Source organism: Marmota marmota, unplaced genomic scaffold (assembly GCF_001458135.2).
Source record: "Marmota marmota marmota unplaced genomic scaffold, marMar, whole genome shotgun sequence".
Lineage (NCBI taxonomy): Eukaryota > Metazoa > Chordata > Mammalia > Rodentia > Sciuridae > Marmota > Marmota marmota.
In genome coordinates, this window is record NW_026000019.1 from 3,600,880 (window position 1) to 3,672,968 (window position 72,089).

General features: G+C 32.9%; 1 protein-coding gene across 1 annotated transcript; it reads right to left on the reverse strand.

The window, feature by feature from the left end:
- Window positions 1–22,253: 22,253 nt before the first annotated feature.
- Window positions 22,254–44,001, reverse strand: Rgs21 (regulator of G protein signaling 21). Its single transcript, XM_015492042.1, has 4 exons — window positions 43,932–44,001; window positions 39,698–39,774; window positions 35,776–35,942; window positions 22,254–22,457 (listed from the first exon to the last, which is right to left on the reverse strand). The coding sequence occupies exons 1-4, from the start codon at window positions 43,940–43,942 to the stop codon at window positions 22,254–22,256; spliced, it is 459 nt and encodes a 152-aa protein (XP_015347528.1). The 5' UTR covers window positions 43,943–44,001.
- Window positions 44,002–72,089: the final 28,088 nt, after the last annotated feature.

The window sequence follows — 72,089 nt, forward strand, 5'->3', positions numbered from 1 at the left end:
ATGCTGTTAGGTGTAGGATTTTGATATATGACCTTTATTAGGTTGAGGTAATTTCCTTCTATTCCCTTTTGCAGAATTTTTTCCCCCCAGTCATGAAGAGCTTTAGTTATTGTCAAATGCTTTTGCTAAATGAATTGAGATGACATTTGGTCTTTGTCTTTTATTCTATAAATGTGTATTTCGTTGATTAATTTTCATTTGTTGAATTGTCTTTGCATTTCACTTGTACCATAGGTGCCACTCATTTGTAGTTTATAACCCTTTTAATGTACTTTTGAATTTGGTTTGCTAGTATATATATATTATTTTGTGGGCTTTTCATCTATATATGAAGAATGCTCATTTGTAGTTTTCTTTTCTTGCAGTAAGCTTATCTTATTGGATTTTGATGGTAATGCTAGTCTCAAGATGAGTTTAGGTGTGTTCACTCTTCAGTTATTTGGAAGAGTTTGAGAAAGATTGTGTCAATTCTTCAAGTATTGGGTTAAATTCTCTAGTGCAATCATCTGATCTTATACTTTTCTTTTTGGGAAGTTTTTGGTCACTGATTCAATCTCATTATTACTTATGGATCTTTTAACATTTCTTATTTATTCATGATATAGTCTTAATAGGTTGTATGCTTCTAGAATTTATCCATTTCTAGGTTGTAAGATTTGTAAGGGTCCCGCGAAATGTCGGAGAAACAGACCACCAAGTGACCACTCATGCAATTGGCAGAAGGGGGATTTATTGAACCAGCATGCTGGGGCTCCATGCCCACTCAAGAAGGAAAAGCAGCCCAGAGCCCTGAGCAGGGGCTGAGGATTGCTTAAGTACACTTTTTGGGGAGGGTGGAGGGCTTTGTATACATCAGAACAAATCATCATGAGGCTCGAGAAAATTGAACAACAACTCCTAAACATGATTAGTTCATTCATTGGCGGGAACAGGTCAGACTGGAGTGATAGGTCATTCCTAAGGAGAGTACACATTCAAACTGATTGGTTCAGGCCCTGCAAGGCCTGCGTGCAACCACACAGACCCCTTCAGTTATTAAACAACCAGACAATCAGGGGAAATGTTTACTGGGCGGTTCTAAGCATTGTCTTAACAGCTACCGAAATTTCAGGTTTTGCAGGTAACGTAGAAACCTAACAATACCTCCTTTACATTTTAACTCAGAACTTGCAGCTTAGAAACTTTTACAACACCCGGTCTTTTACCCTTTAACTTTTACGCTTTAACTTCAATTTCTTTTACCCTTACAGATTATGAACCAATAATTGTTTATAGCAGTCAAATATCTCTTTTTTTCCTCCTCCTGGGAATCCCATATTTGTCCACCAGTCATTTTTGTGGCATCCCATAAATTCTTTAGCTTCCTTTGTTTTTCTTCATTATTTTTCTTTTTATACCTCTTACCTGATAATTCCAAATGATTTTGTTTGATTTCATATATTCTTTCTTTGGCTTGATTAAGCATGCTGTTGACTATTCCTTGTGAATTTTTCTAGTATATAATTTTATATTTTCCAGCTCAAGGATTCTATTTTTTAAAAATTTTTTATAGCAGTGAAGCCAGATTTAAAGTTAGGTAGTCAGTGTAGTTAGATAAATCGGGTCTAATGCTGAGTGAAATCTAAAATGGAGGCCATGCTGGCAATGATTCCGGGAAACGCAGGACAACTCATGGAATGTTAATGAAGTCCTGAAAAGGCCCTAGGCCAAAGTCCACCTCAAAGAAATGTTAATGAACAGCCCCCAGCAAAAAGGTGCTGACTCAGAAGTCCTTCCTGACCAGATTACTTCTTTGGCCCACCTGTGTCCCACCCCTCGGGCCTTCCCACGTACATTCCATCACTGAAAGAACTATAAAAAGGGGAGACAACATCCCTTCCACGGATTCCACCTTTTGGGTCCCCTTCTTCCTCCGGGAGAAGTCTTTTTTGCTGTCCTTTAATAAACTTCTAATTTCTACTCTGACCTTGCCTCGGCGTGCTTCTTTGGTGTTATTCTTCAACATTGGGGAAGCAAGGACTCGTCACCGGTCAACAGCGGTAACAGCAGTTTCCCTTTGTTGATATTACTTTGTTCATTTATAGCTTTTATGATCTTGTTCACTTCTCTGTGTTCTGTAGCATATTGGGTTTCATTCTTTGGTAATTCATCGATTTCCATTTCTTTAGGGTTGGTTGCTGGAATTCTATTTTTTGATAGGGTCATGGTTTTCTGTTTTTTGTTGTGCCTTATTACTTTATGTTATGATTTTTACTTTTGATGAAGCAATAATCTCTTGAAAATTTTGTGTATGGGCTTTATATAATGGAATTCCTTCTCTCTTACCTCAGTTGTAGCTTCTAGAAACCCAAAGGCAATGTAGTGCATACATAGAAAAGTATATAATTTTTCCTGGAAGGGTGAGGTAAATCTTAAAATCAACTCAAATCACCTGGATCAAGTAAAATTTCTATGATGATATATATGTGTATTCAAGTAAATGGGAGGTGGAAGCTATAAATATCCATCTGTTAGATCATGTCAAAGTTTCCTATTATATTTTTGAATAAAAATCATTTGGTTTTAGAATAATTTCAAGAGTGAAGAATGAGGATAAAAAATTACAAACCAGTAATGCTGCTCCTGGCCTGTGGGAGCAGCTGAATTTAAGATTGCTCGCGTGAATTTCCAGGGACACCAAATAACAGACACACACTTTACCTTTAAACAAGCTTCAGGACAGCTTCTCCGCTCTGGGCCTCAGGCTCCCCAAATGGGATAGTCAGGAGAGGCTGGCGAGACAGAGAGTGAGCACATTTGGATGTGGGCTTTTATTGGGAGGGCCCTCCTTCTTAGAAAATTCCATCCAAAAAAGGTAGGAAGGGGAGGAGTTACAAGGGACATGTGAGTGTAATTCGACCTAAGGGCTTTAGGGCAACGCCCATGTCTGAAGACGAAACTTCTGGTACCTAGCAATGTCCACATCACTAGGAGATGTGGTGATGGTCAAAGCCTCTCCGCTCCAGGATGGAAGCTATGAATCATTCAGAGCTGCTCCCCACACAGTAATATTTTATCTTCATTGACAAATAAGAAAATAATAGAGTGCCTTCAATATATAATTGCCACGTACACCCAGTAATGGTTGCAGTGATTCTTTGGGTATGGTATGTACTGGCCCACTGTCTCTAGGCTGAAAATTCACCTTTTTAATCTGCTTTGTGAAAATCGACCTGACCCCTTTTCTTTGCCAGCTGGCTCCCAGTCTTTGCCAGTTCAGTGTGCCTAGTTTCTCTGGTGTCTGACTTATTCAGTGCAAGGTAGCAGCAGGTTCCCCTTGTTATCATCTCCTACAGGTTTGTAGTAAAGTGCCTCTGCTGAGACATCTCCTGTGTATAGCTTCACCTGGATCTCAAAGGACATATTTGTAATAAGTTATCCTGATGGAATACTACAGTGGTTTCTCTATAGAATGAGCCGTGGCTACAGGATCTAAGTGTTGGCCCTGTGGAATCCCTTTTTTGAATGTTCTTTCTCAACCAGAGAGGTAGTTATTGTTCTTTGTACCTGCTTATTTTGGATTTTTAAATTTCTCTTTCCTTCTTACTATTCAATATTATTACCCCAATTCCTTCCTATAGTTAATAATTTCTTATACTAAATGTATGGAGCATCAAATACAGAAAGCTGGGGAAAAAATGGAATTATCTATGGCATATATTGAAATCAAAAGTAATACTATAGCCAAAAACTAATATGCCAAAACCATTGTTCACATTCTGAATTTTAACTTGGCTACAGCAAATTACATTTTCTATTATGATAATGATAAATTAGTGTTGTTAGTTTAAATTTTATCTTATTTTTATACTATTTTAAAATATTTTATTTTTTAGTGTTGTATAAATTTATTTAAAAACCAGGAATTTATTTGATTATTTATTCAAATAATATTAAAGTAAAAAATAATTTATCAACATTGGTTATCTGTTCCTATATTTTTTACCTTTAAATTGGCTTCATACCTGTTATAAATTGCAGTTTTCACCAAAATTCCTAGGTTGAAGTCCTGACCCAAGTACCTCAGAAGTGATTTTATTTGGAAATAGAATTATTGCAGATATAATTAGTTAAGATAAGGTCTAAATGGCCTGTGGGCATTAATCCAATATGATTTGTGTCCTTGTAAAATGGGGAAATTTGGAAGTAGGCATATCTTTGGGGAGAGCATGATATGCACATGAAGGTGATCATCTACTGGCCAGGGAGTGTGACCTAGAACAGATACTTTCCTTGTAGTCCTAAGGAATCTTCCCTTGCCAATATCTTTATTCCAAATGTCTAGATTTTATTGTGAGATAATCAATTTCTGTTGTTCAAGACATCCAATTTGGAGTACTTTGCCATAGTAGGTTTAGTACAACGTGACTGGAGTTTTAAAAATATATATCTTTATTCTCTTCTGCAAATTTACTCAGTGTTCTTGGAGGTTTCTAACATATTTACTTGCTCAGTAGAAAGTTTTGTGTGCATCTATTTTTAAACCTTTATACTCTTTCCAAGTTGTTCCACGAGTTTTCTCATAATATTATTTATTCAACTAACTAGAGCTGGAAAGTATCTGATTTAAAATAGTCTTTATAATGTCACTTCCTTATCTGCCCACATTTTTGCTTTTAAATATTTTGGAGAATCAAAAACCCTAGGACTAAATTGGCCAACATAGAAAAAAGTTATAGAATATATGAATCTGATAGGTAACTAGATTGTAATGACACTTGTGTCGAAAGAATGCAAAATAAAATAACTTGCATTCTTATTCTCATAATTGGTATAGTACTTACATAAGGTGACTGTCATCTTCTTGTGTCTCTTCCTTTCTTTCTGTCTAGTTATTGATGCATTTTCCTTATATTCCCTGTATTTTTCTTATCAACAAATATTCTTCCTCTCAATTCACATTTTTTTTTCCTGGAAGATGGTAATTATTTAATTACATGTTAGCAAATTTCTTGCCTATCATTTGTGTTCTTAGACTAAAGAGAAATGGCGAGAAGTCAAGAAATCAATAATACTACCAGAAAGAAAAAAAAATATATCTCTGGATTCAATCATTTCCTATAAGTCTTATTTGCTTGTTTCTATAACTAATGAATGAGGTATGGAAATTTTTCACACTCTAGCAGCAACCTGGGTGCAAATCCATTTGCAGAAGGCCTTGAATAAGAATAAAATTCAGCATGCATTCATTTTAAATGCAAATAGTGGAATCTGAGTAGGACAAGAGTGTCAGAGTGGAGGGGTCTGTTTTCAGGCCTTGTAGAAGGCTGTCTTGGTGACTAGGAGGCATAGCATCTTATTTATAAAAATAAGTCTGCAAAAAGTCTGCCTACGCTTGCCATTTGTTGGATGGAGAATACACCTTGAAAAACCTCAGTTTGGGGATACTGAAAAAATTATTAGAGGGAGAAAAGGATAACAAAAAACTATGTCTTTACAACAAGGGAGATATAAGTTATATTCTTTTGAAAGCTTTTTTGATATTCTGATAAAAAACTTTCTAGAATATTTTTAAAATAAAAGGCAGGGAATAATTTTTTAAGTTTGAAATTAAAAAAATATATATCTAGTGAATTCTGATTTTTATTAAATTGTACATGTTAGGTTTTATAATGATAATTTTGCAATCATCTTTCCCCACAGGTGTATTTTTCTCCAGCACTTCTCTTGATTATCATAAACTTTAATAAGTAGAAAAGGCTAGGGAATATATTGAAATTCAGAGAGAAAATTAATTGGAAATCAATCCTAAATAATATAGCTCCATTCTAAAAGTAGAATCTGCCTTCTTTCTCAGCTTGTGTATATCAGGGTAAAGTGTCACTGAAATTAGTTTGAGAAGCATGAGGTTGAAACCCTGCTCTGGGCAAAGATGTCCCTGCAGCTACTGCTGTGAGTTCTGTAGGGGGCAGACCCCAAGGCTCTGGTGCTCAGCAATTAAGCTTAATTGGCTAGCCAGCCTTCCTTGGGGGATTGTGGAGACACCTAATTAGCAGCAAGCAGTTGATTTTCCACCAGGGTACTCTTTCACTTCCTCTCATATTTCGACTTTCAACTGAATGAAAGTTTAGAGGTGAAATTTCCCCCTAATGGTGTGAATTTTGATGTGGAGTGATCAGGTAGGAGGGTCCTCTCACCAGGATGGAAGCATTTGCTCTCATTCTGAAACACTTGTGTGATTCCCACTGAGAGTGCCTTCTGGAGATTAGCAGGCAAGATTCATGTAAGAGTTTAGTCTGTGAAAAGTGTTTGTGCTAGTTGTTTCTCCACCCATGATCTCACTCTCTTAAGGTGTTGGAACAAAGAAATAGACAAGAGAGAGGCTGGTTGATATTTTACAGAACAATATTACAGTACTTTGGTCAAACTTTGACATTTTTTTTTTTCAAATTATTGGTATACAGAACAAGAAATGTATGAGACAGTTTTTCATTACTATAGTAAAATCCCTGACCCAGGATACTAATGGTTTATTTAGCTTACAGTTTTAGAGGTTCAAAGTTCAAGTTCAGGTGGTTGGACTGGGGTATGAATGCCATCTGTTTGACCTCTGGTAAGGATGGCGAGTGTCATAATATCACGGCAGGAGTGCATGTGTGTGTAAGAGGTTGCATTGCCAAATATGTCACAGAGGGAGACTGGAGTATCCCCTCCACAGATACTTCTAACGACCCAAGGAAAACCCCGAAGAATGCCTATCTCTCAAAATTTCCACCACCTCCCAATAATACAACCTTGTATCACAAATCTTCAATCACATTGGAACCTTGGTAGACTCAAACTGTTAGTAGCTATCAAGGAAAAGTGAAATGTATGGTAAGGTCATAAAGTGTTCTTTAAACTACTCTACAGTCCTTCTTGAAAGTATCCTGAGTGGATGAGAAATCAAAGGGGGACAGTTAATCTGTGGAAAATAAATAAAAGCAAGGGAGCTATTTGCAAATCAACGTCAAGAGAAAAGGATTAATGAGACTAAGGCTTGATAGGGTCCACTGAAGTTGACGTGGCACTAGGAATTCTGGCAATAGGTGTCTCTGTCTGTCTGGGAAGGAGGATTCCTTTAGTAGCACAGGTGCACCAAGCTAACTTCTGACCAGCTGTTGATCCCAGTGCCCACATTAACATGGGATTGACTTGTGGATGAAGCTTCTCTAAATAGGAAGGCCACCATGACAGTGACAGAGAGGACCAACTAAGGTCAAAAACTATACCACCTGACCTGAAGGTGGAGTTAAACACCTGATTGGCCAAGGGTTCTGAAGGAGGACCCCAGTTTTCAAGTCAACCATTAAACAGTGATCAATTTGGAGATAGCATTATCTCCTTTGTCATTCTCTGCTTGGGGAATGGCCCGCTTTCTCTCTTGAGAGTGCTCTCTGTTTAAGTCTCATTTTGCTTTTACTTTACTGTCACCTCACTTTCACTTTATAATAAAGTTCTCTTGCATGGCTTTTTGTGTCTGAACTTCAAATTTTCTTTCATCAAAACACAAGAACTGAGGTTTGGAGTTTCAGATTCCTGCTTTCCTGTGAAAAATCCATTCCCAAATCATAGCAGATTACAAAGTCAAGGCGCTTGTAATCATGTCAACCACAATCATAACCATTTTAGGGTTTGCAATAACCTCATTTAGAGTTTGCAAGAAACAAAAGATATGTCCATCTTCAGGTGATTGTGTTTTCTGATTCTAAATCAGATATTATAAGACTATTTAAAATGTGTTTACTGTATATCAAGTACCCTCTCATTGTTCTGCAAAAGGAAATCATCTTTCTTTGGAGTTTATAACTTGCATATAAAAGAGGTCAAAGAGATAGAATGTTTTGGTGACTATTCCTATATTAACAAGATTGCACATAATATTTTATTTAATATCTGGAAGCAGAAGATGTTTATTTATTTCTAAGGCATTTCAACCCTATAGATATTTTCTTTCAGCAGAAAATTTTGATGTTGTTTTTCTAGTGCTTAAGCTCCTTCAAGAGCTTGCTTCTTACCCCAGCAAACAGAATCTTAGCTGCTTTGCAAAGCTTTATCTGAGCTCTCCATCTATGTCCAGGAGCTTGATGGATTCTTCCTTGAACTCTGCCCTTTTCTTTTAAAAGTATATATCTCTTGGGCTTGTTTAATTTCCTCTCTGTTGCTAAACTGTACAATGAAGCAGGTATCCAGTCTACTTTATTCATTTTTGTAGTCCTTAGAAATCAGCTCATTGTATGCCTCATAGCAAGTATTCAAGAAGGATTTCTGGGAGGTGTGAATATTAATATCTCTGACTGGTGGCAACAAAGCAAAGCCATAAAGGAGAATCTCTATTTCTCCTTTCGATGGCCACCTACAATCTTGGCTTATTATGTGGGACTTGGGGAGAGAAGTGGTAAGATTTATAGGGATGCCATACTCCACTTTCAGAGTCAGATTTAGTAATGGGGAGATCAGCAGATGGTAACATAGACAATTGGCCCAGTGTTGGGTTTTCCTAAACTTGTGGTGATTTCTCCTTTTTTCCTCCATACTTTTTTTTTTTTTACATCTTTTCCCTTGTCTGGTTTTATTATTCATTTGAGTCTCACTTTTTTTTCAGATTTCTTTTGAGGCCCTTTCTGTTCCAGAAAAACATGTGTGTCCCGTGCCCCCCCCCACCCCCACACACACACACTCACTTTATCAAACTCACCTCTGCCCCACCCTGTGTGATACATCTGTGGGGACTTCTTTCATTGCATTTTTGTACTAGTTTCCCTGTAATGTGATTCAGTGAAAGTTCCATATTATTTAATTCATTGAGAGAAGTTCTTGTTTCTTACTCTTCTATCAATTGAATGTTTGATAATTCGATATCTCTTACATTAATTAATGGTCCAGAGGATCACATGAATGTCTGGACAAATGGATGAATGGATAGATGGATGGGTGGATGGATAGGTGGATAATTGCATGACTTAGAACAATAACTTCCTTTTCCTATTGTCTTGCAGCTTGCATTATTCTTCAGTGTTGTTCACACAATAAATATAAAGATATTTCCTGTTTTGTGGAGCTATTTGTAAGGATTGAAGTGCATATAGCATAAATCTAAAAATTAGAGCAATAAAAAAAGCAGAAGAAAGTTCAGTGTCTTTTATGTCTTTTTTGATTACAGTTTTCCTCAAAACTTCTTGCTGTAGTGCATTTAGTGTACATGTAAACTATATCTATGTACTAACCAATTCATGAGTTGATAAGGAGCTATCCTGTGTCACTTTTAGTGGAAAATATGTTTATTTTGAAAATTTGTATAATGCCAGAATTTGGTATTACCCCTGATACACCCAGATGGATTTAAACAGAAATAAGGTAATTATGTTGATGTCCTACTGCACTGGGCTCTCTGGAATTTAACAACACAGTGAATAAGACTGGCTTACAAGTGGGCAACCTTGCTCAGCCGCATAACTACAATATGGAACCGCAAGTGGTGAGACAAAACTACAATTATACATGGTAAATTTAGGATTTAAAGTGGTGACTTCTTGAGAGAAGACAGCAAACAGTGGATCTGGGAGCAGCGAAGTTTCAGTTGTGTCGTCTCACTTGTAACACATTTTAAATGCAATCTGTTTAACCTAAAGTATTACTGTCTTTAGAAAATATATGCCTCTTTTCTAAGGCATTCTCTTATTCACTTGTAGGCAGCCTGCTGATGAGCTTCCAGGGGGAAAATTCTCACCTCACACAAAATAATATACTTTGGCATATTTTTATGCGTAGTTTCTCCTCTAACAAAAGATGACTGTTACCTTTTCTGTCTACTGTTATATGAACTCCTATTCAGGAAATGGCCATCTGCAAGGTCAAATGTAGCTCTATATACATAATCCACACAGCAAAATATCTCAATGTTTTTTCCATGTTCCTTGAAATAAGAACTTACTTACATAAGTACTAGTTAGTTTTTACTTTTGGGTTGTAGGAGACAGTTCTCCATGGGCCTAACATTTCTACCCATTTGCCAGTAGAAGCACTGATTGCTTTTGTTCTAGAATAATTTTTTAAGGGTGTTGTACAGCAAACAGCCTTGGAAATAAAGTGTCTTTCTCCACAGCAGAAGATAGACATGTTTGCTCTTCACTAGAAGAGATTCAAATTCCCTAAGCGTGGACTTTCTCTCTTGAAACACAAACCTATGAGCATGTAGCCTATATACCAGGGCTTCTGCCCATCACCTTGTGGAAATCTGGGCTTGTGGATACTGATGCTCTGACTACTATTACTAGTAGTGCACATTACTAAAAGTAATAAATGTCACTACTGCTGTGAGTTATAGCATATTTTGTTTCAGATTTAGGAGGCAGCATGTGCTTCCAGTATCCATGAGATTATAGTAGGTTAACTTGTTATCTTGAAGTGGTATACATCTCCAATACTTTACAACAAGTGAAGGTCATAAAGTAAGATATATTATTTTAAACACTGTGATATAGAATTAATTAATTAATGCTTTGATTTCAATCCATACTTCTAACATGTTACAAGCTCCTACTGATGGTTAAGTTGCTCTATGATAAGTTTAGAATACTACCAAGAAGTGCTTCATTATGATATGGTATGTGCATTTATTCAGTGTTATAGCAAGGGTAAAATTACATTTGCATAATGTATTACATAGATCTCCAAAGCCAGTACACTGCATTTTTTTTGGTCAAAAAGCTGCTACTTTTCAAAGCTTACCATTTTAATCTTGAGAGAAAAGTAATCTTTAAGTTTTGCAATTAAAATTTTTCAGATAGTTTCTGTCATAAATTTCTTCAATTATTTTCTTATATTTCATGTCCCTAAGAAATTGTGTTTTTCCCAAGTCATGTATCTGAAATACTCACGCTTAATAAAAAATCTGTTTGTTTAATGCATACATGTTTATATATTAAAATTAGATAATTTGTATGTGGTTCATTTTTATGAAACATTATTAATTTATGTTTATTAACATTTTATGTTTTAAATTTTTGGAGTATTCTTAAATCTTTAAGAAGTCTTGTTTCAACAGTGATTCTGAATAACTAATAGTTCATAATGTATGTACATCAGGCCTGAGGGCATAGCCTAGTGGTGTAGCACTTGCCTAGCATGCTCAAGGCCCTGGGTTTGATTCTCAGCACCATTAAAAAAAAAGAAAAAAAAGGATAGCATAATTATTATTCCATAAAATTAAAATTTTCATTCAGTACTTACATGAGGCTTTAAATCTGTTTTATTTCATACTATAAATTAGTAAAAGTAATCAGCATAATACTTTTGTTATTATATTCAGAATTTCAAATTACTTAAAAATATAAATGCAGTGAAACATAATAGTGTCCTTCAATGTGAAAGTTTAGTGGATTTTAATGTTAATTTACAATGGTTGACATCTGATAATTATAATGTCAATAGTGAGAAACATACTTGAGGTTAATGAATTAAATGTATTTCATTTCTTCTTCTTTTTTCTTTAATGCCCATCTTTTTTTTTTTTTTGGAAGGTGCTGGAAACTGAACCCAGGGCCTTTTGCATGCGAGGCAGGTACTCTACCAACTGAGCTATATTCCCATCCCTATGCCCAACCTTTTATGCCCAACTCTTGTCCCAGATATATATCTTGCTCTGGAACTTTGACCTAATTAACTCTTTTTGCTTCTGTGTCCTCATTTGTATGGGTAACAAATTAGCCAAACTCGGAAATAAGGCAAGGGAAGACATTAGGATTTTTGTCATCACACTAGAGTTTGGTGAAACAGGCTCATTCAAAGATTATTTTGTCGTCTAGTACAGGGGTTAGCAAATTGTGACCCACAAGAAATTCAGCCCAAGACATAAAGTTTTTTTCAGTTCTTGAACTAAGAATTGTAAAAAAGGAGTGAGGGAGATTAGTATGTGACAGAGACTTCATGTGGCATACAATACTAAAATATTTATTATCTGGCTCTTTATAGGAAAGTTTGTCCACTCCTGCACTGGGGGAATGAACCTTTGTTTGATTTAGTGTGTACTGTTGACTAGGATTCACATACAGTGAAGGTGAGTAATAATTTGTAGATAGATAAGTTGCAAATGATTTTTGTCCATTGGAGACATAATTTATTTCTGTCTGGTAAAAAAACAAAACAAAACAAAACCCTAAATACTATTGTGTTACTCTTCAGGACATTAGTTTGTCTATCACTTAGTAATAATATTTCAGTATTTTTTTAATTGACTATAAATACTTCAGTCTCTTTCAGTCTCTTTTTAAATAGCTTTGCTATTCCACTGTTTTTCTCATTAATGAATAAAATAGGTTAGTTGACATGCATTTATTCTTATGTATACAATTGAATCATATTTTTACTTTTAGAAATTTAAGCCTTAACAATAAAGGGAGAATCACCTCTTTTCTATTTATTTACCAGCTCTTACAGGGTTTTAATACAACATAATTTTGGATAAATAAATGTGGATTTTTCCTATATTGCTCATCTTACAGTCTAGATGTTTCCTTAATAGAATCCCAGTTAAGGCCCTCTTTGGGTTATTCCATTTTCTCCATTTTTTGTGAAGTTTTAGGTTCTTAGCAAAATTATTGAGAAAGTACAGGGATTTCCCATATACTCCCAGCCCTGACACATGCAGAGCCTCCACCATTGAAAACATCCCAAGCTACATGGTACATTTGTTACATTTGATGAACCTACATTGACAAGTCTTAAGTACTGAAACTATGAGATTTGTATTTGGGTTCCTCTTGGTGTTCTCCATTTTTAAAAATTATGTTGTCTGCAACCATGCGTCCTTGTAGCTAGTGCTCATTTGTTCATGCCAGAAGATTGTATATTCATCCAGAGACAGATGTGCTTTTTCTTTCTTGTTTTAATTATTATTGTTATTGCATGATTTAAGTAAGCAGCATATAAGCAGATAAAATCAGAGCAGGAAGAGATTTAGTTTAGTGAAGACCAAATTGAATATTTTGGAAAGATACAACGAAGGTGAATTGCTCAATAATTGCCATGCATACAAGTGTGAGTGAAGCATTCCCAACAGATTGGTGCCTTTGGCTGTGACTAGGCTTTTTCTTGGAAGTACCTAATTTTGAAAACACGTGTGTTCTATGGAAATCCCCTCTGTTAAATCTGAAAATCCTTATTCCTTATGGGTCAATAACAGTTACAAAGCTTATTACTTTTTGTGTGATATGATAATAACAAGGTAGTTACATTTTCCTCTTAAAAGGGGATTGGGGCTAACTGGGCTTACTTAGGGATTAAAAGTCCATTACCAGTTTTTCATCCTATAACCCATCAGTCCAAGAATCCAGAGTGTACTTTTGAGGCATTTGGAAGGCATGGGGGAGCAGGTGCATCTTTTATGCTGAGTAGCTGAGCTCTTTTTACCTAAATTAAGAACACAGACAATTACTGTAAATAGTCTAATGACCCACAACTATATTGAAATCCCACATTTGGAAAACAAAACTGGAAATAATTTTCATATTCAAATTATTTCTTTAAATTCTCATTTACTTTAAGTAATTCTTAATTGAAGAATTTTTCATATGGGTATCAAGTCAAAAACAGGTGATAAAGCTGAAACCAAAAGAACAGATTCACCCTTGAGAGAAAAAAGTATTTTTATGACTCCTCACTTTGTTACTGACCATATTGAACAAGATGACTTGCAGACTAATATGGAGAATAATACTTATAAGCATAGAATTATTAGGACAGATGTTTTGTTGATTAATTTTTAATCTCAGTTTTCATGACTATTGCATAATTCCTATCTTTATAGGAAATTTCCATTATCAACACCATTGGAACAATACACCTGTTTGTTGTTAGACACAAATATAGAAACCCTAAAATCTTTACATTTCCTTCTAGGTGCTAGAGACTCCTCCATCAAAATAGTGGACTTTTAAATATAAAAATGGATATCAATTTTATTGCATTGCTTATTCCCTAATCAATGTGTGAATGGGTTCATTTGTGAGCCTTAATCCAGGTTAGAAAGCACAATTAAAGAAGACATTCTTTGAATCTGTGAAGGACCAGAGAAATTTAACCAAGTGAAGTTTAAGATGATAACATTTCAGGCAGAAGGAACAATGAATATATATATATATATATATATATACACACACACACACACACACACACACACACACACACACACAGATATTTGAAATGTTTTAGTCAGTTATAAGTAATATTCTAATATTATGGGGAATGTAGTATGATATTGAGATGGGGGAATGGAGGATAGGCTAGAGGTGAGACTGAAGTAAGGAACTGTATTATGAAGGATGATATATGACATAGGAAGAAGTTTGGAAATTAGAAGCACAAGAGAGGGCTCAAAATTTCAGTTCAGAAAATTCTGGCAAAATATGAGTGAATCGCAATTTAGCACTATGAGTCTCAGAGAGGGAACCAGTTAGGAAAGACTTTGGAAAGGCAGATGAAGTGATAAGGCCCTGGATTGTAGTGGTGTAGTGTTGACAGGAATACGTTGAACATTCACCTGTACCTAACAATTAATTAGATGTAAAATGGGAAAAGAAATGTTAAAATAATTTCCTGATTTTTTTATTTAGACATATGGGTAATAAGAGGAATACTAGAGGATTAACAAAGGTGTTATGGCCTGGAATATAAGATGGTCAAATAATTTTTAAGTATGAAAATTCGAGATGTTCATGTAATAGCCAGGTGATATCCATCTTGATGGGGCAAACTTTTGGTCACATCCCTTGAATGTTTCCAGGAGGGTCCCTAACAATGTTGTCCCATGTTGATATACTTTTGTAAAACTTTCAGAAGTCATGTATGTTAAACACAGTTGTATAAGACCACTGCCCCATTCTGCTCTCATTTTCCTCCACCACCCTGCACCTCTTGATAGTAGCTGGTTGTGCTTTGAGGATCCAGCTGAGAGGTGAAGATAATACACTATTTCAGGAGTAGAAAAACATTACTTGGGGAGTTAACAACCACTTCCCTATATAATTAAGTTTCCAGCCATCCTGGTTCAGAAACAGCCTTTAGGAACACTTATACTACCTGCCATGCTAACTCATCTGACATTGTGATACACAGTGCCACATGTTCCAAGACACCTGGAATAGGAAGGATGTGGGTAATGGAGAAGAAACCAAGTTTGAAAGGTATGGCAATGCAAATGGTGCTGTGGAATGCTCTTCCAATCATGCAGATGGTGTTGTAAGTGGAGAACTTAGCTTTTACTAATGTTTTGTCAAAACAGAATTTCTTTTTGTTTATGAACTTAGCTGATAATGAGCTATAGAACTCTAAATTACTATTTTTATTTTTTGAAGTTATTTGTGGAAATGAACTTTATCTTTTATCTAAATTCTGACAAATACCTGTAATAGTATCACACATACCAAGTTCATCTGGGTGAAAAAGTCTCATGTTATTTGTATTTTAAATATCCACACTAAAAATCATATTTGATCAATCATGTCCAGTGCATGACTGATTCATAATTTTAAATTCTTTATAATATTACAAATTAATCAAGGGAAATAAAGTAAACAACAGCGGTGTGGTAGATGTTTAATTAATGAAAATGGTGTATTACCTTTTGGCTTCTGTGATGCTGTGGTCTTTATCAACCTTTTAATATTTGTGATTATTCATCCTCATTTGATGTATGAATTCATTTTTTTTTTCTTGTTTTTCCAGTACTGGGGATTGAACCCAGGGCTTCATACATGTTAGGCAAGTACTCTACCACAGAGCTGCACCCCTTGCCAGATGTGTTTACCTTTTAAAACTCAATTTTGCGTTCAGAATTTTACATTACTTTTTCCTAAAGGGGCCTCCATATTGTATAATTCTCACAACACACAGGGCCTATATCATTCCATGAGAAAAAATATACATACTGGGAGATTGAGGGGTGTGGATGCCTTCAGGAGACTGTGGGGAGCCACATCAGAAGGAGAAGAGAAACGGAAACCTAAAACTGAGAAACTAAGGAGCAGATAGATGGAGAAAGAAGAGGGAATCCCTGAAGCAAAGGGAAAGGGAGCTTCTAGGGAAGGAAGTCACTAGTGGAAGACGGCCTCACAGGGACCTTGTTATTAAATTTTAGGAAGGAAGTGATTTGTCCTGTTAAAAGCCCCAGAATGGTCACAATGAGTTGACTAAGAATTGGTCCCTGAATTTAATCCCCCAAAGGCATAGCAATTTCAGTGAAAAAGATGGGAGCCATTGACAAAAGTCCCACCTGTATTAAGTTCATAATGAATTTAAGATGAACAAGTCAATACTGACCACGCAGAAAATTGGTCTGATACTTGATTGTGAAGAGTTTAAATTAGGACAGTTTGAGCACTAAGCATGAGAGAGAGGGAGAGGGAGAGGGACAGGGAGAGAGAGAGAGAGAGAGAGAGAGAGGGAGAGGGAGGGAGGAAGAGGGAAAGAGAGAGGGGGAGAGGGGAAGGGGGAGGGAGGAGGGAGAGAGAGAAAACGAACACCTTTTTGTTCAAAAGTGGGACATTTGAGCATTTTTAACTGCTAATAGATTGAAAGAGAAGGTTATGTTCACTTAAGGTGGAATTTGCACTTCTTTTACATCCCTCAAAACCACAGGACATGGGTAGCAGTTACAACTCTACTTGTTAAATGGAATGCCTTTCACCATTCTGCCTTTTAACAAGAGATCCCTCTTAGTTTTTGCATTATTCTCCTATTCTTCCAGGGCTGAAATCTTTTGTCCTGCCAACTACAAAACCATTATTCTTTGCATTGCTTTTTTCCTAGTCAGACCTCTTGACTGGGCTCTGGGCTGGGTGTCCTGGGCTTGCAGATGTTTCCTTCCCACCTCTTGCTCTCTTCTCTGCTAGATGACCACTATTTTTTTTTCTCCCATTGAGTCATTCTTTCTCTTTTCTGTCTCAGTGGATGCTACTTTAAGTTGTTCATGTTCCACTAGTTATATGTTAATATAAAGTGATAAGAATATCAATATTCATATGTACATGTCTTGAAATGATCATTATGCTGTAGCTATTTAGGTTACATATGTTATAGGGAGAGGAAACTACTTTTCCTTTGAGAAAATACTTTGAACTATAAGCTGCAGTACAAATGTTGCTGTCTTTTCAGTCCATGGTTTACTTACAGACTTTACAAGATTTTTTGTGCTTTTCACATTGCTTACATCTGAAGTGCTAATTTAATGAGGATTCTTAAAAAGACAGTGGTTATTAAACATTTGTAAATATACAGTTATAGCCTTTAACTCCTAGTGAATTGAAATAAGTCGTTGATACTTATAAAACTGAAACTCAACTACAGAATTCATTAAATAGATGTATACATGGGTTCATATATACAGGCAACCTTAGGTTTCTCAATAAAGTTCTAAAGGTATTTAAAGCTACTATGCAATGATATTTATTTTCCACTGGCTTCTACTCCATAATATAAAATATTCCTTTGGGACAAAGGGTTTTCTCTTGCTTAAAACACAGTCAGGGTTCAAACTTTAACCTTTAAGTGTTAGGGTCTATTTATTCTTTCTTAAAAGACTACTAGCAAGAAGAAAAATATACAAAGGAATCTATAGAACTCTAGGACAAGAAACAAGACTTTAAAAGTACATTTTTAGTAGATTGATCATGAATTCAACCATTTAAAACTCTCCTAATGTGCTCTTGGTTTTTAACAATGGATTATGGCATGTTCCCATAAAAGATTCATATTCAAAAATTAAACCCTGTTTTGAATGATTAATTTTAAAATCATATTTTTTTCTGCTGAATGATAGACATTTTCTGTTTTTTTTTTTCCATTTAAGAAGAAAAAACAGTCTTGTGATTTTTGAATTCATGATATGTCTTTGAAGTAAACCTGATATATTTGGAAAGTGGAATAAAAACAAAAATATCATGCACAAAAATATTTACTTTTGAAAGACCTAAACTGACACTATAAAAAATTAAACAGTGTAATTCAAATCTATAAGAAATTCACGAGAAATACCCAGTATATCTAAATTAGTGAAATATGTAACTTTTTCTTATTATCAGCTTTTAAAAACAGCCATTTATTTATTGTATTTTATTTCTAAGTCATCATCATTCAGAACATTAATGATCCAAATATTACAAACTGTTTTCCTAAGTGCACAGAAGAAAAAAAAAGCACTAGAAGGATGAACCCACACTCTTTGTAAGGAGTTAATTGCTTCAAAATTCTTATTTGGGAAAATAGAAATGTTTTATGTAAAATATCTAGGAAGTTAATTAAACAATCACCACCCAAGGAAAAATATGAATCGAACAAGACAATTTTCATTTCTTAGAAATATTCATAGCTGACTTTAATCTAGATATAAATGTAAAGCATAAATATTTAATGGCTAAACAATAACCTGATTAAATTTCACTGGGTATTTTTTTTTTCATTACTGTTGAATTTTAAGCAAACTGAGGAGAAAAAATAGAATGTGGTTTTTTAAGAAAATAAGTTCTTTAAAAATGTTATTTACCATCTTCTATTATACTTTGAAACATATCAGTATTTGTTCATTTATTATTACAACTAATTATATCTTATATTTTAATATACTGTATAAATAGTAATTGTATATAAAATACAAAAAAAATTTCTGAAGTGACATAGTAAAGTAAATATATCAATACTTGTTTCTGATGGTTTCCCATTAAAAGCAGTGGCAAATATAACAAAACATAAAAGGATCATAGTCTATGTGAATATTCATATAATAATTGATTACTGCTGTGACACCATCCCATCTTTTTTATGTAGTTGTAAAAGGAGTTCACTTTAAATTACTGACATAACCATGAAATAAGTTACATGACTTTGTGGCTGGGAAGTAAATAAGGCCAATATTAGATATAACTGGGGTGAACTTGTTATTTAGGGACTGTGCAGGGAAGGATAGAGATAAAATCTTTGTAAAAAAATAAATAATAATAAAGGTGAGAAGACTAGTGATACTGAGACCAAACTGTAAGTTTTTGCTTTGAGAAGATATTTCTTTTTAAAATTTCCTTTGCACTTTAAGAATGAATCTCTTCAGTTTTCCAATAATGATTCAAATTGATTTATGTTTATGTTATCACTGTATGATTGGGAATACTGGCTAATCAGTTTTCATATAGACAAAAGGAAAGAATATTAAATCTAAATTTCAAGTCCTGGACAATGCATTTGAAATGTTCTTTAAATTCCAGAAAAGAAACATAGACTAATTCTACTAAAATTTATGGCCCAGAATGTTACTGTGCTTTAAAGGCCAAAATGCTACAAGGCTTTATTAAAAGGATGCTAAAAAGGAAAAAAAACACATTTATTAAACAAATGTTTAATTATTTATTAAATAAACATGTATCCTCATCAAGAATACTATGAATACATAAAGTTGCTACACCATAGAGATTCAGTAATATTGTAGAGAATAGTAACTAAAACAATGGAAGGTAGTGGAATGAACTGTACATATAGGATAAAAATAAAAACAGAAGCAAGATTGGGAAGATAAAGTAAGTTGGAGACTAGGTCACATCTGTAATGCCCTAAAGGTTTTAGATTTTTATAATGAATATTGGAAAAAAGAAAAAAAACAAAAAACTCTTGATTTTTGTTTTGAGACTGAAATAGATCATTTAAGACAAATATAAAAAGCTATATTTGTATAAACATAAAAGTCATTATTGATGAAATGATTAATATTTGATATACTCATTCAAAAGGATTTCAGAGAAATTTATGGATTGTAGCTCCACATGAATTATTAAAGAAGATAAGATTCTTTTAGAAATATTCCTTCTAACTTTAGATCTGAGCTAGTGGTAAGAGAATGTAAGTTGCATTAAAACATTCTGTGAGAACTGTCAGAAAATAAAAAAAAAACACAGCTGGAGGAAAAAAACAATAATTTGAAGGTTATTTCTACTTAAATACATTGCAATTTTATTGATGTTCTACTGCTTAGTTTAGCTTTTTAATGTAAGTGGTTCCTTTCTTAAAGTCAATGGAAGCATTTTAGAAAATGAGATTACAGAATCATTGAATATTAAAATACATTTTCAGGAATGTTAATATTATTATTCATCTTTTGAAAGTTAATCTTGAATGTTAAATTTCATTCATAGAATCACTGATTGATAGTAACTGATGGAATAAAAGCATGTAGAGGGAGACATGAACAGAATCACATGTGGAAGAGCTACAGCTGATATTTTTCTGAAAAATCTTCACTACCAAAAACCTTTAATTGCTTTCTTTTCTAATTTATTAAATTGGGAGATCTAGAATCATCGCTCAGGATGAGGAGTGAGTTGAGGAGATAAGAGAAAGGTATTGATATTGAAGGGCTTTGGTTGGATTTCTATTAGAGGTCATTTAACATTTAATTTTCCACAAACCATTTGACAACTGCTCTATTTTAGGTATTATCAAACACCTACTGCTTCTAGTGGTGAAGGTGATATTTGTGACTTCCTTCAGCATCATTAGGGAAAACGTGAGTGTCAATCATTAACCAAGTAATCTCACTCTATGATAATAAGACAGAAGTTACCAGCTATTTATATAGAGACACTTCTAATAATAAATGAAAGGATCATTACCCAGTATTTGAGGATGAGTAGGAAAATGGATCCCAGATTTCAGCAGAGTTCTGAATAGGAAAGGGGACCACATAGCTTCTGTCACTACAAGGAGCTTCAGTGGCAAGGTGGGGAAGTCACAGCTTTTCCCATCTCTGCCACTTACCATGCATGATCTGAAGAAATAACTGAGTGTTCAGTGTGTGTTTTTTTTTCCTGTCCAAAAGTGGAAATGTGACTTTAATTTCTAGGCTCCTGTCTATTTTCAAAACTCTATTTCATTTTTTGGAATAATTAAAACTTACCCATTTTAAACAGAGACTAAATTTTGGTTGGAACCTCCAGAATAAATGCTGAGAAATGCATCGCTATTTTCCCCTAAGTGCACAAAAATGCACACTAAATATTTCACAACCAGTTTGAGTTATGCTGTACTTTAAAGAACTTGCAAATGTACGGGGAATGTTCTATTTGCATGTGTTTAAATGTTTATTTTCCATGATGAAGGGGAGGCAAAATTTTGTCTATCAAATGAATAGTTTGTGGAAACATGAAATAAGACATTCTATTTTTTCCTCAGCTTTTAAATGTTCAATCTCAAAATAGAAATAGCAATAAAGATAAATAAATTTGTGCAAATAAAATGGAAACATGCAAGATCTGTTGATTTTTTTATAGCTTCTCATATCAACAGGAAGTTATCCATACTCATATGGGACATTTATATAAATGAACAATTTTAGGAAAACCTTAAAATAAAAATTTAAAAATTTTAGTTTTGTGAACAAGTCCCAGTGCCGAATGAGTGAATAGGTACTTAGCTTCACAATTGAATAAATAATGTTGCAGTTTTAAAATTTTTTGATTTTTAAATTAAAAACGTCATTAAAAAGAATGGGCTACATTGTTCACCATACAAGGATTTGTCCATGTTCTTTATTGTACTTTTTTCTTTTATAGTCCTATTAAAAAGAAAAAGTGAATATTCACTCTCAAACCTCTTTGCATACAAAGCCTATATAATGCCATTAAATTGATCCAAGGAATGTATTTTGAAAAGCTTTGGCTCCTAGTGCTATTGGACATACCTGTAATTCTGCATACATTCTTATAATTCTTTTTAAGTACTTTGAGAGCCATAGATGTTTAGATGACCATTACATTATAAGAAATAGGTAAGAATAGTTGAAAGAAAACAAATTCACAAAATGGAAGGTTGTGTTTTGGTCCAAAATTTCACTTTTTATAGAAGTGAGTTTTTTGAATAATGCAAATGGCATTTAAAACCATGGATATGGTGCTTAACAGACTCTCACTCTGCAACAGGCAGATATATAGTTTCTTGAAATTATAATGCCATAAAAGTATTATGATTTTAAAATATATTTATCATTATAAACTCTCTCTGCACTCTCTAGTAGGAGATTTTTAAGTACCTGATAAAATGACTAAGTTCTAAACAAATGACTTAGAAATTTAGGTTTGGTGTATAAAAATATTCTGTTGGAATAAAAATGTATTCTAAAGCCTAAAATAATTAGTATTGTGATCGTACATTTGAAACATTTAGCCTTGAAATATAGTGACTAGGTTATCATTTTACCTTCTTCACAAGAAAGGGAGCCACTTTTTATGATTTCCAACCTGTTGGCTATTTACCAGTTTCTTATAAATCTCTGACTTTAGGAATCGAGGAAAAGAATCCTTGGCCATGAGACTGTAGATTAATTTCTGAGCCTCATCAAAGCATTTGGTTGTTGGTTCAGCAATATTCTTTGAGATGAGGTCCCTGGTACTGAAGTCAATGTTAATCTGTGGAAAATAAGGTTGCATATCATTAGATTAGTTTAATCAAAGAATACATGGTTTGGACAGATGGTAGATACACATATTATTTGAATTTTTTTCCAAGCACAAAACTAATCTGATGCAAAACAGCAGAAAGGTCATGCGTTCATTTTCTGGAATGCAGAACACATGCTTGGTTTAATTATTTTCCTAGCTTGAGAGGGGGTGGCATTGACAGGAAACAAAGGTAAAGCCTTATTTTGAGATTCTCTTCTTTAAAAAGGCAAAATGAAAAAGCAAACAAGGTAGTTATCATTTAAATTTCTTTTCCTAGTTACCTTTTCTTTTTCTAGTACTTTGACCTAAATCCCTAAAATGTACTATCTGTAGGCAGAACTATAACTAGAATTTAGTAGGTTGAGTCCTACATTCCCAGTCCCTATGGCTCCCCTTACTGTTCCCCAAAACATCTCTTTTCCTTCCAATTTTTCTTTCTTTGTGTTTGAAAAAATGGACCAAATAATAGCCCCCTTTTCATTGACTCTCATACTATCCACAAAATGAATATACGTGTATATATAAAATTGATATCTTTTTATATAAAATATTTTAAATATATATCTATATCTATATATCTTCATCAAGGTTATCTGAGATTAATAGACTCAATAGACCATTGCAACACACTACTGACCTGCAAATATGTAAAATGCCCCAAACCTTGTGAAGATACTTTCCTAACTCTACATACATTCCAGGATATGTTCTCAAAAGCAGAAAATCTTTATCTAAGACCACTAATGTAAATCGAAACTATTCACAAGAACAGAAGAGATTTGAGATTTGAATGTCAAAATAAAATCTCCCCAAAGGCAGGTTCTGTGTCTTATTTATCATTCCATTTCCTAGCACTTAGCAGAGTACCTACTACATAATAAGAAATCAATAAATATTTTTGAATAGAACAATACATCTCTTGGGCAAATGGGGAGATTATAAAAATGCTAAAATTTGGGGGTCTGGTAAAATAAAAAAGGCTATAAAAGACTGTTTTATATGCTGCATTGAAATGTGGTTAAAGGAACTACAATCAATTCCCTCTGTAGCTACTAACTTGCTGTTTGTGATTGAAGAAATTTCTATAATTTCCTTTCATCTTCAATTTCCATGGTTTAAAAGAACATGGTAAAAGAACCTATCTAAAGTATTTTAAAGGATTAAATCATATAGGTACTATAGAAATACTTAATCAGTCTATAAATAAGAAAAGAAGAAAGAAAAATTAATTAGAAAAGAATCATCTGGAGTTCATTGTCTGCTTACAGATGTTTTCTTTCTTTAGGGATTTGAGGTACTCATGGATCCAAGAACACACCTGCACTTTTATTCCTTTAATCACCTTCTTAGGTCCTTCATTAATGCACCAGATAAAGTGTTGAACCTCCCTGAGAGGCCTCAAAACCTAGAATGAATTACCCCCTTCTTTATTCATGAAGATGATGCAAGGAAGTGGGAGGCTTTGAGATCATTATCAAACTGTCCTCTAACACTTATGATCTTGATGACCTAAGGAGAGTGAACTTGATATTTTTGAGCTTCTGCTTTCTCATCCTTAATATTAATATTTCATGAATCACTAAGATGTGATGACCAATCCATTTATTGGTACCACAAATATTTATGAGTATCTATTTGAGATTAAATGCCCTGCCTTTATTTGCAGGAAGAAAACCAGTAGTAACAAAACAAGTAGTAGTATTTTAGATTTAAAGTTGAAGGCTAAGAATAAGACAGTTCTCTAAGAATCTGAGGACTATCATTTCTGCAAATGCAGAGTCCTGATGCAAGAAAGAATTTAATTTCGAGAGCCACTGTGCCTTGATGGCTAGAGGGTAATGTGGGTGAAGGGAAGTCCTATGAAGTCCTATTGGGTGAAGGAGATCTAAGGCAGGACTTGCAGTGTGTCTGTGCTGTGGCAAGGTTTCCTTATTTTTCTACTGCATGCAATAGGAAGACATAAAAGTTCTGCTCAGTGAAGGAGGGTAATAACTTATGTAATGAACCTAGTACAGTGCTTCCTTCATAGTGAGAGTCAATGAATAGTGGCTATTACCAGGAACTTGTAGTCATTTTTAAACATTTACTGCAGCCTTTTTTTATAAACCTATCTTGTGTTATGGAGATATGAAAAAATATGAAAATGAATAAATTTCTTCATTTAGATACATTGTTTGATTTTTTTAATATAATAATCTGTGATTTAACTTTATATTTTCCCTAGTGACAAATATAGCAACTTAACATTTAGGTGCTCATCAGGGGAATTTACACTAAAAGCAGGACCAACATGTGCCAGCTACGCAGTGATAGCTATTATTATTATTATTATTATTATTATTATCATTATTTATTGTCATCAGGACTAACTACTTGCACTGACTACCTGCCCCCATTTCCTATTTAAAAAGTCCAAACCTGTGATTTTGGCATTCATGACTTCTACAATGTGATTCTAATGTATATAGTCATTTTCTTCTATGGGTACCATATATTCCTATCAAACTAGACACATTCATGTAGTTTTCTACTTTTGAACATTTTTCACACCTTTCTAGTCTAACTGAAAGTCATCCTTTTTCACATTAGTTTTTTACCCTCCCTAAGGCTGAATTATAATAATATATACCATGAGGAGTTTACTTGTGGATTTTTGTACTTTCTGACCTCTCAAAGGATTTTTGTGTTACTTAGATGATATTTACATTTTGAATATCTTTCCTTTCATGCCTCACACACTAAGGACTCAACAAATATATGCTGTATAAATCAGGTGAATGAATGGTTGTATATTTGTTTAAAATAATTTTTAAATTTTAAAGAGAACTATTCATGTCAACATAATACTATTATTATTATTGAATTATATTCAACTTGAACTTCTCATTTACTCCTTTGGTTTTTCTGATAATGCCTGTTTTCCTACCAAGCAACTGCTGGTGTCAGCCATTGATAGCTAAATGATGAGCAGATACACTGTTCCCAGGAGATAATCAGTAGTTTTATGAAAATATGTCTTGGCAATTACGCTTAATGTCAATGACAAAACATCACACCCACATGTTTAGATAAATGTCATTATTTTTCTCTAAGTTGTTCATGCTAGAAACATAGGAATCATCTCTGACACCTCTTTTATTAAATGTGTGTGTATGTGTTTAAAATTGTGCCTTTCATCTTGAAATTTCAGTGATATTTTTCAGATCAATCTTTTAAAAAATATTTTAGTTGTAGATGGACATGATATCTTTATTTATTTGTGCGATTCTGAGAATCAAACCCAGTACCTCACACATGCTAGGCAAGTGCTCTACCACTGAGCCACAACCCCAGCCCTCATATCAATTTATTTCTCCATTTGAGGCCTTTACAACTAACCTCTTTCTTAAACTATTAAATTTATCATTTCTCTGCTACCTCTTCTTACAACATCTTTCCTTTCTCAAAACTGTGGACAATTTTTCTACATTAATTTCACCAAAATATCACTTTTATCATATGACTGTTCAGTTGAAACCCATTATTTTCTGTGACATACAATGTAAATATTTTATTTTGGCTTTGAGAGTGTTCATACCCTACCTTTAGCATGTTCCCAAACCAATTCCTACTTGTTCTTACTGGTCCTCATAAAGCTGCTCTACTCTGTTTATAAAGTAAATCTTTCATCTTAAACTGTGGTTCATACTCTTTCATCATCTAAATTCCCTCTCACCTCAACTGTGCAAACTTTCCTCTTCCGAATGATTTATCTTGAGTTGAATATTCTCTAAGAAGCCTTACTTGATCACAGAAGAAAAGTCATTATAATTTTCTTGTCATTATATGTAATTTTGATTTCAAAATTTCAAGAAATTTGATTTCTTGCTTAAACAGATTTGGATACAAAAGCTTCTGTTCAAGTTAAGTATTTAATATGATTTTCACAGAAAGAAAACTTGTCACTACAAAGGCAATTTAATAGTTCTCAGGATGGATTCATCCTGTCTTTGGTTTACTATTGTTTCTCTGCTTCTTTTACTCTTATTCTCCACATCCCTCAAAAATGTGAGCAGAACAGATATTCATTCTCCATGTTCGGTCCCAAGTCTTTTCCTTCTAGTTTTTCAGTTTGTTTGTTTTGTGTTTAGGAACATAGTGCTCTTTGATAGAAAAATATTTTGAACAATAACCTTAATTCTAAAACAACCATAAGGATATCCAAAGATTATCTTAATCATAAAATAGTTAAGTTTTAAAAATTAAATATTAGTCCTAATGTGCTATCATCACAGGTTACCTTATATTAAATATATCACACATGTGACTGTAAGATGATTCAAAAGATTATCACCATATTTTTGGGAAAAAATCTAACTATATCTGAAAACTGGTCATTTTATTTTTACTCTTCCTGAGTTTATTCATTTGGTATGTTAATTGAGTAGGTGCTTAAGAATGGTGCTAGGATCTGAGATATAAAGATGATTAAGATGAAACATCAATCAAGAAGACAGATTTTGAAAAAGCAACCAAAGGGGGGAAAAAAGCTTTCTGGAAGAATAACTTTCCAAAGGAAGTGAGATTTTAAACTGACCTTTGTAGGAAATATTTAACAAAAGATTTGCTCATGAGATGGTGAACTAGAAGTCTGGTGAGTTTTGAGGGGAAGAAAGACAGGATTCAGTAGAGGCATGGAGGTTCTGGATACTGTAGGACCTTATAGGTCTTGTAAAGACATGTTGTCCTTATCTTGAGAGCTTTGAGGAGAATTTTAAATAAGTAAATAGTGTCAACACATATTTTTTAAAAATTCACTGGTTCCCAAGTTGTGGAACGACAGACGGGTTTGGATATAAGAAAGAAACATTAGGAAACTAATGCATTGGGTGGTAGTCACTTTGCAGGAATGAAGGGGATGGTATGTGTTGCAAACATACTCAGAAAGTAGAGTAGATGGGACTTGCTATTTAATACTTATGAGCTGGGGCAATGGAGAAAATCTGTAAGGATGGCTGGATCTTAAAATATTCTGAAGAATATAGGGCTGATAGATTGGATGTGGGGGTGTGAGAGAAAGAGAAGAATCAGATGATGACCAATGGCCTAGGCAGAATAATGCAGAACAGAGTTGCATTAATAAAGATGGAGAAGACTTGGAAAGAAAAATGTTTTGAACAGAAAGTCAGAAGTCAGCTTTCAATTTGTGGCAAATTTGAGGTGGCCTTTAAAGCTATAAGATTGAAGAAGATGACTGGGACAGTGAGTGTAAACTGAAAATGAATAAGGACTATCTCTGTTCATTATAGTGCCCGTTAGCTTATGAGTAGGAACAGCAAAAGAAATAGTAAAGAGAGTCAGTAAGAGAGGAAATCCAGTCCAAGAAGCCAATTAAAGATATTTCCATTAAGAGAAGTGACAAATTTAGTTAAATGTTCCTTCCAAGTCAATTCTGGTAACTTATGGGATTGGACCCTGTCTTCTTGACTCTCTAAAATTTCAGTAATGGGGGGGAAGTTAAAAGTTAGGATACTGACATCTATCTATCCATCAATCAATTAATCATCTACCTACCTATCTATCCCTCTGCTACAGTCACTCTGGGGAGCATATCTGTGAACTGAGTCTCTAACTTTGCACTAATCTCAAATGTGATGTTTGGTTCAGTTCAGCTACAAGGTACTTGGATAAATTTCTACCTCAAACAGTAAGACATATGAGATTATGAGCCTGGAATGTGCTGAAGGTGGGAAACTATCAGGAGGTGACCCTCTGACTTTCTCAGAAAGGCAGACTTCCCCACTGCTTGATCTAAGGCTTTCCTGAGCTGCTTGGGAGCTATTGGAATCCTTAAACTTTGCTGAACATCTCAGACTATTATGTTCTGAGCATTGGCTGAAGGTCAAGTCAATTAATGAAATAAAGTTTTACATATATAAATGTATGCATGTATATACACACATATGTACACATATGTACACAAAAGTAAATAGACATAGATATAAAAAGATGCTTGTATTCTGTTTCGATACTCTTTTTAGTTTCAAGGACTTTGAGAAACATAATATTGTGTTAGTTTCTTTTTCAAAAGGGCATGACTTATCCTAGAAATCTGAGACCACCACACTGCCAATCTCAGAAAATAAGACACAGGATTGTTCTTCTTATGAAATGACAGCTGAGATGTCATCACAGCCATTTAGAGGCTTTTAAATCCTGTCAATTTTGAAAAGGCCTCGACACCGCTGACGCTGACAACAATCCATTGCATTAAAATGACTGCCTTCTGAATGATATTTGTGGTAGTTGTTTAAAAACATTTTTATTATAAAGATACAGAATAATTTAATACTCATGTGGTTTTGTTAACTGAAAGTCATGCAAGCCAAATTTCTTCTACACCAGCTTCTTAGAATTCTTCTGGCTTTCAACAAATTATTTTCGCAGGAGGAATACGTTTTAAAGTGTACCTGTTGGCTCTCCTGTGACCCTAAACTGTGCTTTATATATTTTTTACATAATTTGAATGAAAGGTTCTCAATTGTGCTCCCACATTCAAATTAGAGAGTCTTTCCTCATTTAGAATGTATAGTGTAGCAGGAGACGATCATTATGCAAAGGATGTGTGCATGCATAAGTAAAACTCCTCACAACGATGGAGCAGGCAGCATCTTAGACCTCATTCACAATAGAGCTGAAAAATTACTATTCAAATTAAAGCCATCTATAATCATGTTTTTGGTTGCCTAATTCTATTTAATCACCACTAACACTTCTAGTATTACTTCATTTTTGACATCATCAAAGGCAAATGAATGTCCTGAAATATGTTCTTAAAGGTGTCTATTAAAAATAGCAGTTTTGCAACATTTAGAATAAATTCATCTCTGCGCAAAAACTTTATCTGTTTGTTATCATGGGGTTAGGTGACAGAAATAGATGACCCAAGCTGGAAGGTAGTGCTAATAACTTAAATTGGGCAAGAAAAATGAAAGAGATAGAATTACGAAGCACCTTGATTAATTAGACAAGTAGTCAGAGCAAAGAAGGGAATGAACAGAAACCAGATGCCTCTTTAATTTCTATGGCAATAAAGGAGATGGCATGTATAAAATCACAATGTATACAGATTGCTAAAATTAGCCGTATCCAGCTAATGCTCTGCCAGAGCAGCTCAAGTGAAATCAGATTGACTGGTTTCCTTCACCAACCCCAACCTGCTGGTCCAAGGCTGAGTGGCCCAGAGACATAGGAAAGTTTGAAGAACACCTGAGCTTTTTGGTTTTGACTTGAAATGCAGAAATCATTTTTTTTGAGGAACAAATGATACTATAGATTATTAGAAGAAGTATTTTGGACACTTGTTTCCTCCTAATGCCTAAACCTTGGCTTCATGGTCTAAGAAGTTAGAACAGATTAGAGTGTGACAAGAGGAAGAAGGCTTTTTAGAGAAAGGTAGAATTTATGTGACTTGAGAATTTTGTGCTTCGGCCACTAGCATAATCCTCAAGGTTTCCAGACTGTGTCATTAACACCAGGAAATAAGTAGTAGATCTAGGGAAAGGAATTCGAAACTAAAAAGCTGGATGGAATACCTCCCTCCCCATGGATCTTAATGACTGCAGGGCTCATCACTTTATCTCTAAAGCTCAGTTCATTTTTCACCTGCAACATGTAGATGATTGTGATACTGTCCTAAGATACTGAATGTGATAATGAAATGAGATAGTCCACGTAAAAGCACTGTGCAGGTATTACAGTTTTTTTAGTTCTGTTTTTCTTTCTCTTCCTCCTTCCTTTCCTCCCTCTTCTCTCCCCCTCTTTCTTTTATCTCTCTCTCCCTTTTAAAGAGATCCTTTTATTTTCAAATGGAATCAATAAGAATGTAAAATATTTGGAATCCAGAAGGTGTAGCTTCCTTGATTTATGCTCTTGTTACCCAGTACTCAGCTTCTTTCACAACTGGGCTTGTCTTTCAGGCACTGGCTCGTCCTTTGCTAAATTTTTGTCAAGGTTTATTAATCACTTCTTCTGAGACATATTCCTTGTTCTCCTAGATTTAGGTTTCTCTGTCACAAATGCAACCTCGCTTTGTATTTTTCTATCACAATGCTCCTGACAGTTTGTTGTGATATTTACTTATTTGGTACCAGGAATTGATTCTAGGAGCACTTAACCACTGAACCACATCTCAGTCCTTTTTATTTTGAGACGGGGTCTTGTCAAGTTGCTTAGAGTCTTGCTAAGTTGCTGAGGCTGGTTTTGAACTTGCAATCCTCCTGCCCCAGCCTCCCAAGTTGCTGGGATTACAGGCATGGGCCACCACGCCCACCATAAGTTTTATTTTTTTAAAAACTGGAATCTTCCCAACTAGAAGGTCAGTGACCCTGACCATCTTTTTTTCTCAGCTATGCCAGCACAGTATTTAGGAGATAATTGACAAAATAATCATTAATAAACAATTTAGAAACTGAATAATAAGCAAACTTGTTATATCTAGAGAAGATTACCATAGTTGAGCATGAACTCTGGGCTAGCAGTAACTTGTAGGACGGAGACTCCTAAGAACTTGAACACATTAAGGAAGTGAGTGGCATTTAAGAATGCAAAGGAAAAATATGAAAATGAAATAAAGCATACAAATTGGCATTACCAGTAAAAGCAGGAAATGTTTCTAAGTGCTGATTTTTATAGATTTCTCTCAACCAACAATTCAAATACCTATTTCTTCCTTGAAGTCTCAGTTTCAAATATAACCTTATTTAAAAGATCTCAATATCCTGTCTTACTACTGTTCCATCATTATATCCTTCCCAGATAGAAGACAATTTCATTCTTTTTTGCACTTAATCATTTATGGCTTTGCCGTTTTCCTAGATCTAAAATTTTTATTTTTTAACCCAGTTAGATCAAAGTTTCTTCTGTGGCAAATCATAGTTTCTACTTATCTTCTTACATTTTCTTATTGAGAGCTGCCTAGTAAAACCACTGTGTTATGCTTACGTGTTTGTTATCTGTTTTTTTGCCCAGACTGAGCTTCCCTTTCATGGAGAGTTTTCTATCTTAGAAGGAAGTGAATAATAATTATAGAATAAGCCTTTATTGATGGTAAATGAAATATTAAGCCATAAATAACATCGCACCTCATTAAAAATTAAAGAAGTCAGGCACTGATATTAAAAGTGTCCTATACAGATCCATTAAGCTATCTTCTTTATGACCACAATTTTTTCTTTGTTATGAGTTATTATGTACTCATATTTAATACATCTTAGAATTAAACATTTTATACTACTTTTTGACTTGAGAGATTACCAACATAGTTGTTCCTAGTTGGTGATAATATGAAGTTGGATTTATAGATATATATTATTTTGGTGCTGGGGATTAAACCCAGACCCTGTACTTGCTAAGTACTTGCTCTACCGCTGAGATATGCTCCAGTCCCTGGATTTATATAATTTTGAAACACTACAAAGTGATGTTATTTGATATTATTTTCTAATCACACTAAATGACAATCAACATAAATTGTTTTCTTTTTAATGACATTTTCCATCATTTATGACCAATTTTCTTTTTAATGTAAAGGAACGAGGATATACATTATAAAATTTAAAATATGTCCATGTCTTATGTGAGTATGAAGATATTATTTTAAATTTTCTAAGATAAACATTTTCTGAAAACTAAGTAATACTATTTTCTTGAAAATTTCCAAATCCTATGAAATTAGTTCTCTAAGCCGCAGAAAGAATGAGTGCAAGTTTAAGAGTTCTAGTTTTCTTTGCAACTCCCAGGATCTTACTGTGTACAGAGGAGGGACACTTTAAAAAAACTAGATTGCTTAATTAACAATTTTCTCATTTTCTAGTCAATTAGTCAAAATACCTGGGTCACAGTAGATTTTTCCTACAGCTCCTGAACCTAACGAGGTACAATTGACTGTAAGAGTTGCTTCCTCCCACCCATTTTTTTTTCTGAAGCTGTTTTATTAACATGTTGTTATGATATGTTTAGATTTCTACTTTTATGAAGTCATTTAAAGGTGCTTGTCTTCAAATGATCATAGAAGTTAACTAATGGCTGCTTTCATGTCTATAAACTTCAATAGTGCATATAGGGACTTTAAAGAAAAAAGAGATTACATTTAAAAAAAAACTGTTCTGGTTGATATAAACCCTGAACACATTATTTTGTTTTTCATTCTCATATCTTCTATGTGGATGGGTTTGTATACTTTTTTAGATGAGGAAACCGAGGCTCAGAGAGGTGAAATAGCTTTATAGGAGATTATGTGCAAGTGAGGCGTCAGGATTTGAACACAGGTCTAGGAATTGCTAAACTTCAGATTTTCTGCCATATCATAAAAATTCCCTAATATAAAAACCATAGAGAAGGTCATAGTATTAAGGAGAGGCCATAAATATAGTGAAATTATTAGTTCCTTTCTTAGAGATCTAAAAGTTCTATTTTGTGTTTAGTCTCTGCCTAGTAGGGCAAAAAACTGATAATCATAAAAATTCTCAGTCTATAAATAGGGGACATTTATTAGTAAGTTTAGTATAGTCCAATTGCAAACTGTCTAATTGTAATCAATTGAAAATTAAGTTATGCTAGCAATTTTATAGATAAGGCAGTAAAGATATAAGAAGTTAAAAAGGAAAGTAAATGAAATTTAATAGACTTTTGGATAACTTTGTCACAGTTCTTTATTTTAGGATTTTCTACTGATGAAATTGGTTATCATTTTGATTTTTTATTAAGAATAAGCTATACAATAATTGAATATAGAAAATGGAGACTATTTTACGTGAATTTCATCTTAATATTCTACTTATGAAAATCTTTGTATCTTCCAATCTTCATATCAAATTTATCATCTAATCATGTCAAGTCAGCCTATTAGATGAACCTAGAGTATTTGCCATCATGTCTTTATCTTCACTTTTTGCTTCCTTCCTAACCTCATAACCCCCTTCTCTGCTTGGGTTAGCAATATAAAAATACTTATGATTTATAGAACATGCTAGCGTGTCTTTTTACCTCGGTACTTAACCAGTGTACTCTCAGTCTGAAATATTCTTTCTTCATTTGCTCTCTTCGTAAAACATGATCTGTTTTTCATGACCTTTCTTTTACCTGTGGGAACCATGCTATAAATCTGTCCTTCAACTCTCCAGGTAAAATTAATCACTCTTTTCCTAGTGCTAATAATGAATTTTAAATATGATTTTATTATCACATATTCCATTATATTTTTGTCTCGTCTTATTGTCAATCTCTCCTTTTATTCTGTGACTTCTTTGTGGAGACAAACAAAACATCAGTTTAATGAATAAGCACATTAACAGCTGTGTTTTATCTCACATAAAACTGATAAACTGTAGAAAAATATTTCGAAGATTGCAATTGGTATAAAACATAGCAAGCAATGCTCTTTAATAATTTGAATTAGAAACAATGAATAGTAAATAATAGGAAAGAGAATGTGTATATGTGTGTATATGTAAAGACATGATTTGTTTCCAATAAATTTTGTCATATCTGACAGTCTATGTTTAGAGATTCTTCAAGGAGACAATTTATTACTTGAAAAGAAGCCATAATTTAATTATATTTTATTTACTTAAAATTAATTAGATGGGTAAAGTATAAAAACCTATAAAAAATTTATGTCCTAAAATAATAACTATATAACTATGCTATTTAATTAAATTATTACAGTGTGCATTTACTTTGGAAGGAAAGGTTAGAAAAATAAAAAAATAATTTCTTATATATTATAACTTTGAATTCACCTGCAATTAAAATACTACATTTTTTATTAGAAGATTTTTTTATACATGATATTTGATGATGCTTTTCCAAAGCAGCATTTGTTAATTTTAGATGGATTAGTAAAGAAGAAAAAATGGCTTTCGAACTGATATCACAATATACAATATTTTCAGGGCTGGTTTCGAAGCCTTTTAGGGAATGGCACATTAATCAACTTGACAAAACTTACATACTACATTTTCAATTTTCCAGAATTATTTATTGATTTTTAGATGGTGACTCGGAAATGAATGTTGAAATAACTCTGCAGGAGTTCAAGTTCCTTTTCCACCATGAATTCCTGGCCGTGTTTCAGTGGTTCATGTTTGTTAATGACAAACTAGACCAATACAGTCTGCAGTAATTAATGTCCACCTTAAACTTGAACTACTGATATGATAACTTTATGCCCTAGATTTTATGAAGGTGTTTGCATTTCATCTCATCTATCCTTTGTCCCCAAAAGTGCAGCCATCCTTCTCATACCATGAATCCTCATCCAGGGTCAGAAAATATGGCAACTCTCACCTCTAAGGATCTGAGTATTTTATCTCTGAGGGAAAGATGACAGATCTCCTGAGTTTATGTGTAGTGCTTGAAGTTTAACATAGCTTCCTGTTTGCTTGCTGCTTCTGCTTTAAATCTTTTTGCTTACATGATATCTTTGGCAAAGGATCTAAAGAAATTTAAAAATACAAATTGCTTAACCTGTTCAGTTAAGATGAAAAGAGTATCTGGAAATGTTTGATCATAGTATTGGTGCTGGAAATTAAGTCAAATATAAATAGGTTGTTTCACACATAAAATGCTTTTGGGGGCCTATTTTCTGAGTTGTCTAGGCTTCTGTTTAAGGCCCTCTCCATTTTTCTGATTTTTAAGTAGACAGGTGGGTCCTGATCATTGGGTACAATGCCTTACACTTTAGAATTTCACCATCAAAGAAATATAAGTAAACAACCCCTCCATTCGATAGTAAGATAGTATTACATGCCATAAAATGGACTTCTAAGATATTAAAAATGAAAAAAATTATACTGTTGGCTAGTGGGCAATTTTTAACTTTTGAAGAAAGTACTCAAAATGTTATGCCACATGGGCCTTTTAACTCCATGGTTCCCAAAAAGAAAAAAGAAACTGCACGGCAAGTCCAACAGCTTTTTAAAATGGGATATTTGTCATATTGACTTCAGCTGTTTAACTTGAGATATTTGACACTCTTTTTCGAAACCCTGTGTATGGTGCCATGGAGATAGAAATATTGGTCAAGCCTCATCTATACATAGTAAGTAGGTTTTGAGAAATGTTAGCTGAGTCGTTGAAAGACAGGATCATCATAAGGAACTTCCTTTGGTATCTACTGACATTTTCTATTTGAATACATAGCAATGATTTGATTACCCTTTAGATGGATTAAACTAATCTGCTTCTAATTGGCAGCAGATTTGTTAGGGGATGAAACTTCATTGTCCTGAAGTATTTCACTCACCTCTTTAGGGGCATCAGCTACAATGAATTCAGAATAAATTATCCTGGCTTTGGAAACAATTTTTTCAGCACTTTCTGTTTTCTTGAAGTCTTCACAGGCAAGCCAAAACTCAACATTTTCTTCACTGAACTCTGATTTTAGGAATGTTCGAAAAGCATCCAAACCAGCTATAAAATATATAAGAACTTTTGAATAATATGACATATAGCAATAATATGTGCAATATAAATACATTGTATTGAGCATTTATTGAGTATTCAGTGGCAAGTGTTTATCATCCCACTTAATATAACATTTGTATGTTTTGATTCCTAACTTTAGAAAAATTATTTTCAATCAGTTATCAGAGACATAAAATATTTATATATATTCCTTAAATTAACGCCATTAACAAAGAAAATATGTACTTTTTCTTTCTACATCTGAAAAGAACAGTTATGTTAAAGAGCAGGTCTTAATGGTTACTTCACAGGAGACCCCATAGACTTTGCTTTTTAGACATACTGTCCTAAGTCAAGTCAACACTCTTATAGTAACTTTAGAGTAAGAATGACTGTGTCACTGTGAATTGATGACGAAACACAATTTGATAGTAAGATATTGTGTTGGTTTGGGCTTAAAGCAAAGGAGGCAATGTTGGTCTTTATTAGTGTGGGAAGAATAGATTGGACAAATATCTTTAAACCAAGAAAGTAACTAGTAAGGTATTTTGTGTGAATGCTCCTTCTTCTGTTTATTTGCTGATAGGTAATTTTTAATTCTGAGGCAAATGGTGGGGTTCTCCAACTTGCTTTAAGCACAATACTCATGATGCCTCCCAATCTCCCTCTCAGTATCTACGATGGTATTTTTCTCCTGCTTCCAGGTATACTCCTATGCATGTATTTCTCTGGCAACTTTAGACTAAGAACTGCAAATAGGTCCATTTCTTTGCAGGTTAATTTCCTTCAACTTTGCTAGTATATGCATTTAAAAAAATTTAATAACCATAGTCACAGCTTGTGATCTATTATCCCTATATGTCTCTCCCAATTTCCAGCACCTTATCTCCAGCCAAGTTTACATCCTTATTCCGTGCTCCTATAGATATTTAAGTTTGGAAAAACCATTTTAGACCCTTATTCTCTGCTTTTTTTTATCAAAATGTATCCCAAAATATTCCTTTTTGGTATATCCAGAGCTCAATTGAGAAGGCAACTCTTCTTAAATATTTTAGGGCCAAGTACAGTTAAGAATGTGCTATGAGTTAACAGGTTAGAACAATCTTATTCAGATCCCCTCTGTTGAACACAGTAAGCTAGTGTGTTAAAGTCATGTTATTCAGTATCATAGTTTTCATTCTTCTGAGGACTATCACCATTTATCAGTGAGGATTTATAGCTCTCTGAAGAGAAAAATGTACATCAGAGCTTTTGTCACTCAAAGGAATTTGCCTTCCAAAACGTGGGTGGTTTTCTCCTTCACCTGACAGGAGGACCCCTTTGCATGTGCACAAAGCAATTCTTCTCTGCCTGCAGGCTGAGAGTTCATCCTTCAAGTTCCAATGTAGAGAAGAGGTTAAATTTTATGGAGAATCTGGGGATAGGAAAAGTTGACCAGAGAAAATAACTATATAATAAAAAAAGTTAATAGAAAGGGACTACACCAGTTTTTTATAGGTTGCTGCCATTAGGAAGCAAAAGGGAAGTTTAGCAAGAGAGAACAGAAAATATTTTTTTTTCCAGAGCAATATTAAAGTGTCTAAAATCACTGGATTAAAAATAGATTTAACATTTAAAAATTATTTGAAATAATGTTGGAATAAAAAGTCATGGCAAAAGTTTCCAGATACCAATTAAAATTCTCAGCAGAAATATTGGAGAGTGTGGATGTCATTAATAAGTGAGCACTATATGAAAATTCAATTAACTACACATTGCTTGCACTTAAAAATATATCCAAGAAGCTTCTTTGACAAAAATTTAGATTATAAAAATCTTAGTAACACTCAATTAGAATTTTCTCTGAATGTGGTCTAAACAATGATGCATTTGAGAGATCCAAACAGGATCTATGCTGAAAGTTATTTTATATAAAGAATAAAGTCTACTTTAATAATACTGAAAGAATCTTGTGAATTAATGCCTAGAAATATTTTATATGTGCATCATTGGGGCAGATGAAACTTTCTCCTTATGAGAATTATCTAAAGGCTTCCCTTTAGATGAGAGATGGGAAGTTAGAGATCAAGAAACTATTATTATTTTCTCCTGTTCTCCAGTTTTAATGAAGGGCTACTCTGAACTAACAATGTATTCTTTCTTACTTACAAGGCTTGGCTTAGCACAAAACAGAACAAAATAAGCAACTTAAATAACTGAAACGTGCTGTTTATCTCTGTCTTGGACACAATACTTAAATGACCTACTTTTCCCTTCCGTACATACAATTTGAATGTTCAAAAGATGTCAAATGATTTTGGAATAATGTGCTACATACAATTAAAATCATTACCTGAGGGTACCCTACAGGATGGATGGATTGGTGGGTGTTGAATGGAATAAGTCAACAATAGGGAGATAAAAATACAGTAAGGAAGGAATATGCCCAGTCTATGCACAGTGATTTTCAGGTTGACAAAAACAATTAGGAAACTTGATGAGTCCTCAGCCATTTCAAGTATTAAAAGCAAGTGTAGTTTGCTGTTTCTCTGGTATTATAAAGGCAAAATCAAATGATGAAAATTTGAACTTTCTACTCTTTAATGCATGAACTATAAAATCCTAGGGGATATGCAGATGGAAACATTTGCCTTCATCTCAAGGCTGCCTCTCCTTGCCTTGGTCTGTGGTACCTTTGGGTAGAATCCTTCTTGCCTGCAGCCTGCGGAGCAAGTCACAACCAGCAGAAACACTTTGACCAGGCTCTTAGCAAACCTGATCTGTCACATTCATTATAAACATAAGAGAAAAAGAAGCACAGCATTCAACACTTCTAAAAATGCAATTTAATACCCATAACATCTTTAATGTGTGTTTAGTTGGATTCTGGGAGTTATGTTATTATTTCACACTATTTTAGGATTAAATTATTTAAGAATGATAGATTCAGAGTATCTAGATTCATGTAATTTAATCTAACATATATGAATAAATAGCTGTGAAGAAATTATTCAGTTTCATCGTGTTTTGAACTTTTCAAATACCTCGGTTGTTTAAGTTAATTTAAAATGGAAATATCATTTGATTAGTACAAACAATATATCGTTATAATATTTTCTATATATGAGTTTATAGTGTCATTTTCCCTCCCTGGGATGAGATAGAACTGCTGAAAAGCTGATTATGTATAACACAACAGAAGTTGTAGATACCTTTGTGACTATTTGGTATATACTTATTTCACATCAACAACTAGGATATTTTATTACTGGCCAAAATTATATTATTAAACCTCTTGTTAAATATAAATGAATATTCACACATATACATATTAAAATATACACATTTAAATGTTTTTGTATTTACTAAAAATAAGAATCACTTAGTTAAAATGTGTATTTTTAAAAACTTTATTTTAGCTAAAAATAAAGGGATTCATTTAAGTTTTAAACTTTTTGATAGTTGGTTATGTTTTTTTCCACTGGTCCCAAAGACAGGCACTTGTTCTATACATCAAATGCTGATGAGGTGAAGAATTGGGAAACTTCTTATTTGTTGTTTGAACTTTTCCTTTTGTTTTAACATTTAGAGTTTCTATAAACTTATTTTAGACCCAAGTAAATTCCTTTTGGACTTTGACCTTGGGCCTTTGAATTTGTCACTTTTAGGAGTTTTATATACTTCAAATGTTGATCATATTTTATGCCTGCCAGTTTCAGAGTTTAATGATTAACATTTGACTATTGTATTTTTTTTAAAACCTATTATTAGTTGGATCTTACCTTGGTTGGCTAAAAGTGTGTCCATATTTTCAGACCACGCCATTGCTTCTGTGGCTGGTGACCTGTAGAAACAACATCTACCCTTGACAATAGCATTGTGATCTTTTTCTTCTGTAACCTATATTAATACTTGAGTTATATATATTTGTGGAACTACATTATTTAAAATGAGCTTTGTGCCATTAATCAAACAGCAAAAGGTCAACAAAAATCATATGCTTTTTCACAGTGGACAGTTATAGCAACAATGAAGTAGGATGTACATTGACAACAAGAAATTGTTTACTAATCTATTCATTTGTAAATTCTCATTTCTGAAAAAATACGAGAGCAATATTGGTGGAGTAATAGTGAATTTCTTCTTAACTATGATTAGAAATTTAGGTGGCATTACTCTGCTTTATTCCTTGAAAATTTCTTTTGATAACTATAATGAAGAACTTAAAAACTACTTTCCAAGTTTTCACAGTACACAAAACTATCCACTTAATAATTATGCACCTTGAAAAAGTTCAGAAAAATTTTTAAGATTTTTTAACATCTGATGATCTTAAAAAATATTTGAACATAGTATTTCCAGGATATTTGCCCCACACTGAGTCAGCCTTTACTTCTCCTTAGACTGATACAAGCTAAATAAATTCTAGATTGATTTATTTAAATCTAGGAATCTGTCAGGACAGAGTAATGTCTTTTCCAAAGCAGTCAAAAATTTATAGACTTAAGTTGTCTGAGGAAGGTATACTTTGGGGGATGTGATGTTGAAATAATAAATTAGGTTTACTATATAAACTTTTTGGAATGCAAATGCATCATTCCTCTTAATAAATAAAGGTCCTGATAAAATAAACCCCATCCACAGAAAGCATCTGTGGCCAGAAAAACAAACAAACGAACGAATGTGTTATATGGCTGTGATTTGAAAATGACTTAGTTATGGAAAGGGATGATCTAATTTAAAGTTTATATTAAAATGACTGACAAAATAGAAATAGTCTTGTATCTTGTCATCCTTATAAAACTGCATTTGCTCATCAAGGTGACAATCACAGCCTATCACTTCTTAAAATTTGCTGCAGTTTTATAATTTTTGTGAGGACTGATCGTGCTCCCTTCTGTTATTGCATTATTAGTTGTATTTTCAGAAAACAGGGAAGGACATGCAGAATAATGTGATTGGGAATTCATTTTTCTGTCTTTTATTACTTGCATTTCCTATCTCAAATTTTCTTCCTCAGTTATGGACCACTGACTTTTCTCTCTCTCTCTCTTGGATTGCTAAATTCTGAGGACACAAGATTATCTGGGAGACCATTTTGAAATAGTGGTTTTTCATTGTAATGGAAATTTTTAAAGGTTTATATTGTTCAGTTCTCATCTTTCATAAATGGAGGATGAGACTAAATACGAGATTTAGTTTTACATTGAAGAGCTTTTGTGCATTAGATAATCTGTTACTTGAATAAACTATGTTATATTTCATGTCTCTAAATATTAGGTTTTATAGGAATTCTAAAATCAAACGAACACTTGAAATGTACATGTTTAAAAAGTATTTAAAAAGCAGACTAAAATTTGGTGGTTAGCAGGGTATTCAAGTTAAAAGCATCTCAGTACCTGTGGAATATATGCTAATGCAGAGAGTAGATGGGAGCCTGTCCACATAGCACACCTGCTTTGAAAGAGGAGCAGATATCCAGGGAAATACTGAGAAATAGAATCTAAGCAAATTCATTCAAGGATGAACATCTATTTCCCCTGCTGTATGTCAGTTCTCTGATGATAGAACTAAATGTTATTACTAGCATTGGGAACAGTGTGCCTGGTCCGAGACATACTTGTTGAACATATTAAAAAACAAGCAATGAATGACTAAACCCCAAATAATGGCAGGTTTTAAACCTTCAAAGGAAGAGGGGCAATGGTTTTCAAGGTACTGGTAGATTACAATGATAAAAAGATTATTTAAAGGTATAGTTAATTGTATTAGCTTTCAAAGACCTAGCATGTTCTGAGAGAGGAAGACAAGAAATGATCTAATAACATCCCTGAGGGGGAACAGGGTATGATGAACTTCACTCTCAACCCTGACCTATGTGAGGTAGATAGAAGGGACAACATCTAATGAAGAAGGTCTTGAGAAAGGCAGGTCCTGTAGGAAGAGCCAGGTGTTGGTTAAAAGAATAGTCCACAAAGACCTTTGTGGATGTAAAGTAGTCTTTTATAAAATGGAAGTGTTCAAATAAATGGTAGCCCTTCTTCTTATTGTCTTAATTAAGGTAAAGTAGTGAAAACAGAAAGAAGAAAACAAAATCTGGGAGATATAAACAATTTATGACAAAAAGAAAACTGCTGTTTAGAGTTGCAGAGATATGCTAAAAGATTACAGATGTTCTATAGATACACGTATGGAACCTTATAGGCAACAGAATTAGAGCTGCTAGGATATTCTAGCATTAATTGGGGTCCACAAATGTCTATGTTGCTATAAAGGGTTACCCCTGCAGCTGTGTGACAATGCCTAGTACCCTCACCTCATTATTTGCTAACCTACTTCTCAGCCAGAAAGTTTATTCTTTATATACTTGATATGCTGAAAGGGTTGTAGGTAATGCAGCATTTACTTTTTAGAAATTAGGTGGCATGTAACCATTTTTAAGGAATAATCCTCATTTATTGCCATTTAATTTTTTTAAAATGTTGGGTTTCTTATATATTTTTAATTATGTGAAAGAGCAAATTATTGGTGTTTTTGAACAAATAGATTATAATAGCACTTTTTAAAATGCACAATGATCTATTAATGTTTACAATGTACACTTTTTTGTGCTAGCACATCACATAATTTACCTCATTTAATCTTGAAAATAGCAGTGTGTTTTATTCCCACATGTTTTGTGAGTAAAAAGGCTCAGAGGTGCTGGTAACTGGTACAAATCCCAGAGACAGTAATGGGGAGCTAGAATTTAATGGCGTGTGGGCTTATCACCCTAAATCTTCACACTTCTTTCTAAAACGACTCTGTGAATACATATATGCTTTTACCTTATTTATGTTTTGAAACATGTAATAAATATCTTGAAAGTGATTTTCCTGCAATAGAAATTTTATTACACTTCATATAACTGTTTGTTCTAAATAATAGTTTAATTGTGGTAATTGACTACCCAATAGCAAGTTTACATAAGATATTCTTAAGGCTTGTACATTGACAAATAAAAATCGAACATTTCTTAGGTTAGATATGAATGAGAAATATGATTTTGCGTTTTAAACAATGCAACTTAGAAATGTCGGGAAAGAAACCTATTGAATAAAAGTGAGAAGAAATAGAAGGCGGCTGGTTTAAAACTGTGGTGTCTTGGTTGATGTTTTTTTCCTTGATGTATGTTACCTAAAGTAAATGGACAGTGTGTCATTTATTTTACTTTTTATTTGGAGTATAGTTATAATTTTAACAGAGGATTTGTGAGTACTTGCATGTTGTTTGTTTCCTCTAAAATTCTGATGCATAATGAGAGTAACTTTTTGTGTGTGTATGATTTGCCATGAAAATTCACTTTGTATTACAGAGCCAAAATTGCGCTTAGTATTTCATGGGGTTTTGGCTGATTTCCTTTCTGTTTTCTTCATTAAGCAAGTGCCATCAAGGCCAGCAGTACCCATATTATATGTCCAGAGAAGAGCCAGGCCAGATGGGAACTGCGTGAAAGCTACCAGTTATCTTGCTAATTGTGCCAGCTAGAACCAGTTGTATTGCATTAAAAATGTGGAATCCAACAACTTAGCTGTTCACACTCAATTAGCAGTGTGCTGGAGAATGGAAAATTCAAGCAAGGAGTCCATGTGCCCGAGGAAGTGACAGCTGCTTTCTTACCCAGCATTTAATATCCATGTAAAAGTTTCTCCATAAGTGTTGTGATAATGAATAATTTTTGCAAGGATTGTATACATGTCATGTCTCTAACTCATCTCATAATCTTGAAAAACACCATACAGAGACACTCAGTGGTCTTTTTCCACTTTATAACCTTTCTTTAAGCCTCACATTGTTGACATATTTTAGAAAAGAAGAAGAAATCAATAGAGAAAAGAAAAAAGAATAAATCAGGAGGTAAGACAACAATTAGCATATTTATCATAAGTGAAGAAAAGGCAACATCTAGACCAATGGAGACTCAGTGTTTCATTTTTACATCTTCTGAGATAGAAATAGCTTTAAAGGGCAACTCACTTCACTGGCATTTTTCGTCCACTGTCTGACTGTCACAGATGATGCCGAATTTCTCTGACTGATCTTCAAGCTGAAGGTAATGCGACAGCAGGAACATTACAATTAGTATGCAAATACCTGTCCCCTGGGTTATAAACTGGCATTCTTTAAATCATGCTATTCTCAGCTTTTTTCATTTTGTTAACTTTTCACTGGTCAAAACAAACTTCTAAGTAACACATTTGAATCAACGTGACATTTCTCTGAGTCGCTATCAGAACAGACAGGTATTCCATTTGAAAATTTAATTATAGAAGTTCATATACATTCATTTACAAAACAACTGTTGTTCATATGAAATTCAGTGAATGTAAATATCAAAGTATAGATTTAATGTCTATACATTTAGTATTCACCTTTGGTTTTTTAATTTGTAGAAAAGATCATTTTGTTTTCCTTTGCTCTTTGATTTTTGGGAAGTGGGAGGAAGGCTCTACTTCTAATATACTCAAACAACTATGATGAATGCTTAAGTATTTAAATCATGTTATATATGGGCTAAAATGTTCTACATTGAGTACTATATTCTGAAATTTCTGCAGTTTTTGTAGTATAATAGCACATATTTCCCTATGACTTTTAGCCAGGAATCTTATGAAATTTTATGCCAATCTTTTTTCCTGCCATGTTGATGTTTAAGGTAATTATGATATATTTATTAAAACCAAGGCCATATACTGTTATTTTTATAATTGTAGTCAATGCTTTGTATCCCATGCTTTGGCAAGCTTTTATCTCAATGTGATAAGAGTTCTTTGGTAGTAAAATTCTACCATCATATATTTATGAACCTCAGTGTAAATTAAGCATTTCTGAAAGATTGATGATTTTCAGGGTGGAAAACAAAAGCAAAAACAAAACTCAGAATGTCACAGAAAGTTGGCTTCTCCCTGACTTAATATTTATTAAAGCATCTGCATTTAGTTGCTTTATGGAAATCCCAGGTCTGGGAATGACCCTGGGACTATTGAGAATGACAGAAGAAGAGATGACCTAAAAAGTCAGTGTATTATTCAGAAGGGATTTCATCAATTAGCTTGATTTGTTAATTCATGCACCATTAAGTAATGGTCTTATGATATGCAAAAACTGAATCATTAAACATATTTTGACTTTGTTTTGCTGAGGGGGATAATGAAGTACTAACTCTATAATATATGCATGAAAATATTATATTTTGGAAAACAAGCTGTCATTTTTAAAGATCCTTTTGATAAAATCCCTGCAAAGTCTTTAAGAAACAGGAGTCAGGAAAAAGTTTATTTAATGTTAAAACTTTAAAACAAAAATTGAAATTTCTACTTTGAGTTCAATATAATCACAAACATGACATTTCTCATAAATCCTTCTACACACCAAAATAATTATTTATTTAATATGCACTTCCCATTCCTTTCAAGCTTGTTTTCAAAAATTGAATTTTATGTATCAAAGTTAAAATCCATAATACCATGAGCAGGTGAGGAGATAAACTTTCTGCTTGAATGACACACAAGGCTACAATGTCAGACGAAGGGGAGATCAGTGCAAGTCAGTGCAACTTATATAGCATTATTTATATATGATTATTTTATTTTCTTTCTGCTTATTTAATGTTCACAGAACCCTGACTCAGACAATAATAAGGGATACCTTAGATCAATCATGCTTTTCTGCAAGGATATGAAATTTATACTAAAAGTTTATAGAGTGCTTACATTGTGTAAGAGATCATGATAGGTAACAGAGGAATAGAAAATATTTATCAGTGATTATGAAATGGATAATTGTGGAAAATTAACATGATGAAGACGTGTAAAATGAATTGGAAGAATGTAAGAAAAAAGGCAGGGGGGAGATAAGAAACATATTGTAAGTATGTAGAGTTTTTATTTATCAATGAAACTAATTAAATAAGAATTGGTAGAATTAGAGGTAGTTCCTTTTTTACATTTTTGGCTTATGATTAAGTAAATACTTATGAACCGTATGTTTATATTTGGAACTATTAGAGTTTGGAACTGAACTCTGCAGTCAATTTTTTAGTTTAAAAAAGTGTGCCAGTTCTTTGTTTTTGATTGTAATAAAAAATTTAAGAACTTTTTTTTTTTTAAAGTGTGGTTCAGTAGTTCAAGGCAAGAGAACACGGGTTAAGCAAGGGTGATTACAGAGGGATGAAAAAATAAACCACAGTCCTGGGGTGTCCCTTTGTCTTGGGGGGGGCGGTCAAAGGAACAGATGTCTAACCCAGTGCTCTGAGCAAATGCTGTTTCCACTTGTGATCAGAGCAATATCAAAGGAAAAGCTGAGAAAGTAAACATGTAAAAGAAAGATTTGAGATGCACAGATTGTTTAGACACTATTTGACTAGTTTTCCTGTCAGAGGTTGCACCATTGTTGTAGCTATTCAGAGACAATAAAGTCCTTTTAAATCTATATAAAACATCTCCATTAACATAAAAATTACTTCTATTTATACTTCATTAAGAAAGGTAGGAAAAAAATAATAAGAGATTGATTCTCATACATGGTGCTTGCATAATTTAAGTAAAAGCAAAACATTTTACTATATGCAACTTCTAGGGAATGCTATTTTAAAAATTGATATGATATCTACATGAGGATTTCATGAGTGATTTTGGGAAAAATTATTAAAATAATGGAGTATTTGAACTAATACTAGCTAATGTACATTGAGTGTATGTATCAGAAACTTATCAACCATTATTTCCTGGGTTATTGTTCTATGAGAAGATAAGATTTTTATGCCTATTTTTCATATGAGTTTAAATAACTTTCTAAAGATTATATATAAGTTGGAAGTGGTAGGGTTGGAGCATGGCCTGTGGTGGGGGTTGGTAGTTAAGTGATGTTGAGTGTTCACCTCTTAGATTTAGTTTAGCAAAGGAAATGGAACAGAAAAATAGAATGGAGAACTATGTGATAAATATTTAAATATTGCAGTAACTTCTGAACGCAGAGCAACAACTAACTTTTAAGAATAAAAGAAGAATTGGGGTAGCACAATCTTAGAGAAAGGCTAATGCTGCAGAGTAGTGTGGAAACTGTTTTCTTTTTTTGGGGGGTGGGGTACCAGCGATTGAACTCAGTGGCGTTCGACCAGTGTGCCACATCCCCAACCCTATTTTGTATTTTATTTAGAGACAGGGTCTCATTGAGTTACTTTGAGCCTTGTTAAGTTTCTGAGACTGGCTTTGAACTTGCAATCCTCCTGCCTCAGCCTTCTGAGCCGCTGCTGCTATAATAGTCCTGCACCACTGCACTTGGTGGTGTGGAATATTTTTAGGAATACTATTCAGAGAATTTTTGGAAAAAGACAGCATGATAAAGAGGGTGGATGACAGAGAGGAATGACAAAGAACAAGAAGTGATAAAATGCTGAGGAATTTGCTAAGGTAATCTGTGGGAAAATAAACAAGACCTACAGAATAAATTCAGATGAACAGGACAGATCTTTGCTCTGATAATTAATCCATCTTACGTTTCTATTCAAATTATAAGGGGCAAAGAAGGAATACTAATTATTTTTTACAACTGTCTCCAGAGATTTATAAAATAGTTACATAGGCAGGTTTAATTTGGGATTAAATAATTAAAAATTTAAATTTCTTTTATAAACAAAAGAAATTATTTTTTCTTGATTCTGCTTTCCCTCAAGTTACTGCTGTATGAGGTGCAATTTATAAAGCAATGAGCCTGAGTCTTGAATGGTTCATAAATTATTTCTGAGAGCAATTCTAAAGAAGTTTGAAATGTTTTGAGCAATGGCAATGCTACTGAAATGTTTCTGATCTCCCAAAGTGGCTGCTTGGAAATACAGTGCTCATTTGGATATATAATTCTAAGTACGATTGTTGACGAATCAATCCACATTACTTTCTAGTCACACCACATGATTATACGTCCTAAATGTACTTTCTTTATCTTTTCTTAGAATACCAAGTTACTGAGAGTCGAAGAAACATCTGCCTCACTAAAGAGAAATATTTAGAAGCTTAACAAGATTTCTGATGTGAGTAAAAATGTCTGTTCTCATGTTTTAAAAGTAAAGTAACATTTTACATTTTAGTGGTTTCATATACCTAAATTAATTAATGAGAATTAAATTTGCCTTTTTAAAGTGTTTTTAATTTCTTCTTTTTAGTGGGAGTTAAATTTAAAGAGCATGATAGAAATTACTGAAGTTAACAACATTCTCCATACCAAAGTGTTAGCTTCTCTTTTGAATGGAAGAAAATAATGTTTCACTCAACATTTTCTTAATATGTACTATCAATTGATTCTGACAGGTTTCCTCTTCTATAGCTAAATATTCTAATAGCAGGGATTTAAATAAGCATTTAATTGTCTTTCCCCCATTCTTCAAATATCTACATTGCCAATTTGTATACACACCATGTGTTTATTCTTATGAGCTATGTATTCCTTTCTTTACTATTTGGTAATGAACTTAGTATTCAACACAAAAATATGTAAGGCAAGGTAGTAGTCATGGGAAATAGTAATAACGCTAAATAGTGTAATTTTTAGGAGTATATTTCAACTGGAATCTATGTATACCTTTGGCAAAAAATATTTTTTTTGACTTTTTTTTCAGCCCAACAGAATATTGCAGTCTGTTTAGGAATTTTGACGTGGTAAGAAGGGCAATGTTCTGTCTATTGTAGCATTTTGAAAATCCACAATAGATAGAAGGCGATCAGGTTTTCCTTGTCTTTCTGGGCATTAACTCCTAAACTGAAAAGAATGTGCAAAAATTCAGGCTGTATGTATCTAAATTGAAATGCTTGATTATATCCAAATGCATTTTATACGTAGCATATACTCTCTTTTACTGTTTATAAGGGAATGGTTCTATTTATTTTATATTATGAAATTATTTAAGCCATTACATAAAGTTTATTTAATTCTTTAGCCAGATTGAAATTTGAACTATGGATAATTTGTCCTATTACATTACCTGAAATGGTAAAGTAAAAAGGCAAATGGAATTCCCACCAAGCCAATCATCTTTTTTCCTTAACAAATAATAATATTTTTTTCATTTATTTTCATCATAACCAGGTATCTCCTTTTGTACCAAAATTTTGCTTACATATACTTTAACTTTTCAACCTGTAAAATTTATTTTGGTAGAATGGAGAAGGGAAAAGGTAATTAAAACTATTCACTTTTTTTTTTTTTGCAAGAATTAGTAAAATATCTGGCACAATGCTTAGTGATGTTCAATCATGTAACTTTTTTGACAGGCTGAATGGGTTTCTCTTAATTTGTAGATTATTGCTGAAAGAACTCTCTTTTCAACATTATAAAGAAGGCAGGAAGTCATCAAATAAGTGCTCTGCCGGGAATCAGACAGTAGAAAGTCTCCCATTGAATTTATCATTCTTTGACTGCTTGAGCCTTTTAATCCTCTGATTAGTGGTGCTTAGGCTTGACTTATAGACTGGCTACAGGAAATTCAGAAATGTCATACATACATTAATTTTCAATCAATTGGTTTTTAGGCAGTATGCTATACGTGGCAGGATATTACACAGGTTGTTAACCTAGATACTATGACAGTGAATATACCTTCTTGAACAACTACCAAATTTTTTTCCCCTGGTTTCCTCTTGTTTGCCCAGTGAGTCCAAAGTCCCTGGCTTGATGGTATGGAAACTATTCTTTTAAAACACAGATCTTTTATCTGTTCCTCTCAGACAATGATTTTCTGTTATTCCCTCAAGTGCCTTACTCTTTATTCTTTTTTTTTTTGTTGTTGTTTGTTTGTTTGTTTTGGTACCAGGGATTGAATTCTGGGGAACTCGACCACTGAGCCACTTCCCCAGCCCTATTTTGAATTTTATTTAGAGACGGGATCTCACAGAGTTGCTTAGTGCCTGGCCATTGCTGTAGCTGGCTTTGAACTCATGATCCTCCTGTCTTAACCTCCTGAGCCGCTGTCTTTATTCTTATTCATGAAATTTCTTCTACTTAGGATTCTTGGCCCACTTTTTATCATCTGAATATTTTCAAGGCTTAGCTTCAAAGCTGCCACCTCTTAGAAGCCTTTTGTGCTTCTCCTTAGAACCCCCCAGCTTTGCACTATAAGAGTGAAAAGTTATAGAAAAACACAAGTGAAATGGATATGGCAGGAAGCCCATATACATAATTAGGGGACACCCTGGAAGGATTAAAGTAACACAAATACAGGCAAGGAGGAACTAAATAAATAACATCATTAATGGAAGTGATTGCCATGAATAAGCCTCTGTCATGGCCATATTTTGCTTATACACTCTGCATAGAGTTTGTAAGTACATTTTCACACAGTTTCCCACTATATAGGTGAGGAAACGAGCAAAGTCATGCAGAAGTCACTTACATGGGGAGCCAGGATTTAAACAAAGCTTAACTGATCCCTACACCAATATTCTTTGTTTGCATATAATTATAAGGACAAATTATGTGCATTCTTTGGTTATAAAGGTATTTTTCATAAGTTTAAAAGAGGTATCATGCAGTATTTTGATGACCTCTGAAGTTAATTGATTTCTTGAGAGACATAGCTCTAAGAATAAACATATAAATATCACATATGATTTCCTAGTGCTTGTTTGGAATTGTTAAACTCATTCTTCATTTCAATATCTTCAGCATCTATCTTTTCCTGTTCTTTTTGTCTTAAGTGGCCTTACAGCAGGATTCAGAGGTCCCTTGTTTCTTTATTTGATAAAATTTCTAAATTAAAAATAAACATCAGGCAGCCTTTTGTGATACAGCTCAAAATAGCGATTGTACTCATTGTCCTATGGAGAGAGGTAAATTGTTTCCAATATTGACAAATGAAATTCTAAAACAAAAATGGAAGAATGTTGGTAGAAACCCCTTCTTCATACATTTTCATTGATTTTGACAGTAATACTAAATGATAGCCCTTTATTATCTCCTCTTTAAAAGTGATAAACTTAGGGCTGGGATTGTGGCTTATAGGTAGACCTCTTGCCTAGCATGCACGAGGCACTGGGTTCGATCCTCAGCACCACATAAATGTAAAATAAACATATTGTGTCCATCTAAAACTTGAGAATAAACATTTTTAAAAAAGTGATAAACTGATACTCAGAAAATGCATTAACTCATACTTATACAACTAACAAAGTTTTAAAATCATTAACTGCTGGATGTGGGATTGAAGCTCAGTTTCTCTAAGTTCAAATGTGTTTTCTACTCTACTTCTGTTGAGAACTTCACTGTCTAAAAATATGGCCCACATTAACAAATGTAGGACCCAAAGCCATGGCTATATATACATCTTTCCATAACCATGATATGTTTAGGGAGCCATATGTTAAAGTAGTTCATTTTTTTTCCCTGGGAGTAATGATACAATTCTGAGTTATATTTTCAGCCATACAATATGTTTTCTTTTACTTTTTAAAACTTTTATTTTGACAGAACTATAGGCTCCTAGAAAGATAAAATGATAGGTCAGAAAGGTCTTACATGCACATCACAATTTTTTCCAGTAGTTTGCATCTTATATAATTATAGTACAGTAACCAAACCAGCAAACTGACATGGACATATGTATGTCCATTCTTTGTCATTTCATCACATGTGTAGGTTTACGTAACCAACATGGCAATCAAGATAGAGAATTGCTCTACCACCTCCAAGGTCTCCCTCAAGCTGGGCCTTTATGGTCACTCCTTGTGCATCATCTCTACATGCTGGACACCACTAATTTGAATTCATCTCTCTCTCTCTCTCTTTGGTCATTTTAAGAGTGTTACATAAATGGCATCATAGAATAAATAAGCCTTCTTGTTCTTAAGGTACATCTGTATCATTTTGTGTGTAAATAGTCCTGTTCTTTTTATTACTGAGTAATATTTAATCCTCATGGATATATCACTGTTTGTTTAACCATTCACCTATTGAGCAACATTGTTTAGAATTTTTAATCTATTAAAAATGGAGCTACTATGAACAATAATGTGCAAGTTTTTGTGTTTAGGTAAGTTTTCATTTATCTGGAATAATCATGAAAGATTACAAGGGCTGAGTCTTATAGTAAATGTGTGTGTGTGTGTGTGTGTGTGTGTGTGTATTTATTTATTTAATAAACTCCTGAATTATTTCCAGAGAGGCCATTGATTGCTCTACATCCTACCCTACCTACAGTTCATGAGAGACCCAATGTGTCTGCATCCTCCCTGGCTTCTTATTTTGATGGTTTTGCTCCACTGTCTGCTTCTATCCACTGGTGCTGACTGATCCCATATCATTCTCAATTCTTTCCATCTGTATTGCTGGTAACATGGAATATTTTGATGCTGTTCCTTTTTACGTTTCTTTTTCCTTTATTGAGCTGGACAGATGATTTATCCTTTCAATATAATTTTTTTTATGTTCTTCATACCTGGGTATTTTTTTATCATGTTTTTGACAATTTCCTTTCCTCAAATTTCCCCTCAAACCTAAATTTATCAATTTTAAGATTGTGAGCATCCTGAATTTAACTTCTATAGTTGGTGGTTTCTCATCACTGTGAACCCTCAGTCTAAGGTGATGCTTCATTTGCATGAATTTTTTTTGTATCAAATAAGGTTCCCAAAATTGAAGATGTATATATTTAAATTTAAGACACTTCTATAGATATCTTCATTATAGTGAATATATTCAATACTTGTTCCTTTAATATTTCCTTAGAGTGGTCTTGAGGGAAAGGCAAAAAATACTTTTAGTCTATTCATTTGATCTGACTTCTTATTCAAACTTTAATTCTCCTCAACATCTAGCCATTACCATATGTAACAATAATATCGATCGACATATCATATGACCAATAATATTGGATGTAAAAATATAATTCAAGAGAGCAGAATTTTAAATACTTCTGTGTCCTTCTTATTCTCTGTGCAACTAGGGTGCACCTCATGGCAGCATGACTTTTACTTGCCATGAACATATATCTACAGGACAAACTTCTCATTGAATTGGAATATTTCTGTTTAAAGAAATAAGCTTCTACCCCAAACCCTGTTCATAATGTAGAAAAGGCAAAAATGTGTATTTGGCATATAAAGATTTTGGGATTTGGGGTCTGATTTAGTATTTTTACTCTTTCCTGTCCGTGTTGACCTCCTTTTCTCATTTGTATTATTGCCTTAGGCAGTAAGATTATAGAACAAAGATTTGGCAACAGTTTTACATTAATTGCATGACACACCTCATTTGAGAAACATTCTTCTCCTTTATAGAATCTATGAAATCGCCTTAATACTTTAATTTCTCCCTTAAAATATTCCTTTAAGTCAGAGTAATAGGTGTTTATACAATTTTATTTTTCTAATGTAACATGCAATTTGCATAAATGCCTTTTTTCCTCTTTATAATAATAAGCAAATAAATTTAAACATTATTTTATAAATAGGCATAGCAGAACTAGAAATAGTCCAAATTTAGCTTCTTTAGGCAGGAAATCTGGTTAATGTCAGAGCGATGGCTTTGAGAAGTGGAATTTACAATGGAGAGAAGTTCTTCTTATGCTCACAATGAAGATAACATATATTCAAGAATAAACAGAATGGGTATTTGGATTTTATGCTCATACTAATGGGAGTAGACCTATATATTTTAGTGGCCCAGCGCCTACTTTCACCGAATCCAGTAAGGCGTCAATCTATTGTCATGTAAATTTTGATAATATTAAGGCATTAAAAGTCCAATCACAACCAGTAACGTTAAATTTTTGATTTATCACATCAAATAACTTAAAACCTAGATCACTATGAGGTAGACTAACTCCCCAAAACTTTTTGTTGTAATTAAAAAAGAAAAAAATTGGCTTGTGAAATTCTAACACTTGATCTATTGGAAATAATTTTCAATTGTGTGATATTTTAACAAAGTAAATTAATTGAATTTAATCATATTTGTATGTAAAAGTATGAGATATTGTTAGTATCAGTCTTTAGTTCTCTATATCAGTAGTATTTTTTAATCATAATAGCTGATGTCTGCATATTAGTTCATAATTTATTTAATTGTTTCTCTGTTAAACTTTTGGTGGTTTTCTCTTATCCACTATTTTAAGTAATGTTGTGATGGACATTCTTGTCTGCAAATATTTTATACATATATGTCTATGCCAATGTAAATTCCTAGAAATGTTTGCTTGATCAAATTTTATGTACAATTTATGTTTTTATACTTATTGGTAAACTGCTCATTATACTTGTTTTATTAATTTGCTTTTTCATGAAGAACGTTCCTTCACATTTTTCCAACAATGAGGTTTTATGATTAAAATATTTATCATTCTGATTGATACATGCCATAGCATAGGTGATAGCCTATTTTGTTGAGACACCCATCTGAAACTCATAAATACATTTCATCTAGAAAAACACTATGGACCATAAATACAAATTATGAATGTAACTATTAAGCATTTCAATTACAAATAATAAAACCAACTTATTTCAGGTAAATGATAGCCATTTGTGCTGTACTTTTCTCTTCAGTTCTTATACTTCTTACACCTTCAATCATAGTTAATACATCTTACAAATGAAATTAGTATAAATTTCAATAGGCCTATGTCATTGTTATGCCTTTTTAAAATAATTGAGCATATTGTATTCATTTTGTGTATGGGGTATAGTTTACACTGATGATTACATCCATTTTGCTTATCAAAGTAAAGACAACATTATTGGTGATTAGGCAATACAACTTAAAAATAATAAGCATAAATTTAGTTACATAAGCACAATTCCTGATGTAATTAAATTGCTACAGATGCAGAAGTCAGAGTCTTAGTTTTTCTTGCCATGATAATTTTTTCCTCGTATCATCATTTTATGCATATAATGGGATGTAACAGACTTTCTATATTTGCCGAATGCTCAGTTAATTATTTAATAGGACTTTGCTTTCCAGATGGCAAATCCTTTCAAAAATGTGTTCTCTTTCCCTTTAAAATGTCATTTTTTTAATTTCATACTTATTTTGATTCAGCATTATTATTTATCTTTTTAATTTCCTGCTTTCTTGCATATATAAGACTTAGGGCATTGTGTAATCTGCTTGTTGCTAAGACTGTTTTGTTGTCAGTGCCTCTCTTGCTAACCTTTTGTGTAGTCTGCTATCATCTTCTTAAAGGCTGCTCATGCTGCACTTTTTCTTTTATTCATTGCTCTTTGCCACTTTGGTAGCATCATATCTCCCTCCTTTCTAAGGCTGCATAATATTTGACCCACTGGGAATTTCTCAGCTAATTGAAAAAGTTTAACAAGTTATCTATTATATGTTGCATATTGAAAGGGTTTATAAATTTCTAGAAATTCTCTTATTCTTTTTGAAAGAAATGGTTGACTTCTTGGGAAAGAGTCCTCATAAAGCCATTTCATCAGAAGTCAAAGCTGGTTTTTCCAACATCCTTGCTTTTGCTGTAAAATAGAACCAGAGAGGACTAGAGCCTGGACTACGCTAGGACTTTTGAGGTGCTGTTTGACTTCACCATCTATCATATGGGAATTATGCAGATATATAAGGTAAATTATTGGTGGTGTTCACTTGCTCTGAGCAACTGACTGGTACAATTCATATCCTTGACTTACAGGGTGGGTGGATGCATAAAGATATACTTCTAAAACTTAAAATCAGCTGTTGTGCATATTATAAATACAAATGAGTTAGTACATCTTGTTTATGAAGTTAGTATTAGTTTCCATAGGACTATATTATATGTTTCTTCATCTTCTCAAATTGAGGAAATTGTATTTCATTTTGCATATGAAGTAGAATTCACACTGCTAGTTACCTGAATTTTTCTCCTCAAAGGAAAGACAAACTTCTTGACTTTCCTGTTGATTAGACAATATGATTTAAACATAAGAAGCATACATGTACTTACTACTTAATACAATTCATGAAATAATTGCTCATATTATTTCAAAGTAAAAATAACTTTCAGCAAATATTGTTATCCATTGGTTTTCATGTATGTATATTGAATAGGTCATAAAACTAATAAGCTGAAGAGTTCAAATTGAAACATATTTTTTTTTTTTTATGGAGAGAGTCTAATTTGGCTTCTCTATTTTTCTATCAAGTTTGGTAACACTGGATAAAACAAATTGCTTATCTCATAACTGTTCAAAGTATTTGAAAATAGATTTTGATCAATCAAATAGTATAATAGAAAAAGAAATATCATTATTTTAAAGTCATGCCTAGCATTTTCCCATTCTGGTACCACAAAGACTACCCAGATTTGTCTGATATATACAGTAGCCATTTCATTTTCTTTGTACTTAAGTTATAATATTAGATTGATTCATATATTTGAGTTATAATTATTAGTCCTAGAATAGCCATGTTTTAACTCCACAATATAATAAACAAATTTAACCATCTCCCATATATGGCGTATTACTCCTTTGAGACAAAGCAACTTAGGTCCATATTCTTCCTGCATGATCCTTCTATCCCAAGTAAATCAAAACAGAATTTTTCTTGGTATAGTAAGGCTTTAAAATTTGAAAAGTAAGGGATTCAAGGTAGCTCACATTCATTCTCATGGATAGTGTAAATTAAAGATAGAAGAGAACAATGTTTTTCTTAGTCATCCCCAAATGGTTTTTCACAGCTTAAAAAATTCTCACCATCCCATCCTACCCTTACCTATAACAGCATCCTATTATTTCAATTCAGCTTCTTAATGATTATCTTAAAACTAAGACATTCAGTGGCCTGAGATAGTCTTTATGGGCTTATCTTTGGTAGTATGCAAATAACTTATTTTAGAAAAGATCAATAGTATTTAATAAATACAAATGGAACCCATATTTTTTTCTATGGATGGAGATCTGTGAATGTCAAAATCTGGCAACTATTATATGTATATTGTATATATATATATATATATATATATATATATATATATATATATATATTCCTCTGTGAATACTTTTGGTATTTTATGAGCAGATTTCCAAGTACAATGTAATCATTATTTCCATTTGCCCAATGTGAAATTCACATAGAGGTGAAATACTATTCCTAAGGGAACAGCAAGTCATGTTCCCAATTCTCAATTCAATTCCACAAGTAGTGCAACATGAAATCTCAGTCAAGTGCAACTACTATTGCCTTATCCTTTTATGAAATAGATCGCTTTTACAGAGAAACCTACACAAGGGAAAAATTATACCCAAATGTAGAGCAATAATCAAACTGAAATGAAAACTTGTCTAATGAGAAAGTTATTTAAGTGTCTTATAGAATTTGTCATCCTGCTAGGGCTTTACTACCAAAATGGAGTTATAGATATGGCTAGCCAGAAGACCCACTGATCTGTTAATATTAAAGGAAGCTCTGTATGCTGATTTTTTTTTACATTATGATTGTAGAAACAGTTGTGTGGAAACAGTTTGTGGAAACAGTTATTAACTATTACATGTATATTTTTCATATCTGTAGTTACCTGTATAATTTCCTTATTAATTATAGTAATCTTAGGAATTAATTATAGAGCATGATATAGGCATTTACATATGGCAAAATTAGTTTTTAACAATCAATTTTTGTTTGCAAGATCCTTTTTGGAATACATTTCTTGTCATGAAGGTATAAATCTTTCTGATAAATAACTAAATCTTTCTGATAAATAATTTGGTAAGCAATCTGTGGGTTGTGTTCTTTTATGACTTGAAGCTTCATATTTTTCTTTTCTGAATCTTTCCTTTCTTTTGAGGTCATAGTAGTAACTATTTGGGTCATTTTTATTAAATTCATTCATATCACCTTAAGGCTGATGATTTATCTGGTCTTCATCTGTAATTCAGATGTTCCTCTTAAGCAGCTTATCCTTATACCACTACTTAAAATTTTCTACAAATATTAACTTTTATGTGGCCATCATTTTTGCACTCTATCTAAATGTACTCTATCCTTCTTCTCTAACTTCTTTTAATTATTATTTTTCTATCATCTATCTAATCTATGTAATTTGAGCAAACAATTTGAGAGTTACTTTTTTACCTCCCCCCATCATATCTGATCTAATTTTATGTTTCTTGATTTACTCATTTCACTTTCTCTTTACTTTCCTAGCTGAGCACAGCTTCTGTCTGCTATTTCTGCAACAGCCCTGTAGCTGCTCACCTAGCATCCTGTCTCGCCTGCATGAAGGCCACACCCCATGAGGCTACATGTTTCATCTTTCTGAAAAAACAAATCTGAGGTTATGTCATTGCCTGACCAGATGCTATGCAAAGTCCTGCAATTTCCTCCAAGGCCAATCTTGATGCAAAGTTAGTAAGAGACAGCTGCCTGTATGAGGTGAAGCAAAGCCACTGTTTCTCCATCACAAATTTCACTCTTTGCAACACTTTCACTATATCTGAAATTTCCATCTTCCTCATTCTTTGTGCTGACAAATTGAAGTCTCTTTGAAATATAACATATATTTTTAAATGACTATTTTGGAATAATTTTAGTTTTACAGATAAATTGAAAAGGTAATATCAAATTTTCATAAACCCTTCTCTTCCCTTAGTGTTTTATATTTTTCATGGTATATTTGTCAAAACTAAGAAACAAGTGACACATTAATGGTGCTATTTACATTTCAAAATTCATTCATATTTCATTTCATTTCTTTTTTTTTTTTCAGTTCCAGGATCCAGTTGGGACTGGCACAGTGTATTTATTTTTTAAATTATTTTATTGGTGTATTATAATACACACACTAGTGGGATTTATTGTTGCATATTGTATGTTCTTACAACATAAAATTGACTAAATTTACCACAGTGCATTTTAACATGGTTTATATTAACAGAGAAAATTGCTTGAAGTTACTGAAAACTTAGTTTTAGACACCCTTTTAGAATGATAAAACAAATAGGTCAATAGGCATGAAATTTGGAGAGACCATGTTGGGGTGTTTGAGGGGTGTGCTTCAGTGTGGGGCCTTGTACTGGAAAGGTCTGGCATTGTTTGGAGACCCTAAAAAGCCAGTAACACCTGAGGGCACTTGATTTAGGAGATGTAAAATGCTTGAGGGTCATCAGAACTCAAAATGGTTCACTAGAAACAAACATTTCAATGATGTTGGAGATTAATGTTTTTGATTACACAGAGAATGCTTGAATCACTATGAGTACAACTCAGAATGGGAAAATAATTGGGGAAAAATTAAAAACATGTGCCATTGGACAGAAGTATGAATTTACAAATCCTTCCTAAGGGGTCCTTTATGTGACAATAGAAGGACCTATTGGTCTGGGAATGGAAACAGATATTCTGAGGTTTGGAGCAATTCGTTTGATTACTGCCTTGCCACTGTAGAGTGTTTTTCTGCTGATATAAAATCTATAGTCAGCCTTAGGCATTTGAATGTCATGCTTCTATATTTAAACAGATCTTCTCAGGTTCTAACGGGCAAATATAACTTTCTGGCTAAGTCTTCTACGGAGGACCCTAGGGAAAAGTCTGTGTATTTGTCAACTTCTCTGGAAGTATCACCTGCAGTCCCCAGCAAGGACAGGATATTGGATTAGTTGCTCCACTTCTAATTTCCTGGGAACATATTGTGTAGTTAGAAGGACATTATAAGAAAAATATGCATTACATCCCATTTAAAAATGAGATGTACAAAAGATTTGCATGCTGTAACGTGTGTGTGTGTGTGTGTGTGTGTGTGTGTGTGTGTGTTTGTGAGTGCATGTTTATGTTTTTGGCTATTGTTTTTAGTCAAATTTCCCATTTTGATATAGTGTAAATGACAAACTATTCAAGTATTGAAAGTGAAAACCATACTAAAAAATCACATTATCTTCAAATCAGAGCTCTTCTTGTGTGTATGTAGGATTCACAAGAAAGTAGTTTGATACATAGCAGCTTTACATCCCTGTAGTATGTCTTGTAACTTATCATCATGTTCACATTATGCATGAATATGCAAATAATTTATATAAAAGCAATCTAAAAAGTCATAAAATTAAATCAATAAGGATTTGTTAATTTTTATAAAGTGTCAATAACTTTCTCATTTATTAGTTTTTTTTTTTTTAGTGCTTAGTGCCTGAAGTTATAATTGGAAAACAACAAGAATCAGGATGATTTTTTTATGAGTTACATTTCATCAATATGCCAGGGGATTAGAAAATCCCCAAATCATAAAACTTTCCTCTATTTCCAATGAAAATTCAACCCTGATGTCAAATCATTATAAGTTTATTAGGCACTTGTCATAACACTCATTATAAATTAGATCATTTTATATTCTGAAGAACAGGACAGGTAATTAAATTGGTGGTTTCATTAGTTGATAGACAGTTTTAAAGATTTTATTTCTTCCAAAAAATCAAAGTATATTGTTCTTTCTTCTTCTAAGTGTTTAGTAGAGAAATCAGACTGAATAGAAATCTAAATGTTATATAATAAAATAATATTGCTGTGAATATTGACTTGATTTCATTAATAAAATTTAATAAATATATTTTCAAGATGTATAGCTTTAGTTTTAGAATTTAAATATTAGGATTTTCTTTTGTTAATGTGTGACTTACAGTTAAAAACATATTTAATTAGATGAATTAAAGGCAGAAAGTCATGATAACATAACCTGTTGTACAGTCTATTCTTTGAAAATATGCTAATTGCAGGAGCTATAAATAACATGGAGATGAAAATCTTTGTAAATCCTTAAACATTATAGTTAGTCTTTATGATTTCTTTTACCTGGCCAGATTTAAAGCTGTAGAAGTGATTAAAAAGTCAGTCAAGCTGAAAAAAGAAATTTTCAATATTTTTAGTCAAATAGGTAATTCTGAATTTGCTTTTTGGCATCTCATTTATTTTCTATCCTTTTTTTTTCTGAAACTACAAGTGGAGTAGCAGCAAACTACATTTATAATATGGTAAATAATGAAAGTCATGTTCTAAAGTGGTTTTAACCCACCATTGGTGGCCATGCTTTGGAATGCATGTTTTCTTATCAGAAAAGCATGGAGCACCATTACAACCCTCTCTCACAAGTAGTTGCCTTTACATTTTAATTGTCTGAGTTGCTTCTCTGAGGGGTGCTCTGATTCTCAGTCTCTCATGCAATCATTGTTATGTAGAACATCTTATGTGCATATATTTTGGAAAATGGATATTGCTATTTTGTATGCATGTATCTTAACTAAAATAGCCTTATGTATTTCATTCTGCTTCTTAATGTCTTTCATCCAGCACTGTGCTTTTTAAAAAAAGATTTATTCATGTTGCTATGTGTCTTTTACTTATAATTGTTATAATATACTTCATTGTGCACCCATCATTCTTTTCCTATAACCAAACACTCTACCTCCCAGCAACAAGTGGTAAGGTATATTCAATGAAGCATGATCCTCCAGCTGCCCTTTATCACCGTTTTTTAGATGAGGAAACTTAGGCATGAATTGTTGAGTAATCTTAATAGAATTGTATGGCTGAGATGCAGTCTGTTGCAATATTCCACCACACTTTAAATCCCCACAGTGTGCTGCTCTGTTGTGTTATATTCCAAATAGTTTTATCCAGAAGGATGACTCTAGCCCCAATTTTGACCTTTGTACATAGCTTAAACAGAATAATTCAGTGACTGAAACAATCTAAACTCTATTTGCCTTAAGATGAGGCACATGCTATAAAATGAAGAGCTAAAAACACTATTTTATATAGCTCTGGTCAAAACTGAAATGGAAAGAAACTAATACTTATGAACTGTCTACTAGTTGCCATGCATAATAGCAAAAGTTTTGTATCCACTAGTTAACTACATATGAAAGGGCTAAAATGACCCCTTTCTAGCAAATCATAAAAGTAGCCTGAGTTATCATATCTGTTAACTGTGGCAGAATCAGAATCAGAAGTTTACTTAATACTGGTCATCCTTAATGAACTGATTAAAAAAAATGGAGATGAGATCACTTGATTACTCTGATGTTTATCTAATTTTGGAAAATTGTCTGCATAACCTCAGCAAAGATCCAGGAGAAATTCTTCCTAAATTCTAATTTCTATGTATCTTCATAGTGTTTAATAACCTATGACAGTTAAAGTAGAAAATACATATTTTTCATGTGATCTATATTTCATGTATAAATTGGAAATTAGCTTTCCTAGAAGATAAACATTTTGAAATGAATTTGATAAAAAAATTTTTGAATGGGTTCTCACATTAAAAAGCTTGTTGCATTCTTAGAGCTGTTTGAATCCTGCCCTCCCTTCTGTTTACTGGTGCAGAGATGGACACATGTCTATGTAAAGAATTATTTCTGCTTCCATTTACCTTTAAGTGAAAATGACCAGCAGCTCTTTATGATGATTGTGACATGAAATTATTAAGGATTTGCAATATTTCTTGGAAGAACCACTTCTAAAAAATTGTTGAATAAAAAATTCCATATTCTTTGAATAGATAATTTTTCTACACTTGAGCAGTGGTGAGTAGGATGATGAATCAATATCAGTTTAAGTACTAGAATGGCTCCTGAACCATAAAACCCATCAATGAAGATAAAGTAACTAAGCCAAAATTGGGAAGTAAATTATATTTCACCCAGGAGGGTCTCCAGTAGATACATTTTTTTCTCCCTGTATTTCTGCCACAAGATAAATCTTAGGAGAGAGCAATGTTACAGAAGGGCCAAAACAGAGAGCTGAGCTCAACTGAAATTCTGACAGATTTTACAGTTCTGGGAGGGTCAGAGTCTAGCTCAGAGAGTGGGAAGGAAGGGGCAGACTGCTGGGGTGAGATCCTGTGATGTCCCTCTGCAAACCACAGAGGAGATTGTTTTACTCCTGTCCCAATTGCTCAGAGGCAATTAGCAGAAGTAATTAATAGTGCTACTTTGAGAATGCTGTGGCTGCTTGATTTATTTTCAAATCAAATGCAAAATTGTAGTGTCCCATTAACAAACCCAAAGGGACACTTGACATGTCTAATTTTGATGACTAGCTTTTTAAGATAATGCAATATCTCAAAAACCTATAAGCCATTTTTAAAGAACTTAAATTTTATAGAAGTTGCAATTTTATTTAGGATGGCATGAGGATAAACATTTTTTTTTCCAGAAGGGGAAAGAGTTGTCAGCATTTGTCATAAATTTTAGGGCGTGTTGTAAAGTACTATTATGTAATGGTATGTACATTTATACTACTATGATAATGTACTAGTGAATAATGAGTTAACCACACTTCATCTTTAGTCAGAATGCCCATGTTGACTACCGAAATCTTATTAAGTTGCAAATTAAAAACGTATAAACCATTTTTAAAGAACTTTAGATTCTGCAGCATTTGCAGTTTCATTTAAGGTGATATTAAGATACATTTTTCAAAATTATTTTTAAAAATTAAATTGGAAGACTAGTAAAAGTAATAAGTTATATATATATATATATATCTTAAAAAACTTTAAACTCTATAGAAATACTGAATTTATCCTCTCATGTTCTGCCCAAGTTATTTGAAATATTTATATATGTGTGTGTATATGCATATATATATATGCATATATATATATATATATATATATATATATATAGAGAGAGAGAGAGAGAGAGAGAGAGAGAACTTTTATATTAAATGTGATTTTGTAGGCTATATATAACATCTTTCTGATATTTTCTTTATACGATTCATTATTTTAGGGTTGGAAATGGACCACCTACTTTTTCCTTGAATTCTATCTTATTATTACCTTTTCTAGTTGCTTTTCTAAAAAGATATAGAATTTTTTTTTGTTGTTGTTTTATTTTTTTATTTTTCTCTTTTTTACATTTCTTCTAGATCTAAAACTCTGTAGGTTCCATGATCCTATGTCTTGGATTTTTTTTTTAAACTCCTTTGGAGTCTGATCTTCTTTGTTCATCTTTTATATAAATTTGAATCAGACTACTTGGAAGAATGTCAGTTCTCTGACAATCAATGATAATATATTATTTTGTGCAAATATTACCTAGTGAATAGCTAGTATTTTTTTCTTTTTATGATTCTAAACTTACTCAGTTTGATGAATAGAATCTAATATTTGGCATTTTTATTTACACATATCATTATTTTAACCTTTATCTCAATTTCATTTATATAACAAACTTTACATCTCTTTATACTCACAAATGCAGTACAGGGGGAATCACTTTCCTTCTTCTCTTTTGATGTCTTCTTTGTTGACTGGATGGGTGGGAGAATTTGTCCTTCTTTTAGATGATTTTTTTTTCCCCAAGCAGTAGTTTTTCTATATTAACATGCTCCCTACCAAATGTTTCTTTTCTACACAGTCTTCATATAACTGCATTATTTTTGAGGTCAAGTTTAATATCTAAACACCATCGAATCCATTCCATACTCAAGATATTTAGATTTTAGTTAGTTTTAATTTGAAAGATTTTGGTGGTGTTTTTATCAAGTTGTAGAAAATCAGATTCAACCATAACCTCTACTCTCTGAGTCTCTTTTTAGAAAATGGTCTAGGGCCTGTATATGCTTTAGTTTCCTGAAGTCTTCACACTGTAAAATCACCATGTGATATGTAAATTTTTTTCAGTCAAAAATATGTAAATCTTTACTTTGCAATTGTCCTCTGACGAAAGAGCTCAATTTGACAAAAATAATGACATGCCATTTTTTTCCTCAAGGAAGCATTTGCATGACTTTCATATGGCATAAATGTTTGCATAGGAAATTCATCTTTTATTTTACATTTGCATGGCTCATTGCTTTTAGTTTCTAAGACTCAGTTTATCTGGAAGAAGATGCTGAAAAGCTGCATATTATTATGCAATTTTATCTATTTAAGAATTTTTAATATATAAACAACATCTTTATTAAGTCAAGGTTGAAGGGAAATTGTTAAAGTACACTATTTTTTTTTAAAGACTTGAAAGGGTGAAAGAGGAAGAGACAAGCGCTATAGATTGCCCAAATCACTCGAATTTTTCTTATATCAACGAACTATCAGTTGTTGCACTGGAATCATCTGTAATGTCCATCCTACTGAAGAATGTAGAAAAACTAAACAACAATACAAAATGAGGGACTGGATAGCTCAGGTTAAAAAAAAAATAGAAAACAAAACAAATCTTCTATAGGATAACAGCTCTTTCCTTTTGAGCTCTCTCTATTTGTTTTAATTTCATTTAAAATGCATATTGAAAGTGACGAATAATTTTAAGTTCCATTAAAGGTAATGACTTAATTTTAAATCTGGCAATACATTTATGTTTGATTACTAGTAAACTTATCTAAGTAGCCCGATTTTAGATTAATATTTGGAACCAGTTCAAACCTGGAATTAATCTCCCAAATATAGAATAGTTTTATTTTATAGACAATTGATGAATTCTGTGAAAATGATTATTGCTTTTTTTTCCCCTTAACATTCAGTCTAAGGTAATTGCTTAGAGAAAACAGATGGATAAATAGGGGTATGTTTTGGCTACTTCAGTCCAATCCATGTTCAGTGACTTACTTGTATATCCTTGAAATACTTACATAACCTTTGAGAACCTTTATTCTTCTGCCTGGATTATGTAAAAAATAGGACTGAGTTCTTATGGTTATAATTAGGAATAAATGAAATAATACACTTGAGCATTTATCAAACTGATTGCTACATCATGGAAATACTAACAAATGTTACCTATTTTTGCTAGGGGAAGAGTATTTTAAAACAAATTCAATATGAATATAAAATTCAAATAGAATTTAGAATGTTATTTTTAATTAGTGAAAAGTTAAAACACATTAAAAAGGGACACACATATAATTTAGAGCAAATTTAAGTAACCCAGTTAAAAACAATTGCAGTACTCACAACATATTTCCAAGTCAGATTGTTTCACTGTCATAAAGGGAGGAAGGAAGAGAAATAGCAAGATCTTAGCAACTTAATGCCGCCAGGTAGTCTGGCAAAGTTTTGAAATAGAGATGGTGAATTCTCAGCACGGGGTTAGAAAGAAAGGTCACTTGAGTGATAGAATTATGCATATTTTCTACAGATGCAAGATTCTGAAAATGTGATTTACAGAGTTTATAGGAAAGGCAGTGAAGGAAGGAGGAACTAAAGATACGGATTGAGGTTTCAGCAGAGGCATAGTTTAGCCAGGGCTATGAGTGTTGGGAGAGAAATTTTAAGGATGAATGTGGTAATATATATGAAACACTCTCTGTTCCCTGGAAGAAAGGTTCTATAAAAACATAACGTATTGCTGATTCTTAGAATGAATGGTGAAGGTTGAAAGATTTTCAGACATAGGGAAAGGGCACATTCACAATCCAGTGAGAGGCAGAAGGGATATTGAAAATGGAAAGTCAGAAACAAGAAAGGAAAAGAAAGAAAATGTTAAAGCTACTTAGAAGACTACGCACAACACAGTTTTAGACAGAACTATCTTTCCTTGGGTTGCTTTGTAAAAATAAGGATTTTAAAAATGATTTTACTTCGAAGATAACTGTACTTAGGATTGAATAATTGAAGAACATAAAGATAAAAATAAAATAGTGGTCAATAAGAACCAAGAATGAATTTGGGATATATGTCTAGGTAAATAATAACATAAAAGAAAGTGTAAAATAGAAACAGTAAAGAAGTGGGAGTTCAAGTAAAATTATTTGCCAAAATATTTTGGGAAATATTTTTGGAGGATTGAATTATTTAAAACTCCTTTTAAAGGTTTACATGTAGTGGATAGAGTAATAGCTTACAAAAGGATTTATGACCAATTTTAGGTGCATAAACAGAATTGGAGGAAGTATAAGGAAATTAGAATGTGCCACCCAGAGTGTCTCATATGGAGCTTCTGATTACATGTCTGGATCTCATAATTGATGCAGAGGTAGCTGTCGGGTAACTTGGCCAACAGAATGATTTTGAAAGCAATCAACTATCCACATTATAAACACTACTGAAATGTGTTACTATTGAAGGTCTATACTCCCTTAATGACATAAATCTAGATGTGCTTTTGATAGTTGAATGGAAGAGATATAATAATTAATGTCTTATTATTTGAGGAAGAGATTCTGAAAACAAATTTATTCAGTGCTCACAGGGAACAATTAAATAGTATAGTGCTATGATAAATAGAAATCATGTATATTGTTACGTGTCTGAAATATACTTATGAAGATAATAATAGATTTTCTTATTTGTAGCTATCATCACTGTGGGAATCTTATGAAAGAGGAAAGTCAATGCTTTTGAGTTCAGAATGTTGTCAGGTTCTTTTATTACACCAAAGCCCCACATACTTAAATACAAATAAAAAATAATCTCTGGCCACTTCCATAAGAATTTTTTTTTTTGATACTAGCAGGAGAGTAATTTTACTTTATTTGGAGGCTATTCCTTTGAAATTTTTTTCCTCTCACATGTCTGTTCCATTCAGTTATTAAATCATTTTGATTTTTCTTTCCAAAAGTATCCTTTGCTGTATCATTATTTGCTTATCTTCATCCCCATTATCATATCCCCTGGATTACTATAGTTGACTCTGAGTTCTTTGGCTTTTACCTCCATGTTCCATTACCAATGTGGCAACTTGGGTGATTCTTGTAAGATGTCAGATTGTGTCATTCCTCAACTCACACCTCCCCATGGTTTCCCACCTCACTCAGTTAGAAAATTTCTTTATGTGACCCAAACCTCCCTGTAGAATTTGGCCCCTGTCACCACTCACACAAGGTTTTGCTTGCTGTTCCCAGCAACACTGGTCTGCTTTTCCCTTTCCAAACATCCTTTTTTCTCAGCATCTTCACACTAACTCGCTTTTCCTTCTTTCTGAATATTCCTAACCCTCCATTCCCATGACTGACAGCCTCACCCGACCACCATGGAGGACATTGTTAACATATGGCAGCCTTTCCCCTCTAATCACCTTTATCTTTTTTTGCACCTATGCTTTATCCATAAGGTAGTAACACATTCTCATCTATCATACTGCACCGTTGATTTCTTTTTCTATTTTATCTCAAGTCCCACATAAACTGGGATTTAGTCTGTGTGGTTTTCCTTTTCTATCATAGTACTCAACACAGTTTATGGCATGTAGAGATATTAACTGTGGGGAGGGGAAGTCTCTGGCCAAAAGTCAAGAAAGTAGTACTTAGTGGGAGAGGAAACGTAGAGAAAAAGATGTAGTAAAGACAAAAAAGAGCACACAAATGTGCACAAGAGAAACGAAAAGGTCTATGATCTCATTTTACTTGAAAATGTAAGATATCTTTCCTTTATTTTCTTTTTTAAAGGTTAAGAATGCTATGTATTTTCTGAGTAAAATTAACATTTTGGCAAATAAAAGTATACTCCAAACTTGAAACTTTTTCTAAAACTGAATGTATATTAATCTTTTTATAACAAAAAGATTGACTTTCTAATCTGCATTCTTCATATAAAGCAAAATATATTTAGGCTACTTCAAACACTTACCTTCAGTATTTAGGTCTCTATGTTTTAAATAGTTAAGATTCTTATGTATTTCAACCAAAACTATAGCTAAATATTGGTTTCTAATAAACTTATGATATTCAAACTAGAGTCATTAAAAAATCATATCTGCTTTTATAAGCAAACTAAACCTTGTCTGCTTGTTTTTGCCAATAGATGTCAGTGGTTGACCATATTAGTGAAATTATTGCAGATGCACTTGTTTTATTTCACTGTTAAAAGGTAGTCTTTAAAGGAATGCTTTATTCCCTAAATGATCCTTTTATTATTTTACCTTGGAAAGTAGTATATGTTATGACATGGTGGACTTATAACATGGAATATTAATAGATTCCCTAATTTACTGAAACCATTAAATTTTAAAGGGCTATAGGAAGTATTAAAAAATTCAAATGAATTTTTAAAATGAAATTTTTGTTTACATAAATTTATAGATATTTCTTAAGTCATACAGTTTTCAAAATACAAGTTTTATTCACATTTTGTGGAGGTTTTTATCAAGGTTTCAAGGAACTTACTTAAAAAAAAAAGTTCATGGACATTTCTGAGGAAGTTTGCAAATAAAGTTTTACTCCATAAAAATTAGAAGTGGTTCCATAACAATTCACTAGTCATCTTTTTTCTTTTTTTTACTGACGAGGGAGAATTGTGAGCATTATATTTAAACATAAAATTTCTAAAGTCTTAATCATTTCTCTCTCCTTAATGTTTCTTCACTTAATTATATCTTTTTTGACTTAGAATTAAATTTAGACAATTTACTTGGATTAATAGTTTCAACAAACCTTGTACACAGACCTTTGGAATTTTCAAGAATGGTAAGTTGTGTTTTTTTCTTTTTTGGTCAGTCAGAAAACCACAAAACCCTGCGATATTTCAAAATTTTTCTTAATCATGATTTTTTTCATAGAAAGTTGTCATTATGTTGAAGAAAATATGGAGGCAATATTTCGGTAAAGACGTCATTAAAAAGAACTGAAATATATGCCATATATTTAATGAGTAAATATGCTTTTTTTTTTTAACCCGAAAAGCATGGGTAAAAAGTTAAGAAAGCACACTTCAAAACAGAGTGCATGAAATGCTCAATAAACATTTGAAAGAATGTTCACCAATATCAGCTATCAGACAAATAAAAATTAAAAACACCATTCACTCATCACAGTGTAAGATTGTGGCAAGCATAGGGAAGACTATTGAATGACAGGAATCCTCTCAGTTTTCACGGGAATAAAAATGATCCCAACTCTTCTGGAAAACAGGTTGAAGTATCTTTAAAAGCTGAATATTTTGCAAAGCCAATGACCAGCTAAATCTATTCTTGGGTATTTATTTAAAAGAATAGCATCTACATTAGTACCAAAAGATATGCATTAGAATGCCATTACCAGTATTGTTTGTAAAAATCTCACACTACAAACAATTCAAATATTTATTTACAATAAAAAGGATCAATTATTTGTAGAATATTCAATAAAATATTCCACAGCAATAAAAAATAATGAAATATTGCTACATGCCACAACATGGATGCATTTCACAAACATTAAATGAAAGACTAGTCACAAGTGAATGAACCTGTATAAATTAATTCCATTTCTATAAAGTTCAAAAGCAGTCAACATTAATTTATGGAGGCAGAAACTGCAATACCGTTAGGAGGGGTAATGACTGGAAGGTATCATGAGGGAGGTATCTAGATAGTTCGCAGTTTTCTTTTTCTTAACGTGGGCGATTTTACACAGGACTGCAAGCTTGATTCTAAAAATATGATTTGTATGCCTTTCTGTAAATCTGCTATACCACAATAAAATATTTACTTGAAAATTAAACTGACTACTCTTTACAAAACTATTAACAGAGGAACACTGACACAATTCTTTTTTTTTTTTTCATAAAAATACTTTACTATTCCAGATTAAAGATTTCTTTGAATTTCTTCACAAGGTATTGGAAATAGCTTTCCTTATTTCCTCATTTACATTTTTATCAAGTACCTATATAGCATGATATATGGGGACAAGGAAAGTGATGGAGGGAGAATAGAAATAATTATATCTGAGATTCTTCAGTGAATAAAGGCACTTTAATCACAGAACTTAGTTCTAAAGATGCTTGAAGATCCCATCACATGGGAAACATGATGGAATATAGGATTTTTTTTGTTTTTATCTAACACAATAAAGCATATAAGAAGAAATAAGGAATTTCTTTCTTGTTCTGAATTCTGAGACAATATTATATATATATTTTATTTTTACTTTTATTTTTGGCATAAGGGTCATTAACCAACATAATGCCTGTGCTTTTTAGCTATTTTATTGTTTTATTTTTTGCCATATATGTACACAGGATAATTCAAATCAAGAACAATGTTACCTATTTATTTAAATGCTTACTGGCAATAATTTTTTAATTTCATTTTTAATTAACAAATAGTTATATATATTTGTGGATAAAATGTCATGTTTTTATATAGATATAGTATATATTATGGAATGATTTAGCCAGCTAATTAATATATCTGTCGCCTTACATGCTTATTTTTGTGGTGAGAACATTTAAAATATATTCTCTTAGTGATTTTGAAATAAATGCTACATTATTATCAACTATATATATAGTCACCATACTGTGGAATTGATCTCATTACTAATTATAACTGAAACATTGTACCCTTTGGTTAATGTCTCCCTAATCCCAGTCCCTACACATTCCATCCTTCCTACTCACTCCTACCCCCAGTCACTGGTAACCAACATTCTATTCCTATACATCTATAACTTTGACTTTTTAGATTTCACATGTAAATAAGATCATTTGATATTTGTCTTTCTGTGTCTGGCTAATTTCACTTGGCATAATGTCCTTCAAGTTCATCCACATTGTCACAAATGACAGAATGTCCTTTTTTGTTAAGTCTGTAGAATATGGCATTGTGTGTATGTACCACATTTTCTTTTTTTATTCATCCACTGATAGACACTTGGGTTGATTCCATGTCTTGTACATTGTGAATAATGCTTCAGTGAACATAGCAGTGCAGATATCTCTTTGATATACTGACATCAATTCCCTTGGATATATACCCAGAAGAGGAATTGCTATGCACTTTTTATTTTTATAATTGGAAAGGGATTCTGCTCTTTTTGGTTGAGGTTTGATTTGTAAAAAGGGGCTATGTTGAAGTCCCTCTTTCTCTCAAAAATATTCAGTTTGTCAGAAAATCCTCTTACCTCTATCTGACCATTTCTCACCAGCTCTATCACTGTCTCCAGACCAAACTACTCAATGTTCACTACCCCATTTTTTTACCCCATTTGTCTCTAATTAGCTTTTCTTTCTAGAGCCTCTTTTTCACCATTTTATGCTCACTAAAGCAGATAGTGTGATCCAAAGAGTTTTATACCTTCTGATGTTTCCTTCTTATTCATTAATGCCTTTTCCTTTCAGTTGGAAGAACTTCCTTAAGCATTTCTTGAAGGACAGGTATGGTGGAGGTATATTCTCTTAGCTTTTGTTTGGGAATATCATTATCTCTCCTGCATTTCTAAAGGATGACTATGTTGTGTCCAGTATTGTTGGTGGATTTGTATGAAATTCATTTCATTCTCTCCTAGTCCATACGATTTTTTCTGGGA

What these genes read in the sequence shown, in the direction of transcription:
- Rgs21 (XM_015492042.1), bottom strand. An exon ending in CACACTTTTAGCCAACCAAG is followed by an intron (nt 35,943 to 39,697) that starts GTAAGATCCAAC and finishes TATATTTTATAG; the next exon opens with CTGGTTTGGATGCTTTTCGA. An exon ending in TAGCTGATGCCCCTAAAGAG is followed by an intron (nt 22,458 to 35,775) that starts GTGAGTGAAATA and finishes TATTTTCCACAG; the next exon opens with ATTAACATTGACTTCAGTAC.